Source organism: Spermophilus citellus (genome assembly GCF_964194105.1).
Source record: "Spermophilus citellus genome assembly, chromosome: 1".
Lineage (NCBI taxonomy): Eukaryota > Metazoa > Chordata > Mammalia > Rodentia > Sciuridae > Spermophilus > Spermophilus citellus.
This window is the reverse complement of record NC_138182.1, coordinates 173,683,642-173,755,730: the sequence shown is the minus strand read 5'-3', so window position 1 is coordinate 173,755,730 and position 72,089 is coordinate 173,683,642.

Sequence of the window (72,089 nt, the reverse complement as noted above, 5' to 3'; positions counted from 1 at the left end):
GCACAACTCTTTCTCTTTTCCTTCTTAGGATAATGTTTCTAATTTGCACCTTCCAGAACACAAAAACATATCTAAATAAGGAAAAATAAACAATAGCAATAATAAAAATATGTAGGTATTATTTAATAATATCTACCATATTATAGGCAAATGCTAAGTGTGTTGAAATATTATTTTATTTTAACTCCCAATAACCTCATCAGATAGATGTTAGTATCCCTGCTTTTGCCATAGGAAATAGGTTTAAAAAGCTTAGTGATGTGTCCAATTAAGCAATGTGATGTAGTATATTGTTGGCAAAAGGGGGGAGCGGGGAGCAAGTCCATGGTTATCTTGAAAGGAATCTTGATAAGCAAATTAGGAAATTTTCTAGCCTCAAAATATATTAGGGTTAGTAATTTTCAAACTGTATTTTATATGTATTTAAGGAATCCAAAAACACTTGTTATAAGTCTCTAATGTGCTAGACACAGTGGCACATACCTGTAATCCCAGTTACTAGAAGCCTGAAGCAGGAGGATGGCAAGTTCAAAACCAGCCTCAGGAACCTAGGGAGGCCTTAAGCAATTTAGTGAGATCCTCTCTCAAAATAAAAAATATCAAGGGTTAAAGATGCAGCTCAGTGGTTAAGCACCCCTGTTTTCAACCCATAATACAAACAAATAAACAAAAAAAACCTCTAATGACACATATTTATATACTAATTATTATTCTAAACTGTAAAGTTTATTATAGTTTATTTTATAATATATTAACATGAGTGTATTAGTCAGCATTTCATTGCTATGACAATATACCTAAGATGGTCAACCTATAAAGAGAAAAGATTTATTTTAGCTCCTGGTTTCAGAAATTTTAGTCCATGGTCACTGGTCCCACTGTTTGGGGTCTTGGCCTGGTGAGGTGATGAAACATGGCAGGGAGCATGTGGTGAAAGAGTCTTCTCACCTCATAGTGACCAGAAAGCAAGCAGAGGTAGGAAGGGGCCAGGGTCCCAATATTGCCTTCAAAGGCTTACCACCAGTGACCTAACTTCCTTCAAGTAGACCTCACTTCTTAAAAGTTCTACCATCTCCCAGCACCACCACAGGCTGCTGACCAAACCTTTAACACATGGGCCTTCAGATTCAAACGGCAGCATAGGAGTTAATTTTCACTTTGAATTTAACTCAATTTTGGAATAAAATCTTCATACACATACAGGGGACACGTTTGGACTTGAAAATGTGTTATTTATTGGGAGGTTTGTAGTGCACAGGATTGACACTTTTGAAATTTCAGTGCAGTGAATCTTTTTACTTTTAAATTGGATATCACATACCCTCCTCTAGTTCCTAACATCACTCAGTTAGGTTGGCTTAGGCAACAAGTACATCCTAACCAAATAGTCCACTGGTAATCACTAGTATGTGTCAACTCTGGGTCATTATATTCTGCATAGTTATAATATCACTTACAGCTTAGAGGGCAAAGCTGTATTCTACATTTCACTATATTTATACCTCATGATAAAATTGCTAGTATCCATAGAACCATAACAATGTGTTAGGGTTCTAATAATGTGTTTATTTTACTGATGAAGAAACCGAGTTTCAAAATTTGCTAAAAAATGTAAGAAATTTGCTCAAGGTCAAATTTGAAAACAAATTAATATTTGAAGACCAACATCTAACCACAGAAGTCTTCTGATATCTCACACCTCTCAAGGATGAGGAATGTGGGCACTTGTTATTCTTAATGACTCAACTTGGACACAAGATAGTCCTATTCCACTTTGTAGCTACTGAATCAGTGTAATTAAAGAGTATCTGCAGATTAAAAAGTGAACTTTTAGAAAGTATCATCTACAGAAACACATATAAATCAAAAAAATAAATTTGATATGCTGAAATGATATGACATTAAATGATATTTAAGACGACAAATTCAAGATTTTATGTTCAGCATCAAAGAAACTTCAGTGTTCTCATTAAATGACACCAAAGTAAGTAAACATTATAAACGTAATTCATAAATTAGACATAATTTACTGCTATGTGCTATTGGAATTATATTGGACTTGAGTGCCCCAAATGACTTCATTCGAGAAAATAATTAAGAGTTTTGAAAGCACAGCTAGTAGAAAGAGAAGAGGGTTTGGAATCAAGAAAGGTGATGGTGAGTCTTAGATTACAGGGCTCTGGGCAAATGACTTAACTGTTCTGAACTTTAGAACAAAGAAAGGGGAACTCTACTTATTAAGGGCTATCTGTGGGCCAGGTGTTTCTCTTTGCCTTTTGTCATTTTCTGATTTAACAGGAGCAGTAATATCTGCTTCACAGGAATATTTTAAGCAATAGAGAAGAAACTGCATTTAGAAAGGACTCTGAAATATGATAATGCTCAAGTGGGGGCACTGAAAAGGTCAGCTACTGGGAATTATCCACTCAACAAAGGTGATGCAAAACCCACTGTGGACAAAGGGAAGCAAACTAATATCTAAGCACAAGCTCAGTCTGGCAGTGATGTTCAAATTCAGGAGAAGGCAGCTGGTATAACTAAATCATTCAAGGGTCCCAAATCAATGTGAGGTGAAACCCATGAAAGCGATTCTCAGGATTATAAGAAAAACACAGGGCGCGGTAGCACTTGATGTAATCCCAGTGACTCCAGAGGCTGAGGCAGGAGGATTGCGAGTTCAAAGCCAGCCTCAGCAATTTAGCAAGGCCCTAAGCAACTCAGCAAGACCCTAAGCAACTCAGCAAGACCCTGTCTCAAAATAAAATATAAAAAAGGGACTGGGAGCTGGGTGTGGTGGTACATGCCTGTAATCCAAGAGGTTTAGGAGGCTGAGGCAGGAGAATCATGAGTTCATAGCCAGCCTCAGCAACTTAGTGAGGCCCTAACTAATTCAATGAGATCCTGTCTTTAAATAAAAAAAAAAAAAAAGCTGGGGATATGGCTCAGTGGTTAAAAACCCCTAGGTTCAATCCCTGGTGGGGTGGGGAATGGGGGACAGATGGACAGGTTGATTTCAGACAGGGAAGATTCAAAAGGCATTTTCAAAACTTTGCCTTTCTTGAAGGAAAAATGAGATTTAGCAGAAAATATAACTATCTTAAAATGTTAGGAGGTTTATCAAACAAAGGAAGAATTGGAGTTTTTCTATTAATTTCTTAAAGATAAATGTAAATTGTTGATTAGAAATTACAGACAGATAGTTTGGGACTTACTACAAAGAGTTGTCTTTCCCTTAAAGTTCTTCAAGTGTAGAGTGGATTATAAATAAAACCATTTCTAGTGAAGAAAGTCTCAAATTAGGTGACTTGCTGAAAATAATATGCTTACAAATATCAGGAAAACAGTCAAGACGACACAAAACTATATTCCTAATGATTGAAGAAGGGTAAATTTGGTTTGCTAAATGCATTCTTCAAAAGGGAAATTGATCACCTAGAAATAAAGGTCAGAGTCATTGGGAGGCCAAGTTTTGTCATGGTTACTAGTCTAAGATTTAGAGTCAAAGACTTGAAATCAACTTTTGGTTCTGCCTACACTGTTCTCACTTACTTACTTTGAAGTAAATATTTCAGTGTCCTTTTTCTTATCCATTAAATGGGCGTGACACCCACTTCTCAGTGTTGAAAAAGAGGAAAGTGAGGGGGGGAAAGCATACAAAACACTTACTGGAATGTCTGGCAGAGAGAAAGTACTAAAAATGGTTGAAATTAGCAGAGGAGGAAGAAGGGGGATTATTTATCCTGAGGGTAAAAATAGAAGTAGACAAACTTCCTGATGATTTCCAGAATTATCTATTCTTAATTAGGCAAGTGAACTCATCCAGGATAGAAATATCATTTCCTTCTAGAACAGGGCTATATTACAATTCTCTTCCTGTACTAGAAGGGAAGTTTATGTAAGGCACTGTTTTAGCCATTGTATAATCCAGGGCATACCCATGTGATTTTACAATGTATAATTGAAGACATATTCTAGGTAATCTCTCATCTCTCCACAAGAAAGAGAGACTTTTCTACAACTTCACACCTGACAGCTTATTTCTCTAGTACAATTTCACAAGAAAAGAAGAAATGGAACTGAATGTCACTGAGATAGAAATACAAAAGAATTACATCAGTGGTAACAAGAAAATATAAATTGTCATCTTTCATCTATTTCCGACTGTGCTAACACAATATTTTGACTACTTCTAAAAAGAATGCACATGAACCCTCAGCAGATGTTTCAAATATCAAACACTACTGACCCTCGACTGTCAAAACAGCAAAGCTCTATTTTGAAACCCTTTCCTGGAGTAGGACTGGTTTGCATTGATGTTTTGACCTTTCACTCCTTTCTAACGTCATCACATACAGTGAAATCTTTTGGGATTCCTCAGCCTCATCCCTGTTATAGGGACCAGCTCCTTCCCTGTCTATCTATGGGTTTCCACAGCTGCCTCCTTGCCAGTTATAGTACCCAGAGATCCAGTTTGTTTATCAATCCTTGTTTACACCTGTTGTGTCATCAGGTTTAGCACTGATCCAGGGTTTTCCCTGAAATAAACCAGGGTAGGTTTTGTGGATTCCACTTTTTACTCTGTATCCTGTGTGAGAGTGGCAGCAGTGAACAGATTTCTCACCACTGAGCACATGACAAAATCAGTAAAAAGATCAGCAACTGAATCACAATAAAAACGAAAGAGAAATGCAAAACTGATATGATGAGAGCTCAAGCAGTATACAAGATGCAGATTTAAATGCCATAATTACGTTCTTCTTCACCAGGGTAAAATATGTTTAAACTTTAAATCTGGAATAATTTCGAGTTTATAAAAAAGCTCATAAAATAAAATTGTTACAAGGAACAGTCATATACCCATTCCCTAGATTCATTTATTGCCAACATTTCACCTTGTCATTCTTTCTTCCTCTTTTCTGTTTTCTTTTCTCTCCCTCACAATCCCTTTTTTAGTTTTCAGTGGACACAATATCTTTATTTATTTTTTTTTAATTTTTACGTGGTGCTGAGGATCGAACCCAGCACCCCGTGCATGCCAGGCGAGTGTGCTACCACTTGAGCCACATCCCCAGCCCACAATCCCTTTTTTTTTCTTCCCCAATTCCTATCTTTTTTCCCCTTTTTTTTCCTGCCCTCCATTCGAGGGGAAATTACATAAATCATCACCCTTTACCCTAAAGTTTTCAGTGTATTCACCAATGATTTGGAATACTCTCGTAACTACAGTTTCCCTATCAGTAAACCTAAATTGCTATGATGCTTCACTGTCATAGTCTCACTTCATCAGTTGATGTAATACTACTCTTCACAGTATTTTCCCCATTCGGTAGAGGACTCACTCTAGCATCATATATTGTCTTTATCAGTTGTCATTTTTCTTTAGTATCCTTTAATCTGCAACATTTTCACAACTTTTCTCTTGCATGACACTGACATTTTTTGAATAATCTCTTGAGATTCTTCTATTTTAATGTAATGTTAGGAAGAATATTTTAATTGGAAATTTTTAAATGAATACATTCAAATTCCATATGAAAATGAAATTAAATTGAGACATTCTATGATCTGATGGCGACTAAATTGGGGTAAATATTTAACAAATCATAAATAGTGATATCTTCACTTATCAAATTTCATCTTTTAGGATCATTTCTCAGAGAATTATATAATTATTATAATTATTAATGCATTTAATTGTTTTAATTAGTTGGTTTCACTGTTACATTTTCACACTTGCATATATTAAATTTGATCACGTCCCTTCTCACCTCTTTTATTCTCCCCTTTTCTCCTCTTTCCCCAAACCCTTTCCAGACCCTAGTAGTTTCTCTTCTGTTTTCAGATCATCTTTTTTGTTGTTTTTTGGAGATTTTTGTTGTTGTTGTTTGTTTGTTTTGGGTTTTGTTTTCACATATGAGAAAGAACATGCAATGTTTGAAAAGACACTTTGGATGGAGGCAAAAAGACAGGACTTGTGAATGTAATTTATGTGTTCTAACACACACACAAACATAGAAGTAATATCTAAATTGAAGCCCTTCATTTAGCAGAATTCTCTTTCTCTAATTCAGGATCTATAGAGAGAGTACTTTCTCAACTAATAGTTTTGTGGTCTATAAATTGTGGCTATCTGAAGAGGACAACTATTTCACATGTATTAACCATAATGTAACTGAAAAATTACAGGCCACTTATGAAAATTAAAAACAAAATAAAATACATTTTGTAGGAAAAGTTTGTTACCCCCTCAAGACAGATATACCTATGAGTTTTTTAAAGTACATGAATATATACAAAGGATAATGTTCTGGCCATTTTGAGGGAAGAAAATACAAAACCTGTTTATTAAACACCTAGTGAGTGAGTAATATAGGGGTTTACAGGATTCTCATCAATACAAAACATCTACTGGGACAAATCTAAAACAAACAAACAAAAAGTCTTGAATTTCAATAAAGGAGAAACTAGACTCTATACAAAATCCATAAGTGGGGAACATTGTTGTGCCTGACTTATAGGCAAGGTTAGTTTTTTCAGTAGTTTACAGAATGGAAGCTCCAAGGGAGAATAGGCAGCAGAAACATTTATCTGTACTATCAAGAAGGGCTTCCTCACTTGGTTATAGGAAATATTTTTCAAAGACTCATCAACTCTTCTCCAAGAACTTTGGAAATATTAGCAAATTATCAATATTGACATACCATTTCAATGGGTGCTAGAATTCCTACTTATTTAAATAAAGGATCCTATACATTTTGTTGAATTTTTCTTGTTTCAGCTTAGAGAAAGAAAGAAAAAAAAAAGGAAAAGAAAAACTCAAGTCATCCAACAAATTTTTGCTAAGTTCCTGCTATTTCTAGGTCTTATGACCATACAGTCATCTTTAATATTAAAATAATTGACATGAAGAATTTATTTTTCTTCTTGCCTTACTTACATAAATATAAGTCATCTTATTCTTTTAGAAAGAATATCCTAGTAGATAGTTTCAGAATAATATTTTTAAAGGGGTGCCATCACAAACCAAATAACTATGGGTTAGCTATTAGTATTATAAACCTATATTGCTATGATGGATAGTTTCAAATAGGATTATTTTCAAAGGAATGCCATCACAAACCAATATGTAAGTCAGTAAATAATATTCCAGAAATATTGGGATGACAAATTATTTGATCTTCCTAATAAATGTGATTGTATCTTGATAATTCTTTTACAAATAGCTAGTTTGAGTCAAACAGAGTCTCTCCCTACGAATACTGGAAATACAACTTAAAGAAAAGGAATTAAATCTATTTTAAGTGGTGGGACTATGTTTGTGGCATGTTACCTGTCACATGGATTAGGGGAGCAAAGAATGGGATCTACAAAGATCTACAGATCTACAAAGAATGAGACAAAAATTTAAGTAGAGAAGAGCTTTTGCCTATATTAAGGCTCACGATGACCCAGAGAAGACAAGGAGTAAAGGGAGGGAGAAAACATCATCCTCATAAGAATTCTGTTGCACTGGCAGATCTCAGCACTCCTGGCTGTGGCCTGCTACCTCTGAGCTCACTTTGCAATTCTACTACGCTCTGTTGTCCCAGGGAGGTAGCACAACTGTTGTCATCTTGTCAGAACCATCAACTTCTCTCAGGCCCCTGTGGTTTTAGATAAAAACTGCTAAAAACTCTAATTGCCTATATGTTCACACCCCATTCATAACATATTGCAGGTGCAATAGAGGCTTGTGCATTTTTCAAAATATACCTCTTGAAGAAAAAATCAGCAGCATCTTTTTCCTCTCTCACTCAATAAATATTTGAGCTTCTGTATGCTCAGCTCCTTCAAGATTTGGGGATGAAAAGTGAATTAAACAGACCAGCACCTCTGACATTTATTTAGGAAACACAATAATTAAATAAAACAGGTAGTATGCCAGATGCTAGAAAGTTCTATGGAGAAATACAAAGTAAAGAAGGGAGAGACGGAGTACTAGGACTGGAGTATTACAAGTTAAAACAAAATTCTCAAGAAAACTATCACAGAAAAGGGGACATTTGAGCAGCAGATGAGAGATTATTCCATGACATCCTGACAAGGAGAGAATGAGGGCAAAAGCCAGAGTAGTGTGGCAGGCTTCCTTCAATCCTCTATTTCCCATTTTATCCATTTTCTAAAAACTGCTTTCTATCCTCAATCTGTAACTATTCAAGTTGCCCAACAGCTGCAATTTTTTTCTTTTGCTGCAAAAAATAAAGTCTTGCAATTTATGTTTTAGCTAAACAGACACATATGCCCATATAAACTCAGCAGAAAATTGCTTTTAGCAAAGAATTGCTATCATTTAGACTGATGCTGATTGGAAAGTAAGATTCACTGTACATTTTCCAAAGCAGCATCTGAAAAGCGTGAGCTTTCACAAGTACTGTAATCTCTGAGTATTCATGTATTTAACATGATTAATCCATTGTAGATTGTCTGGTTTGGGGGCAAAAGGGCTTTCCTTTTGTTAGCAGTAAATATCAAAAACATTACTGTAAAATCAATCTTCATAGAGCAAAGGAAGATAATCATGCTTAGGACTCAAAACCTGGAAATTATTTCCAATTCCTAAAAAATCCCTGGTTAAAAATGACAGACTTTAGTAAAAATGGTGTCTTTCAAGTTTGTAAGCATTTATTGGTCTTCCCAAACTGAACAACACTAATACAAAAGAATCCCTAATTACTGTGAATGGTTGAACTTTCCTATAGGAAGTGGCTGAAAAATAGTACATCCTAACCCCACCTGTCAAGTCAAACCAACTCACAACTGCCACTCTGTTTAGCTGACATTAACTTCACAGTGTATTGTATGAGTACATTTTAATCAAGGTAACCTGGGTTACCTTGGGAAGTAATCTGCATTGCTTCCTGGAATTCCAAACATTTTCTTCAATTTCCTTTTTCCATCTTTATTAAAATTAGACTACAAATAAGCAATCCCATGCAGAACACAAATAACAACAAAAACAACTACCTAATTTCTAATGACCCTATATATGGCAAATGAATTGGGGCCAAATAAAATCTTAAATCCAGAGAACATTTTGTCCTAATTTTGTTTTGAAGACACTAGCTCATTCAACACTTTCATTTAACCTAGTATGGGTCTAAGTACAGGAGAAATAATAATATTGAAGTTTGGAAAAGCCAAGCATAAGCTGAGCATAAGCCAAGCATTCTCAATTCACACTGCCATACCTCTGTGGCCTAGCCTTCCCACTAGAGTTTCACATCCTTCAGTTTCCATGATGTTGAGATCAACTCCTGATTGCTCTAATATCCCTTGATTTTTCCTTCTTTAAACCCATAGTTACAATCTACAACACTAATTTGACGTATTCGAATTTTTGTGTCATCAGTTACAAGCTTCCAAGTTTGTCATAAGCTCTTTGATGATGGTCTGCCTTGCCCAGTTTTCAGATTGATAAATTGATGCCATAATAAAATGGTATTTGATTAGAAATAGAAATGATTCATCAGTAATGAACCAACATGTTCTAGAAGAGGTGATTTGCTTCTCTGATAGAATCATTGCTTGCCCTGTGAGAAGACAGTGAAAAAAGTTTCAAAGACAAAGTTCTTTCTATTTAGTAATAGCAGCTAAAAGAACCCAAAGAACAGTTATAAAAACTACAATTATTTTTTTTTAAAAATTATTCTTATTATTTTAAATAATAAAAAGCAGAATAAAGAGGATAAAATACCAGACTAGGAAAAATTCTATTCTACTCAAAGCAGAAAATCTCATCATTAATACATAATATGAAATGATAATTTAGTGACAGGTTTCTAGTGACAATGTAAAACAGGAGAAAAAGGACAAATAAATGTTAAACTCTATTATATGCATTTCATTGCTAATAGCAAGATAATTGCCTCTGCATTGTGTATGTCTTTGATAAAGTAGAAATTAAGTCTGGTAGATTAGGCATTTTTTGTAAAACAATGCTACTAGAATCACTTGTAAAAATTTTATTACTGATGCTTAGATGTTGTACCATGACAAGTAACAGATTCTTTCACCCCCAACTTTGCTTTCCCACACATGGCCCTGCTGTGCAGATTAGAAGAGTTACTGCAGTCTTCCATGAAATCCTCACTGTCAAAACAAAGTTGCCTGTCTTGGGTAAAGGTATTTCAAGGGCAGCTTGTACATTTCCTTGAATCATTTCCTTTATCAGCAGTGATGTCAGTGTCAAGAAAGTAAATTTATATTTGAGAATCAAGAGGAGGCCTATTCACATTTTCAATTCATTCAACAAATATTTATTGAATACCCACTACATATTATATTCCCATATAAATAAGTGTAAGCTACTTATATCCATCAAGGTTGTTATTGGCAACCTATAGGACTAATTCAAATTCAATCAAGAGAAAGAAAATTGTTGCAACTTTAATTGGTAGGTGACACACTTACTGAGAATATAGAACCACCGGATAGAGAACAGAGGGAAGCCACATAGCTAGAGCCACAGCCCAAACATGTCATGGCCCCTTGTGCATCGAGAATGTCATGACCACTGCTACTGTACAGTTCTCCAGAATTTGTGCCACCAAGATCAATTCTACAAACACTGCCATCCCAGGAAATGGGTTCAGAGGGCTTTATTACTATCACCAAAAATAGTTTTCTTCTGTGCATTGTTGTTCTTGGCACTACAGCCAGAAGCAAAGTCAAGGGTGGGTACAGCTGATTGAGTTCTATCATCACGAGTATCTGGTCAGGTGCTGAGTTGCATATTGTGATCCCAGTGATTTAGTAGGCTGAGGCAGGGGCATCACACACACGTTTGAAGCCAGACTGGGCAACTTCGCAAGACCCTGTCTTAAAATAAAAAAATAAAAAGATGTAGGTTAGTGGTAAAGTGCCCCTATGTTCAATCTGCAGTGCTCCCTTCCCTCTTGTAAAAAAAAAAAAAAAATTAAAAACCACACACCCAGAATATCTGGCATTTTGAAACTTCTACATTTGGAAAAACATAGCATGCCAAGACTATCCATCATCAAGATAATCTATTGACCTATTGTTTCAATCTTGTGATAATCCAAATGCTATTAATGGGAAAACAGCAATTTGCAATGTATTTGCATTAGATCTGCAAAACAAATTTGGACTTACTCTTCCCAGTAAGGCAACAGTAAGCATTCAGATGGTCATGGTTTGAATAGTTCTCTGCTCACCTCTCTTCTCTGAAGTGGTATCACAGACTTTATATAGCTTGAGACTCGTAGAAGAAAATGTGAGAAATAAATATTTTAAAAACTATGTAGAGGATTTCTCCGAAGGGAGCGAAGCAGTACTTGGTCGGCGGACCGCCCCGTGGATGGAGTTTGGGACGCGCCCAAGTTAATTAGCCGCGAGTTACCAGAGAGGGATTACAGCGAAGCGGATTCTGCAGGCTCCTGCCAGTGGCACACTAGCCGCGCTGAGTGCTAAATTCCAGCTTTGAAATACAGGAGAGAATCGGTCCAGTTCGTTTCCCGACACCGGTCGGAACACGCAGGAGAACTGCAGCCGCCATCATGGAGAGCTGACGCAGTTATCCCTGTTTTCTACGATCTCAGCTCATTCAACTACAGAACAGGTGATTCCAGGCTGGTATTTGCCTGCGTCGCGCAGACAGATCGCTCAGGCTCGGGATTGGAAACTCTGAGGAGAATACTCTTCAGGCCTCACCCCTGGCAAGGCGGGCGCCGGGCTTTGAGCGGCCAGATTCTAGTTCCCCGGGTTGCTTTGGCCCAGGGCGGGAGATCCTTCTTGGCCCGGGGCTACGGAACCCGCGGCGACTGTGTCTTTGACCCTGCCCCTGTCTGAGCGTACACTGAGCTGGGAGTGGTTGGAGCTGCCAGGCCCGGGCGGGGGCCGCCTGGGCCTGAGGTTGGGGTACCTCTGTGGACCCTGCTCCGAGCAGAGTGTGGCAGGGATCGGAGAGGCTGGGTTCTGGCCCTCGTGGCTGCTTGAGCCCAGGGCCGCGGAGCCTGCGGGGACCGCGAGCTGAGGCCAGCCACAAGTGAAACTTGCGACGAGGGGCAGCGGGTCTCTGTCTCCTGGAACAGTTTTGACCCGGAGCTGGAGAGCCCGTGGGAAGTGCGTCTTAGACTCTGCTCCAAGGGGAGCGTACACCGAGCAGGGAGAGTTTGGTGCGGCCAGGCTTGGGCACCTAGCAGGGAGAGTCTGGTGCGGCCAGGCTTGGGCTCCCGGGGCGGCTCTGGCCTGGGTTTGGGGAACCCGCTGCGGTTGCCCTGAGGAGCCTGCTCCTAGCAGAAAGTGGCGGGGATCGGAGAGACCGGCTCCTGGCTCCCGAAGCGGCTCTGGCTCAGGGTTGGGGATCCTACAGGGACTGCTTCTTGGTCCGGGTCCTGCTGGGTACTGCGGGGGCCTGGAGGGCAGAGTGGAGCTGCCTCCTGTGCCCAGAGCAGGCTAAGGGTCCCGCCGGTGTGGTATCGCGACACCCCAACTGCAGTTGGGGCCGAGGAGAGTAGCCGCCCACGCCTGGAACAGGACCAGCGACCCGACGGCAGGGTAGCCAAGTCAACCCACTTGGAGTAGAGGCCGTGAAGAGCTGCCGTCTGACCCTGCAAGGTAGGCAGTCCTGCGTCCCACTGGCAGGACAGGCTTGGCAGCCGGCCAGTGTAGTGGACGAGTAGCATCGAGGCAGTCACGTCACACTGGTTGGAGTGGGGGTTGAACAGAGCCGCCGCCAGCATCCGGAAGGAGCCCAGAGACCCGTTGGAGAGGCAGTTAGGTACCCCCACTGGGAGTGGGGGTTGAGCAGAACTGCAGCCCAGGCCCGCAGGGTGGGCAGATCTGAGACCCACCGGCGGAACAGGCTTGGAGGCCGACCAGCGTGGTAGACACGTCACATCAATTGGAGTAGGGGTGGAGAAGAGCTGCTGCCCACGTCCGGATCAGGACCAACGATCCGAGGACGTGGTAGGAACGTCACCGCAATTGGAATGGGGGCAGAGTAGAGCAGCCACCCGTGCCCGCAGGGCGGGCAGACCTACGACCAACCAGCGTAGTATATAGATCACCCTGATTAGAGGAGGATCACAGCCACTACCCGCCCTACAAGAGAGATATCCCAAATATACAAGAGCAACAAAAATAAACAGGGGGAAAAATTTCAAAAACACAACAGTTTCACGAAGCAGAAAGAAACGCAAGCAACATGAAAAGACAAGGAAAGAAAGGACCACAAGCAATGCAGGTCAACTCAACCCTAGAAGAGGTAATAGCTGCAACAGATGGAATGTCAGATAAAGAGTTCAGGATATACATGCTTCAGATGATCTGGACTCTCAAGGAAGACATGAGACAGCAAAATCAGACAATGAAAGATCACATTGACAAGGAACTACAGAAACAAATCCAGGAAGTAAAAGATCAATTTCACAGGGAGCTAGAAGTAATAAAGAACAAACAAATAGAAATCCTAGAAATGCAGGAAGCAATAAACCAACTTAAAACCTCAATTGACAATACTACCAGCAGAATAGATCACTTAGAAGATAGAACATCAGACAATGAAGACAAAGTATTTCAACTTGAGAAGAACATAGACAGTTCAGCAAGATTGCTAAGAAACCATGAGCAGAACATCCAAGAGATATGGGATAACATTAAAAGGCCAAACTTAAGAGTCATTGGGATACAGGAGGGCACAGAGCTCCAAACCAGAGGAATGAACAATCTATTCAATGAAATAATACGAGAAAACTTCCCAGACTTGAAGAATGAAACAGAATCCCATATCCTAGAAGCCTACAGGACGCCAAAAGTGCAAAATCATAAGAGATCCACACCTAGACACATTATAATGAAGATGCCCAACATACAGAATAAGGAGAAAATTTTAAAAGCTACAAGAGAAAGAAAGCAGATTACATTTAGGGGCAAACCAATCAGGATAACAGCTGATCTCTCAACACAGACTCTGAAAGCTAGAAGATCCTGGAATAACATATTTCAAACACTGAAAGAAAATGGGCTCCAACCAAGAATCGTGTATCCGGCGAAATTAAGCTTCAGGATGGAAGATGAAATTAAAACCTTTCACGATAAACAAAAGTTAAAAGAATTCGCAGCTAGAAAACCATCTCTTCAAAAAATCCTTGGCAAAACATTACAGGAAGAGGAAACTGAAAATAACATTGAAAACCATCAGTGGGAGATAGGACAGTAAAGGGGGGAAAGTAACCAAAGAGGAAAACTAATCAGGTTTAGTAACATAAATAAACAAATATGACTGGAGGAACAAACCTAATCTCAATAATAACCCTAAATGTTAATGGCTTAAACTCACCAATTAAGAGACACAGGCTAGTCGAATGGATCACAAAACAAGATCCAACAATATGTTGCCTACAGGAGACGCATTTGATAGGAAAAGATATACATAGACTGAAGGTGAAAGGCTGGGAAAAATCATTCCACTCATATGGACTGCGGAAACAAGCAGGAGTGTCCATACTCATATCAAACAAAATAGATTTCAAGCCAAAATTAATCAAAAAGGATAAAGAGGGACACTGCATACTGCTCAAGGGAACCATACACCAACAAGACATAACAATCATAAATATATATGCCCCAAACAATGGTGCACCTACGTTCATCAAGCAAACTCTTCTCAAGTACAAGAGTCTAATAGACCACCATACAATAATCATGGGAGACTTCAACACACCTCTCTCACCACTGGACAGATCTTCCAAACAAAAGTTAAATAAGGAAACTATAGAACTCAACAACACAATTAACAACCTAGACTTAATTGACATATATAGAATATACCACCCAACATCAAGTAGTTACACATTTTTCTCAGCAGCACATGGATCCTTCACAAAAATAGATCATATATTATGTCACAGGGCAACTCTTAGACAATATAAAGGAGTAGAAATAATACCATGCATCCTATCTGATCATAATGGAATGAAACTGAAAATCAACGATAAAAGAAGGAAGGAAAAATCATGCACCACGTGGAGAATGAACAATAGGTTACTGAATGACCAATAGGTCATAGAAGACATCAAGGAGGAAATTAAAAAATTCTTAGAGATAAATGAAAACACTGACACAACATATCGGAATCTATGGGACACATTGAAAGCAGTTTTAAGAGGAAAATTCATTGCTTGGAGTTCATTCCTTAAAAAAAGAAAAAACCAACAAATAAATGATCTCATACTTCATCTCAAAATCCTAGAAAAAGAAGAGCAAAATAACAGCAAAAGAAGTAGAAGGCAAGAAATAATTAAAATCAGAGCTGAAATTAATGAAATTGAAACAAAAGAAACAATTGAAAAAATTGACAAAACCAAAAGTTGGTTCTTTGAAAAAATAAATAAAATTGACAGACCCTTAGCCATGCTAACGAAGAGAAGAAGAGAGAGAACCCAAATTACTAGCATACGGGATGAAAAAGGCAATATCACAACAGACACTTCAGAAATACAGAAGATAGTCAGAAATTACTTTGAATCCTTATACTCCAATAAAATAGAAGATAGTGAAGGCATCGATAAATTTCTTAAGTCATATGATCTGCCCAGATTGAGTCAGGAAGATATAGACAACCTAAACAGACCAATAACAATAGAGGAAATAGAAGAAACCATCAAAAGACTACCAACTAAGAAAAGCCCAGGACCGGATGGGTATACAGCAGAATTTTACAAAACCTTTAAAGAGGAACTAACACCAATACTTTTCAAGTTATTTCAGGAAATAGAAAAAGAGGGAGAACTTCCAAATACATTCTACGAGGCCAACATCACCCTGATTCCTAAACCAGACAAAGACACTTCAAAGAAAGAAAACTACAGACCAATATCTCTAATGAACCTAGATGCAAAAATCCTCAATAAAATTCTGGCGAATCGGATTCAAAAACATATCAAAAAAATTATACACCATGATCAAGTAGGATTCATCCCTGGGATGCAAGGCTGGTTCAATATACGGAAATCAATAAATGTTATTCACCACATCAATAGACTTAAAAATAAGAACCATATGATCATCTCGATAGATGCAGAAAAGGCATTCGACAAAGTACAGCATCCCTTTATGTTCAAAACTCTAGAAAAATTAGGGATAACAGGATCATACCTCAACATTATTAAAGCAATCTATGATAAGCCACAGGCCAGCATCATCCTGAATGGAGAAAAATTGAAGGCATTCCCTCTAAGATCTGGTACAAGACAGGGATGCCCTCTCTCACCACTTCTGTTCAACATAGTCCTCGAAACACTGGCCAGAGCAATTAGACAGACGAAAGAAATTAAAGGCATAAAAATAGGAAAAAAAGAACTTAAATTATCACTATTTGCAGACGATATGATTCTATACCTAACAGACCCAAAAGGGTCTACAAAGAAACTATTAGAGTTAATAAATGAATTCAGCAAGTGGCGGGATATAAAATCAACACGCATAAATCAAATGCATTCCTGTATATCAGCGACAAATCCTCTGAAACAGAAATGAGGACAACTACTCCATTCACAATATCCCCCCAAAAAATAAAATACCTGGGAATCAATCTAACAAAAGAGGTGAAAGACCTATACAATGAAAACTACAGAACCTTAAAAAGAGACATAGAAGAAGACCTCAGAAGATGGAAAAATATACCCTGCTCATGGATAGGCAGAACTAACATCATCAAAATGGCGATATTACCAAAAGTTCTCTATAAGTTCAATGCTATCCCAATCAAAATCCCAACAGCATTTCTTGTAGAAATAGATAAAACAATCAGGAAATTCATATGGAATAATAAAAGACCCAGAATAGCAAAAACAATGCTAAGCAGGAAGTGTGAATCAGGCGGTATAGCGATACCAGACTTCAAACTATACTACAGAGCAATAGTAACAAAAACAGCATGGTACTGGTACCAAAACAGGCGAGTGGACCAATGGTACAGAATAGAAGACACAGTAACCAATCCGCAAAACTACAACTATCTTATATTTGATAAAGGGGCTAAAAGCATGCAATGGAGGAAGGATAGCATCTTCAACAAATGGTGCTGGGAAAACTGGAAATCCATTTGCATCAAAATGAAACTGAATCCCTTTCTCTCGCCATGCACAAAAGTTAACTCAAAATGGATCAAGGAGCTCGATATTAAATCAGAGACACGGCGTCTGATAGAAGAAAAAGTCGGCTATGATCTACATACTGTGGGGTCAGGCCCCAAATTCCTCAATAGGACACCCATAGCGCAAGAGTTAACAACCAGAATCAACAAATGGGACTTACTCAAACTAAGAAGTTTTCTCTCAACAAAAGAAACAATAAGAGAGATAAACAGGGAGCCTACATCCTGGGAACAAATCTTTACCCCACACACTTCAGATAGAGCCCTAATATCCAGAGTATACAAAGAACTCAAAAAATTAGATAATAAGATAACACTTAACCCAATCAACAAATGGGCCAAGGACCTGAACAGACACTTCTCAGAGGAGGACATACAATCAATCAACAAGTACATGAAAAAATGCTCACCATCTCTAGCAGTCAGAGAAATGCAAATCAAAACCACCCTAAGATACCATCTCACTCCAGTAAGATTGGCAGCCATTATGAAGTCCAACAACAACAAGTGCTGGCGAGGATGTGGGGAAAAGGGTACACTTGTTCATTGTTGGTGGGACTGCAAAATGGTGCAGCCAATTTGGAAAGCAGTATGGAGATTTCTTGGAAAGTTGGGAATGGAACCACCATTTGACCCAGCTATTCCCCTCCTTGGTCTATTCCCTAAAGACCTAACAAGAGCATGCTACAGGGACACTGCTATATCGATGTTCATAGCAGCACAATTCACGATAGCAAGATTGTGGAACCAACCTAGAAGCCCTTCAATAGATGAATGGATTAAAAAAATGTGGCATTTATACACAATGGAGTATTACTCTGCAATAAGAAATGACAAAATCATAGAATTTGGAGGGAAATGGATGGCATTAGAGCAGATTATGCTAAGTGAAGCTAGCCAGTCCTTAAAAAACAAATGTCAAATGTCTTCTTTGATATAAGGGGAGTAACCAAGGACAGGGTAGAGAGGAAGAGCTGGAGAAGAAGAATAACATTAAACAGGGATGATAGGCGGGAGGGAAAGTGAGAGTTAAGGGAAATTGCATGGAACTGGAAGGTGAGCCTCAGGGTTATACACAATTACATATAAGAGGAAAGGAGGAGTAAGAGAAAAATTATATAAGTGGAAGAAACGATTTATAGTAGAGGGGATGGAGAGAGAGTAGGGGAGGGGAGGGGAGGGGTGAGGGGACAGTGGAGAATGGGATAGACAGCAGAATACATCAGTCACTAGAAAGGCAATTTGTAAATCAATGGAAATGTAACTGATGTGACACAGCAATCTGTATACGGGGTAAAAATGGGAGTTCATAACCCACTTGAATCAATCTGTGAAATATGGTATAATAAGAACTATGTAATGTTTTGAACAACCAACAATAAAATAATTAAAAATAAATAAATAAATTAACATGAATGATACAAAAAAAAAACTATGTAGATATTAAAATAGTTGTGTTAAAATCATTTCCTGTTGAAAATACTAACACATTTCTAATTCCCATTGAAGTAACTTTTCTATAAACTATTCTTTTTAAAAACATAATAATCAGGAGTTGAAAGGTGTAGTTTAATCAAAAGTTTACCCTGGACTATGGAACAGATCCTCAGTTTCTATTTCCTTGATAACAGGTCTTGCTATTGCTTTAGCCATCTCATGACCAAAATCAAGAGTCTTCTCCCACAAGCTGTCATTGCTTCTAGCAATTTTCTGCTCACTGATTCTCTCTCACTTCTAGGCAGCCAGACATCTTTTCCCCCTTGCCTACTATTATTAAATTCATTTAATATCAACTCTATTTATGGAAATTCCCACTAATGGGAAAGTTCTTTTCTTATTCTCCAAACTATTTTTTATTAATTTAATGTAAATGTTAATTTAATATCATTTCACAAACTTTTCCTGTTTAATGTCAATTAAGAAGTCACTGGTTTGCTACTCAAAACAGCACTTAATGTCAATTACTGCAATCAGCCTTTCATTTGAAAACTGAATTTTTAAGTGAAACTGATTTTAATATGTCTTTAAATTTGCTCAGTAATGAGTTGAGCAGATTATAAAAGACAATTCTTTAAACTTTTTATTATTGTTAAAGAACTGAAAATGGCTACTTGAGTTTTCTAAGTGATCAAAACTGTACATCAAAAAGTTAAATAATGCAAAATTGCTAGCATTAATACAGGTAGTTCTTTACTGGATTAACCAAAGTTTCGTTCATTCTCTCAGATAAATCTTTACCCCATATTTCTACCAAATGTCATTTTGATATTTTGTCAGCTCTTCTTTTGTCAGGGTTCTTTCCAACTTTTTATGCTTTACACAATATAGCCATCATATACAATTTGGTTTTATGGAAGAGCTCAAAGTTATGTTCTACCATTAGTTACATAAGCTATTATGAACATATTAATTTGTAGCAAGAGAAGAAAGAAAATACAATTCTACCTATCATGAAAGAAATACCACACCTATATCGTGACAAATTTATGAAATAAAAGTGAAAAGTATAACATGGTATATTAACATATTAAGAATGTTTCACCTCTCTCACCTAATTTGACCACTTTTTAACATTAATAGTGTAATGAATTTAAATCTTATTTTAAAGAAGCAAACATGTCCATAGGGTGTTAGGTTTTCCTTTTGTCATATACTTAATTCTTTTCTTTCAATCCAGTGAAACACACCAAATTACATATTTCCGAAGATTATTTTGCCTTTCTTTGGTTATCACATGTAGATTCAAAGTTATATCTAGTTAAAATCGCTCTTGATTGGGCATCATATTTAGTTATTGCTCATAGCTTTAGGTGGTCAAGTAGACTCAGAAATTGCATATGGTATTAATAGCCCTTAGTACTCAAATTATACTCTACAATATTCCTAATCCTCATCTTTTTGTTTGAAAATACTAGAGTTTCTTTCACTATAAACAAATTTCATAAAACAAAAACAATGAGAAAAAGTTGTAATTCTAGTGAGTCATGACAAATGTCATAATATTGATAAACTGTTGATGTTAAGGCTTCTATAAGGTTACTGTTAGCCATTTAATGTTCTCCAATTGATCATAATATATCCTTCCTGGTGAAAAAGGAATTGTTGTAGGTTATAACCAAAGTGAACATTTCCAATTTGATATTAATTAGTCCATGTTCACCTAAGAAATTTCAGGTATTGCTGAACCAACCAAGGTCTCTCCCATGACTAGTCCCATTCCTCAGCAATTGAGGGAAAATGAAGACAGAGAAGAAATGAAGAAGAGCTGAGAAATATCAAAGCATGACAACATGTAGGGGTTTTTGTCTTCCATCTTTGTACTCCTGTGATTACAAAAAAAGGTGATGATTTGACTTATGTGTGATTATCAATCTGGAAAGAAAAATGTGAAGATTTGAATTCTAGTTCCAATAGTTCAGTCTTTATGGGACTCAAATTTCATCCTGTACACAATGAAAATACACACACACACAGTTAATATAAAGCTTTAAACTGAGAATTTCAAATGAACTAATAGAAAAGAGTGTGATATTAATGCTGAGAACTAAACATACATAGAATAATAGATTATTCCAAAGTCCTATAAAAGATATGAAATTATAAACCTTCATGAATTCCAACATAAGTGTTCAAGGATGTAATGTTTCACATATGAAAAACTACATAATATTCAATATATTTTCAATTATTGCACCATTTTGCCCAACATACTCCACAATACCACATTTTCCAATGGAAAATACCTCACTCTGTGTCATCAAACTTCATTATTGATTCATTGTACAGTTTAGGAATGGAAATAAATTCAGAGGAAGATATTGAAATCAATTTGTCTTCAATTATTCAATTTGGCCTTATATAATTTCCTTCATCTTTCATGAACCTGCTTTCTCATCTATAAAATAAGAAGAATGGATTACATAATCTCTAAAATCCTTTTCAATGCCACCATTTGAAGATCCTATATGACTTTTTGATCCTATATGACTATTTAAGCACTGCCAACTATTTCAACGATGTTCACATATTTAGGTGAGGGGAACTTTGAAGTTCTGCCCCTTATAATCTTTGAGATTGCAATGAAAGGACACAACAGGTGACACACTGTGTACTTGTGATTTTCCTCAGTCTTGTTTTCTCAGGTTGAGAGCAAGGCAGCTACAGTCCTCTGGCAGTGAGAACATTTGAGCTGAAAGTAGACTCAGCGAGAGCTTTCTACTCAACATGGCCCAGCCAGAGACTGCTTTAAAGTATTAATTTTATCCCTCTAAGAGACATGAAGTAATTCAGCCAAGCATAGTTAGCTCCCCTTTCCTATGACTGGAACTCAAGAGGTTGGAAGCTATATATATTGATATAGTAACCTGGGAAGAAAATAATTGCAAGACATGGCTTTCCCCTAGTGAGCAGAAAATGGGGTAAATAAGAAGTTTCAGTGGTTGGCTGGGAAAAAGTATAATAAAAGTTTTTGAGTTCTAATCACAGAATAGACAGACGTGAGAGAATATCACTGCCTAGGTCCTAGGGGATATTTTAGTACCATATTTACCCTAATACTTTCATCCTGTAGGAAGAATTCTAGAATCTAGACAGATGTTACCTCTCACCCCACCCGAGGCAAGGATGGAAATTTATGGATTCTATCCCAAGTGAAGTGCTGTCACATTTATTTATGGTTCCATCTGTCCACACAACCAATAGTAAAGCCTTCCTCCCTATTTAAGTTTCTGAGATTGAAAAATGACTATATTGGCTACTATACTTGGTATCTAAAGAGAACCAGCAAACTCTATGTAAATTCCAGAAACCATTCCTCAATAGCTATAAAATAGATATAAAAACATAAAATGTGACATTTTCATTTATATTATCCAAAGTTTAGCATCATTCTATGGGGTTATAATTTTATGGGGTTCTTTAAAGCAGATAAGAAAATTATGGAATGCTTGTCATTTTTTTTCTGAAGAAATTCCACTTCAATGTAAACTAGCTGAGAACACAGTGGGAAGAATTGTTTTGATTAGATGATCAAAGTTAATAAAAAAGCTAAAGTTAGATAGAAAAACTTCACTAAATTTTCTTGGGATATTATACTAGTTAAATTTCCACAGGTAATTTTCCAATAATCTTAATTATAATCTAGAAAGAAATATACTTTTAAGGTGAAAAAAGTCTCTTGGTTCATGCCCTCTAGGTTTCATTCCCACACAGAAGTTTAGTTTCTGCTAGGTCTACATAATACAAGGAAAATAATTCTTTCTGGGAATTGAAAAACTCAAAAACCAAAACTGTTGAGGGTTAGGAATCTGGTAATTGAATATGGAAGAATGAGGAGAAGGATAACAGGCACAAAAACTTCTAGAAGTACAATGAAAAGGGGAAATGCTTGGGCAGTAGAAAGGAGAAAAAGACAAATCAGAGCCCCGCCAGCAAGACCCTGCCTCCTCTACTGAACAGTCAGTCCCAAACACAGGCCTACAGCAGCTGCTTCAAAACACATTAAACAAAGAAGCAACCATTGACCAAAGACAGCATTTGTCTTATGAGAAGAAACAGTATGGGAGTTAGACAGACCTTGGACCTTGATCTTGACTCTGTCGCTTGCCAATCCTGTGATCTTGGTTGAGCCACTAAACTTACTGAATTTGCTTCCCGCTCTATAACGTGTGGATCACACTACCTGTCTCAGACACCACTATGAATGTCGCTGGGTAGGATACCTGACACAGAGACAGGCGTAAAATCACTACTCAACAACTACTAGTTTCCCTTTGCCTTTTTCATTCTAATTCAAAGTTCACCCAAAAGGTCATCTATTTGACCATAATTTTTTGTTCTACTTACCTATTACATAATAAATGACAAGAAACGATGTTTTCATCATAAAAATATCTGACAACACAGAGTACATAGAGTAAAATATCTTCTCACTCCTTTCTCAGCCTCCAACACCACCATCACTCCGAAAGAAGCTGTGTCTAATAGTTTCCATTTATTTTTGTACTTCCTGGGCTTTATATACATATATAATACATAATTTTGGTGTTTTCACATATATAGGATTTCATTATATAATTTTTTCTGCAGCTTGCTATTTGAATTTGACAATATATCTTGAAGATCTATCAAAATTAATGAATATAGACTTACCCCATTGTGAAAAGTAGTCCTGATGTCTCCAACAATTCATTTAACCATTAGTTTTTTAATAAATATTTAGTTATTTTTCCTGTTCCACCATTACCAATGAACGCATTGTATATACCTTTGTGATCATGGTTGAGCACTGCCTTAGAATAGAGATTTAGAGTCAGAGACACTGCACAAAGTGAAATATCTGAAAATTCTGATGCATAATCCAAGATTGTCCTAAAAATTGTTAGATAAATTTATTCTCCAGTCCAAAAGATATGAAAAAATAATTTATCTATACCAGGGGATGGGAAACCTTCCTGTAAAGGCCAGTGGTATTGTTTGAATGTGTCTCCTCTTAAATTGAGGTGTTGACAAAGTGAAAGTATTGAAAGCTGGAGTTTTAATATTTATTTATTTATTTAATTGATTTTATTTTTTAAATACATGGCAGTGGAATGCATTACAATTCTTATCACACATATAGAACATAATTTTTCATATGTTTGTTTATATATAAAGTATGTTCATACCAATTCATGTCCCCATACATGTACTTTGGATAATGATGTCCATCACATTCCACCAACATTGCTAACCCCCTGCCCCTTCCCTTCCCCTTCCACCCCTCTACCCTATCTAGAGTTCCATGTTCCTCCTCCCTACCCCACTATGAGTCAGTCACCTTATATCAGAGGAAACATTCTGCATTTCTTTTTTGGGGATTGGCTAACTTCATTTAGCATTATCTTCTCCAACTCCATCCATTTACCTACAAATGCCATGATTTTATTCTCTTTTATTGCTGAGTAATATTCCATTTTGTATATATACCACATTTTTTAATCCATTCATCTACTGAGCAAGAATAAAAGGTTGGTTCTACAGTTTAGCTATTGTGAATTGTGCTGCTATAGACATTGATGTGGCTGTGTCCCTGTAGTATGCTGTTTTTAAGTCCTTTGGGTATAGACTGAGGAGAGGGATAGCTGGGTCATGTGGTAGTTCCATTCCCACTTTTTTCAAGGAATCTGCATACCACTTTCCATATTGACTGCACCAGTTTGCAGTCCCACCAGCAGTGTATGGGTGTCTCTTTTTCCCTACATCCTCGAAAAGCTGGTTTTTAAAGAAGTTATTAGGCAATGACAGTTTCCTCATTATAAGTCAGAGTAAGGCCCTTAGGTAAGAAGTTTCACACAATTTTCAGTTAGCTTGCTCTTCTACTTCTGTGCCATGAGAGGACACAGCAAGAAAACTTTTACTGGTTTCTAGTACCTGAATCTTGGACTTCTCCATCTCCAGAACTATGAAAAATAAATTTTCTTTATAAATAACCCAGTCTAAGGTACTCTGTAATAGCTAGGATTTATGTGTTCACATAGTCTCTTCTATTATAGGGCAAACACAGTCTAGACACCCCATAAATGAATGAGTGTGGCTGTGTTCAATAAGCTCTTATTTATAAAAATATGGCCTGTGGGTTGTAGTTTGCTAATCCCTACTGTGGGGTATACTCTATACCCTCACTGTGGCTATTGATGCAGCTTCTTCATTAGAGCAAGAATAAAAGCTATATATTTTTTTTCAATAAGTTATTTTACCATATTGAAATTATTTGATTATATGTGTAAGTTCTTTAAATAGATTGTGAACTATTTGAAGATAGGAATTACATCATGTTCATCATTACATCCCAATATCTAATAGAGTGACTACTATATTAAACATTTGTCACTAACTTGAAGAATGGTAAGTAGGCAAAAAGAGGACTAGAGATCATTACAAATTTACAACACCACAATTATTAAAAACATCTTGCTCTAAAGTGATAATATTTTCTAGCTTGCAGGCTCCTACCAGCAACAATATTTTAAATTCTCTTTTCCAAATGTTTGAAGAATATTATGGGGCTATGTCTATATTTTCAATTTGCTCCCAATTTGCTTTTCTTTGATTTTGGTTTCACTTCAAGCAAAAGTACAGCATTTGTATGTTATTAAAATTTTACCATCTTTAAAATTATTGACGTTATTTACTTTTTTAGTCATTTTTTTATTTCTTAAATAAAAATTAAAACTGCATTGTCAAAAAGTCATTTAGAAATTCCAAAAATAAAAAATCAATACACATCTTCTGGTTAATAAAGTAAATAAAGAAGTAAATAAATGTATTTTTATTGCACTGTTCTTTCAAGAAAAATTAGAACACTAGTAAAAAAGTTAAGCCATTATTAAAATTCCACATTTAGGGCTTGCCTAGCATGTGTGAGGCACTGGGTTTGATCCTCAGCACTACATAAAAATAAATAAAGTTATTATGCCCATCTCTGACTAAAAATATTTTTTTAAATTCCACATTTAATAACACAAAAATACAGTTACAGGTCCAACCATTAACTAGGTATTGAGCTTTCAATCTAATTTTTCAAAGCTCTGCAACTTTTTACGTTGAACCAGAATGCAATAAATGTCAACGGAAGGAAACTAATCATACATGTAAAACCACTCATGTTTTTAACTTATCACTCCACCCACAAACAATGAAAGCCTTGAAAAGTTACTTTTCTCCCAACAAAGATTCTTTCTCCAGGCTAGGATCACTCCTCAGTTTGTACTCAGAATCAAAAGTGACCCAGAGACTAAATCGTATATGCTAAATGTGTTAGATTTTCATCTCTGTGAGCAAAATGCCTGACACAAACAACTTAGAGGAGGAAAAGTTTATTTAGGTTCATGGTTTCAGAGGTTCAATCCATAGCTTGCCACCTTCATTGCTCTGATCCTAAGAAACAGAACATCATGGCAGAAGACAAGCATTACTCAGCTCGTGACAACTGAGAAACAGAAAGGGAGAGAGGGAAAGAGGCTACTGCGAACATTAACCCTTCAAGGGCACACCCCTAGTGATGTGCCTCCTCCAGCCATGGTCCCCTGCTACAATCACCACACAGCTTATTCCTTCAAACTAGGACAGATTGATTAGGTTATAGCTCTTATAATCTAATCAGTTCACTCTGAATATTCCTGCATTAACATGGGAGCTTTGGGGAGGACACTTCATATTAAAACCATAACACTAATATATGAATTCAGAACATTTTTCCCCTTTCTGAAATTTTAGCTCAGCTACCTTCTTTGATTGTACTGCTCTCTTATTTTCTAAAAATATAATATTGTTGAACTCATATAGTTTTTTTTCTAGTTATTCCAGAAGAATATTGCTAAATAAGTTGCATGGTTATACCAGGTCAGGTTGAATTAAAAACCCAAAACAAAATTATTTTTGATAATAATTGATGACTGACATTTGTCCTCAGTCTGAGTATATTTTCTTTCTTAAGTTGCATAAATTATAACAGACTTAGTGATTTAAAACAATTGATCTATATATTTATCATCTCTTAGTTGCTGAAGGTTACTAGACTCAGCATGGGTAAGATGGGTCCTCTGTCCAGGGTTTCAAAAGGCTACAATCCATGTTGGTCAGCCTAGATTCCTTTCATATCACATGATATTATTCCAAGTTCACATGGTTGTTGGCAAAACTCAGTTTCTTATAGTTGTAGAACTGAGAACCCATTTTCTTGCTGCTCATCAGCTGAGACCTTCTCTCACCTCCTGAGGACATTTATAATTCCCTTCCTGATGGCTTTCTCCCGGACACTCATGCAAGCCTTTTTACAATATGACAACTCACTTCTTCAGTGTCACTAGGGGAAACTCATCTGTAAGATGCAGTTCTCAATAATATAACAATAGCAGATGTTAACTATCCCAACCCCCATTGCCATATTCTATTGCCTAAAAACAAGTCTCAGGTTCTACCTACACTCAGGAGGAGGAGCTTATAAAAAGACATGACTTACAGAGGTCCCTTCATTATGCACACCACAATGACATAATAAAATGGTTGAAGTTGTGGTAGATTAGAAAACACACACCTTCCCAGCAAAGGGCACTGCTCTTCAGCTTAATACTGGGCTGTATACAATGATGAATGCGGACCTGATATTTTCAAATCTTCCAATTTGAGAGACACTAAAAGTTAGAACTCTAGATATTTGTGGGAAATCAAAAACACTATTTGTGTTAACAGTGAAAACACTGTACAAGCTAATAACTGTCAGGCCAAATAAAGATCATCTGCAGGGTAGATGGAGCCACAAAGACACCAGTTTTCAATCTCTGGTCTACTGACACAAGTTATTGCCAAAGAAGGCTCTTGAATATGAAAAACTGAGAAAAAATACATATCCATTAAAAAGTACATAATTTATGAGAGAGTATTTAGTAACATAAACTTAAATAGAAATCACAGATTGTCCTTCTTCACTATGCAACCACACATTCGAATACATTATTTTTTTAGCCAGTATTTGTCCTCATTCAAAGATATGTGATAATCATACATAAAAATAAAATGAAACCTATGTATAGACCCTATCTATATAATCTGTAACATGGTAAGAATAAGAAACCAGTGGAGAGGTTAGTCATGAAGATGCTTTTCAGGAAACAGTATTTAAGATATCATGCCACCATTGAAATCATTCTATATAATCATAAAATATATAACAGCAATGAGTAATTTAATATTACTAAGAATACATACAAGGTTTCAGAAAACGCATAATACAGTGGGAAATTTTTGTTTGTTTGTATACCCTATAAACATTTATTCCACATTTCTTATATGTTAGACTTTATATTGGGCACTGGGAATGCAGTGGAGAATGTGGTAGGCAAGATCACCATTATTATATTGGGTGAGAGTCTAGATAACAATAAACAAATAAAACAGGTTTTTTTTAAAAAATAAATCATTGTAATGTTTAAGTGGTATGAATGAAACAAATGAGAGGAAAAAAAAGGAAACCAAAAGAGAATTTTAAAATATTAAGACAATGTCACTGAAATTAGGACAGATTTGAAATAGCATATTAAAAATATAGATTGAATTCAAGAGGGTTCAAAAGAGTGGTATGGGAACTGATAAAAAAAAAATGAGCAACAGAGTAAAGGTCTGCCTTGCTGCAATAAAAAGTAGACTCAAACACCTAGTGGTTTACAAAACAAGCTACATTCCCCTGCCTATGCTATGTGACTCCAGGTTGTATTTAGTTCTATTCCATATGTAGTCTCATTCTGCAACCCAGGTTGGAAGCCTTAATCTGGGATATGATTCTCACAAAGAAAAAGAGCAAGGAGGTTAGCAAAAGCTAATGATATCTGTAAAAGATGCTAGTTGGAACTGCTACTTCCTACTGGCCTATCAACTCCATAATAAGGAGTTGGGAAAATATACTCTTCTCCAGGTACATTAGAAGATAATAGTGATACAACTCACTAGAAATGCCCAGCCTGTGTGATATTATTGAATTTCAAAAATAAAAGGGAAAAGTTTTTTAGTATACACATTTTAAACAAAAAGGAAATAGGGGATTAGAAGGAAATTAATCAGCTCTATAGCACATTCAATGCCAGTGATTCCTGGAGAATATTTCTATGAAAAGAAGACATGACTTGAGTTTTATAACTAGTCAAGGCATGTCCAGGTTGTTTGTTAGCAATCAAGTCTAATATTGTACCTTTTATGTTTTCCCCTCTATTGAAGATGAAAATCATAAAATTATTTTGTAACTTCACGGGGGAAAATGTGAATTAATTGCTAAATCATAAGTACATTTTTCACTTTAAAAAAGAAGAAAACTGAAGAGACTGGAATTCACTTTAAAAGTCAAATTTTGACTTTAACTTTAGGCAGCACTTATCTGTCACCTTCCCTGAAAGATGCTGACCTTGGACCTGACTTACCTTTTTCTTTTTTTCCCCCACACTGGGGATTGAACCCAGGGCTTTGGGCATGCAAGGCAAGCACTCTACCAACTGACCTATATACCCAACCCTGGACATGATTATACTAGAACTTCCCTTCTTTCCTGCCTCTTGGCTTTTGGTAGTTTTTTATACCTCCCCAAGGTATAAAGACTGGGAGCACCATTCTCTACAATCCCAGATTAGATTATGCCAGTGAGAGGAAATTGCACACAGATTAGAAAGCTGAAGATTTGCAGAAGCCATTTAGCTCAGTGCTGACAGCACACAAACAGAAGCTGTGGCAAAGGCAGCTTCTAGTTATCCTCTTGCAAATAGTCCATTTGGGTGTTAGAGGCCACTGAGATCATCAGCGGTGATTGTCCTTTCTAATTTCCTGAATGTCAGTTTCCCTGACTTTTACTGCTTCAGTTCTTTGAACAGTTGAGTAAACTTCCAACTGCCCTCCTCAGGCTCTTCCTTTCTTCAAGGGCCTAGACTAATTTTCTATTTCCCTAATGGACTTTGACTCAATATATACAAAATAGACAGCTTAATATTTGCAAAAACTCAGGCAATACCCATCTGCCTTCTTTTAAAAAAGTACTTAGATATAAAATACAGTTAAAAATAAACAAAAACAAGGAACTTACAAATAGAGAAATGGATTAAAAATGTGAAACAAAACTTTAAAAATTGGGGGAAATGATTATGCAATATAATGTAAAAACAAACCTTGACATTATAATATTTAGTACTACCTAAATCCTAGAGCCAGGGAAGAAAGAGTGAGGAGGGAAATTATAATGTGATCATGTCCAATGCCAACATCTTTAGGCAGGTGATGGATAAGTGCTGCTTAAAGTTAAAGTCACAATTTGACCTTTAAAGTAAATTCTAATTTCTTCAGATTTCTTCTTAAAGTGAAACACATGCTTGTGATTTAACAATTAATTCACATTTTTATTAGTCCTTTATCTGTCTATATCTGTGTTCATCAAATTGCTCCCTTAGTAATATCTGGATGGTTGCATTTTGGTTGATTTAAAATTTTTTTGTAATTTTCTAGGTTGTTTAGTTTGTTAATAATTTCAATAATATAATAAATCATTATGCTTTTTGTATAAGGACAAAAGTAATAACTAACTTTATTCCTTTTTCTGACCTTTGTGAAGTATATTTTTTTTTATTTTGGGAGAGTACTGGGAATTGAACTCAGGGACACTTGACCATTAGCCATATCCCCAGTCCTATTTTGTATTTTATTTAGAGACAGAGTCTCACTGAGTTGCTTAGCACCTCACTTTTGCTGAGGGTGGATTTGAACTCAGGATTCTCCTGCCTCAGCCTCCTGAGCCACTGAGACTATAGGCGTGCACCACCACACCTAGCAAGTATAGTATATATTACTTTGGATTAGTCAACAAACTGTTTTCTTAAAGTAACACAAATAACATTATTTGCTTCTGTGAAATTGATTAGTTGCATTTGGATTTTAACTATTTATCTTTTTGTTTAATATAATGCAGAATATTTAATTAACATACTCCACAGAACTTATGGGGAAAATACAATCTTGAAAATAAAACTTAAATCAATAATAGACCATACTATTATAAGAGAAAGGGTTATTTCTAAATGTCAACTATAAGTTAGTTATAGTTATTAACATTTTGTCAAGTATATTTTGCAATCAGTTGAAAAATGTTGATAGAGTTAAAAACAAAAGTAATAAAATCATTGAATTATTTTCTCTTTGATAAAAATGAAGTGAAAACCCAGGGGGAAATTTTGTTTGCTCATAGTGAAGAGCTCATTGAATCTTAGACTATTGATATACCTAACATTTAAACAGAATAAAAGACAATGTCTCTTATTTCTAAGTGTGTTACCGTTTAAGAAAAGGAGGGCAATAAAATACCATGTTTCTAAATGCCCCCCTTCTGTTCCTGGAAGAGAAAATCCAGATCCACATTATATGAAGAGAACTGGCTTTCTCTTATGTGCAATGGGGACCATGGAAAGTTAGTGTTATCACTAGAAAAGTACCTTCTTGACTGGACACCAGGACAGTTGCTCCTTGGGATGCTGGTCATATAAGCAAACCAAGCAAGCTAATGCTGATGACGTCACTGCTTCTGCAGCTTAACATAGAAAACCCATCTCTCAGTGGTGGTTGGCACAGAACTGAGGGCACTGTGGAAAGGATACATATCACTCACCCAGCTGGCTGCCACTAGACTGTGCCATGAAGAAAGGAGGCACTGCTTGGTACAAACACCTTAAGGGACAGAGGTGCTATCTGTTCAGCCTGTTGCCACTGTTCTTGGAGCCGTCACTGTTCTTTTGTAAGCTTTCCCCAGTGAAGCATTTTTGCTTTGGCTTTTTCCAACCCATTCCACTGCCCTGGCACAACTGGGCTGTGGCTATGACACGAAGCAAACTCAAGTTGGGAAAATCAGAGAGACAAACAACACACCAGCATTTCCAACTTATTGTTTTTACCATGACATCCATCCTGTTAAATTTGCCAGTAAACATAGTTATGAGGCACAGGGAGTCACTGACATACATCAGTATTATGGGTTTGGATATGAAGTGTTCCCCAAGACTCATGTGTTAAGGGCTTGGTCTCCAATGTAGTAGTGTTCAGAAGTGATTTGGGGGAAGTGATTTGGGGGGAGTGATTGGATCATGTATAAATTAATCATCAGAGGATTAATCCATTGATAGGTAAATAGATTACTGGGAGGTGATAGAGGCTGTGGGAGGTAGGACCTAGTTGAAGGAAGTAGGTCACTGGGGATGTGCCCTAGAAGGGTATTTTTTGTCCCTGGCCACCTCCTCACCCTTCACTACCCAACTGCCATGAACTGAGCAGCTTTTCTCTGCCACACCCTTCTACCATGAAGTTTTACCTTTGGAGCCATTCAGCCATGGACTGAAACCATGAGCCAAAATAAATCTTTCCTCCTTTAAATTGTTCATGTCAGGTATTTTACTCACAGTGACAAAGAGTTAATACAATCAATGTCACAAATGTACCTTACTAGGAGTCACAGTGAAGAGTATATAGTATACTCCTGGTTGCTGAGTCAACCCTATAAAGAATAACTAGAATTATTAAGCTCTGAATGCAGATGATATAATGCATTAAAATTGTCTGCATGTCTATCACTTCCCAAACCCCCTTCCAAGAAAGGATGGAGACAATTCTACATTCTACTCATTGGGATCATACTCCCCTGGTCACCAATGAAAGACTGGGGATAGGCCCCTGCCTAGGAGATTGTTCAGCACAAAAACTCTGTTAAATGGGAGTTACCTAAATTGGAGGTTGTTGCATTAAGTAGTTTATTAAATTTCTGAGCCTCTAACTAAGTGCCAAACACTCTGCAGGCAGCTGGGGCCACAATGCTCAACCCAAACAAACTTTGGCTCTACCTTCCCGAAGCTTAGCAGTTAGTGACAGGAAGAGTCACACAATCTCACCAATAAATCAAAACTTGTATTGCTCCTAAGAGGCTAGAGGGAGGAACCAGTCATATGGAAAAGAGGACTGTTCAATGTGGCTTCTTAGAGAAAGTGACATTTGAGCTGCTAGCTTAAGGAGGAGAAGCAATTAAGTGAAGTCATATGGGTACAGCTAGGTACTTGTCAAAGCCAAGAGCACTGCTGAATGAAATCACCTGGGGGAAAATAAAGCAGGAAATGAGGAGACCAGAACTGATACCCACAGAGCTACATTTAATAGCCAGGAAGAAGATTTTTAGATCTGAAAATGAGTCTACAAAAAAAGCAGCCAATGATATAGTCAGAAACCCAGAAAAAAATGATTAGATCAACCATAACGTTTTTGTGTGTGGTTCTTGCCTTGGGAAGAGTATACCGTTTTTAGAAGAGTTAAGATCCCAATATTATGCACAAGTAAAGAGAATTCACAAGCCTGGAAAAACACATGCAAAGAGGGAGGAGTTTGAGAAGCTTTGTTGCATGCCACTAAAACAAAGAGATAAAGTTACCTTAAAATCAGAGCAACAAATGTTTGCTTCTGAGAATCAATGGGATTATATAATTACTGGGGATATATGGTATTTTAAGTAATGTTCTGGTTTTTGAACTTGACTGCAGTCTTCTGACACTTGAATATGTAATAAATTATTTCTTGTGTTCTTAACTTTCTTGTATATCCTTACAATAAATATCTTTCAACTAAGGTGACTAAAGTTTGTCTATTTTCCAGATACATAAAAGGGTCCCATTAGCATGTCTAGAACATATAGGCTTAATAGCATCCTATACAGAATGATAGGAAATTGCCCTTGCTCCTAAGCCTAACTGAGTAAAATAGTGTCAAAAAGACAACTTTAAAAACTATGAAAAATATGAAGGGATTCTTTCTTTAAAGAAAACTTTAAGAATGTATATAACCTTAATGTGAAATAAACCATACAGATAATGGATTATATAGATAACTTCAATATATGGTCACAGAAATGGAGCATACTTTCAAGTATGAGGTAGGTGTTCTGAGGTAGAGGGAGACATTCCAGGTGGGGGATTAATGTTAGGAAAGGCATATGGGAGGAGGCTTATCTTGTGGCACTCATAATAGGATGGCACAGCACTGGCCCCAGCATTAGTCTTCCATCTGTACTGTAACAAATTTCCTGAGAAAATCAGTTTAAGGAGGAAAGGCTTATTTTGGCTCATAGCTTCAGAGGTTTCAGTCCACGGTTGCCTGGCTCCATTTCTACGAGCCTGTGGTAATGTATAACATCATGGTGGAAGGGCATGGCATAGTAAAGCTGCTCAGCTCATGGCAGTCAGAAGAGATTGACTAGCAATCACTTATACCTATAAAACCCTGCTCTTTATAAAGTCACACCAATATCTGTAAACAGCAATAGTTTATTTTTCCAAGTTTGCCAGTCAAATGCTTCTAGTCTTCCAGTTAGTTCCTTAGGTTCTTCCAAAAGTTATCCTAAATTTGGCTGTTTTTCACTTTTTCTTTTTTCAATACCCTGATACAAGCCACAATCCTTTCCACTCCTGCTCCCTGGTCTATTCTACACATGGCAGACATAGTCATGCTCAAAAACACATCTGTCAGATCATAATAGTTCTCTGATCATAATCTTCAAGGTCCTCACAATGACCTTCAAGGTACTACATGATCTTCTTCAGACATACCCAGCGACCCCTCATGGTTGGCCTTCTGCCCTCAATTCCTCTTGCTATTCCCTAACCCAGTCCTTGGGCTTCCTGCTCTTCTGTGTATTTGCCCTAGGACCTTTGAACTTGCTGTTTTATCTTCTTCCAAGTTTCTTTACCCATATAACTCTATGGTCTGCCTCTTCATTTCCTATAGATCTCAACTCAAAGCTCACTTTATTTTTGAGATCTGAGCCCTGTATAGCACCAGTCATCTTATGTGTGTATGTTTAGAAAAATTATATCAACATTTTTATCTTTGGAAGGATATATAAATTATTATAATATTTGTTTTCTCCCACTAGAATGAAAGTTCCATGGAAACATGGATCTATTTCATTAATTCATACATCCCCACTACTTGCAACTCTGCCTGTCACATGATAGGTACCCAACATATTATTGAGTCAGTCAGTGGACAAATCAATGCCTGAACACACGAGGCACAGTGTTCCTCTCCCCTCTACTATGCCTGATTTGCTGGTGACTTTAGAATAAGCCGCCATCATCACACACAGGTAATTCTCTGTGATTTCTTCCCCTACCATCAGCTCAGAGTTTATAGCATTATTGTGAAACTCCCCTCATTTTGCAAACTGGGCTTGGTTTAGTGCTTAATCATACTAAAAGTTATTACTATACTTAATAAAGCCAAATATAATTTATAGTATTTATCTCAAAGTTTAGTTCAATGGATTTGGCTTGAGGGAAGTAGGGTGTGTGTGTGTGTGTGTGTGTGTGTGTGTGTGTGTGTGTGTGGTTATATGTTTGTTTACTGTTTTTTATCAGAAATTTAGTCATCTTTGACCTTGACTAAAGCTGACATTTGAGACAATTCTTCTATTTAGAAAACTAGCTTGTACTGGGTGTGTTTTTCTATTTTTCAGTTGGTAAGCAGGAGGTTGTAAATTAATGTATATTTCAAATGCTATACTTATCCCAAATGAACAGAAAGAGTTTCGCTGAGCTGTCAAAGAAAGATAGCATGAAGTAGCACAACTTGAAAAATGACTTTGAGCAGTATAAAGACAATGCATCTCATTAGACTTATTTTAAGTAAGAATATAGGACACCCATGTCCCATGTCAATTGCAGCATCACAGAACTATGCTGATTGAAGTTCAACCTATTTACAATTTATAATGAAATGTAATTGTTGCTTTTCTTTTCATTTCCAACTGGAAAGTAGTAATCTCACTGCTGACGCGGATGGGAGACAACACAAAACAAAACCAGCCTCTTCACTTGGCAGGAAGCCTTTATGGCTGTATATGATGCAGATAACTTTGTTTGAGGATGTAGACAGCTTTCTAGACAATCGCTGGAGATAGGACCTTAATTTAACCCCAGGCCTGAAGCATTTCCTCTGGGATGTGAATGACTGATAACATGGAGGAGTGCCGAGAAAGTATAGATTTATTGAAAAATGGATGTTGCAAGCAAGGTTGTTAAATTTCTTCCTCTAAATCATTGTTTAAAAGGACAAGCTCAGATTCCTCCTTTAGGATGAAAATCCTAACTTCTGGAAGAGAAAATTCTTAAAAATAACAAGTCATTGGCATTTTTAACATTTCACTTCAAAAGCAGAAGCCATGAGGACTACACTTGCTTTTAATACCCTCTTCACAGGACATCTCAGTGATTTTTAATTTAAAGAGAATAAGTCTTTCACTGACAGCTTGATAACTTTTCCCATGGGAACAGAGAAAGGTCTCCTGTTTATGGCACTAATGAGCATTATATAATAGCCAGCTTCTTTAAATGGCAGAGTAAATAGATCTTTATTAACAAACGTTATGTATTATGTATTTCTGTATCACAATTTTCAAGAATAACCTTTTAACAAAGTGAATAAATAAACCATAATGGGTTTCTTGCCCTTTACTAAGCAAAATATCAAGAACTTCTGCAAGGGCAGAGGTTAAGTAACTCTTTTATTTACTAATGATAAAGTTAATTGTGTGAAACCAAATTCTACTGGGTTGGAAAAAGAATTTTTCTTTTTAACAAACACTTGGCCCTCACAGTGATTTTTAAGAAACATGCAATTCTTTAAAGCAAGCTTCCCTCATCTCTTCCTATGGTTTGAACGAATATGTGACTGCAAGCAAAACATTGGATATGTTCATTCCACTTAAAATAGCTGGCTGAGAATAGTAAATCACAGCTGTTCACTGGGATGCTCCAAGTAGTGCTTTCAATATCCATTAATAGTAAATATTACTTGTTATCCTTTTCATCAGGTTGAATTAACCAAGTGGCACAATCTGTGGCTAATTATAAAATAGACTACATTACACAAGAATTAAAACAGCAAATGAGTCATCTGGAGAGCTGCCATGATTTTTCTAAAAATCTATACTCACTGCATGTGAATTTTAATATATAATATTAATTATGCAATTCTTCCCAGCCAACTTCTCATTACTTAGGCTGTGTGTGTGTGTTTCTTTTACCTTGATTACAAAGTCAAACCATTTTAGTTGAAATTAAAAATATCTGTGTATTTATAGAGAAAACAGAGAGCTGGGTTTTGATAAGGCCTCCAGAGGAACAGGGCAAAACCTAACCCTGTCAGACAGGAAGGCTGCCTGGTCTTCATATCAGACAGTGGCTAACGAAATCCTAAGAGGGTTTGTTACATGAGCCAGTGGGCTGAGGCAACCTTTAACATGCAGGAAACTGGAGTTAATTAAACCGTTACCAGGATCCTATCTATCATCCTGCTCCTTCTCTATCCCAAGTCCATTTACATTTTAGAATTGAAAAAATGTTCTCAGGACTATTGATAAACCATGTTTACTGTCTCTATTGATTTGCTACTTTTGCATAACCTTTATGTTTTAATTATCTTATAGTATTTCTTGAAGGCTCTTCTGTAGCAGTTGTTATCTGATTAGACTTTACTGGCAATTACTAAACAGGAGGAGTACACCTTTTAATGGATTAATCTGCTTTGAAGTTATTAGATGACTCCAGGAGTGAAACTGCTAAGCAGAAATAATGTGGCCTTGCTGAATGGCTATGTTCAAGGCACAATTGTGTTTACTGTAAAGGAGATATACTCAGATTATTTGCCTGCTTTGTTCAATGGAATGTGTGTGTGTGGATATTGTTTTGCATACAGTTTGTGGGAGAGAGCACTAGCAGGCAGCTATCAATTGCGTAATTAAGATACAAATTTAACACCTGGTGAGCTTGCATTCTGAGGAAGAGCTGGAGCCAGACCTTTTGCTAATATAAATATTTTTACTGGATAATTTTTTTATTTATGATAATAAATTAAAATTGCACAATGTGCACTTATTTCCTCATTTTACTGAACAGTTTTTGAGCACTTACAGTGTATCAGGCACTGTACTAAGAATTAATTACATGGATCAACTCATGATCGTGCAGTCTGTTAGCTTCATTTTACACATGAAGTAACAAATGCACAGAGAAGTTAAGCCTCAGGTTACACAGACTGCAGGTAGATTTGCAACTACAGATGTGTGATTTCTGATTCCAGAACTCTGTAGCTTAACCACTAGACAATACCCTGTAAGGTACATTTCAGTAATGAATCCTGAAGGTCACTAAAAGAAAAAAAAATGATCCAGCCATGTTGTGCCTTTAATAATTTAATTTCTAAATATTTGCCCAGAGCTTTAATTTGAAGTTGTAAGTGTGACTACTATTTATAGAATTCAAATTAGCTCAAATTCTATGAAAATATAAAATAAAGTTTATGTGCATGTATTCTGTTTCAAGGGTCTTGATCATTCTGAATAGATTTCTGTAAGGAGATTAAAAACAAGGAAAATAAATGAAGAATCAAATTGTTTAGGTCCCATATCTGTACTCCTTAGGGAGGATGTGTATATCTCAAACTTGCTGATTTACCATTAATGTCTCAAATACAAATGTTACTGTTAGGAAATATACTATTGTCCACACAGTGTTTGTTGTGGTTAAAGGAAACCCAGTAACATTCTCCCCAGACATTCCAAAGGTAATTCTGAGGTGAACCTTCCATTCTTTTATTTTACTTATGAATGTAGGGACTGGGAAATGCTTGATCTTTCTAGCACAAGTAGAAGAGTCAAGAGTCACTAAAGTTCTGGTGGCATATAGGATCAAGCACATTATATGTCAGTAAGACATATAAGCCTGTATTTTTCTCTCCCTCCCATTCTTTCCACATTTACTAAGCAGAACAGAAAAGCAGAGTAGTTCCAACCATACTCTAAAGTCATACTGCCCAGCTTCTCAAAAGCTCCGTTTCACACTGGCTACATGACCTGGGTAAATGAGTCACACAGGGGCTTAGCTGCTCCATCTGTTAAATGGGAATAATATATATTGAAGATCATTTACAGTGAGGATTAAATGAATTACTACACATAACGAACTCCAAAGAGTAGCCTATACTAAGTAAATCATTGCAAGGGTTGCTATATTATTTGTAGTAGAACAGTGTTCTGGGGCACCACATTAGACCCTTAGATAATATTCTATCCAAATAGTCTTACAACTTTTATCTATTATTGATTTGCTTTAAAAAAACTAACAAAATAAAATATGTTAGTCAACTTTTGTCACTAGGACAAAATATCTGCAGAAATCAACTTAGAGGAGGAAAGATTTCTTTTGGCTCATAGTTTTCAAGCTTCAGTGTATAGTTGGCCAACTCCATTGCTTTGGGCCTAAGAAGAGGCAGAATGTGATAGCAGAAGGGTTTGGCAGAGGAAGGGTGGACACCTCACGGCAGCCAGGAAGTAGAGAAAGAGGACAGGAAGAAGGGTCTGGGGTCAAAAAATCCCCTTCTAGGGCATGCCTCTAAGCAAGTCCCATCTCCTACAGTTTCCACCACCTCTCAATAATATCAAATTTTTAACTCATCAATGGATGAATCCACTGATGAGGTTAGAGACCTCAAGATCAAATCACTTCCCAAGAACCCCTCGTCTGAACATTGTGGCATTAAAGACCAAGGCTTCAACACATGAGCCTGTGGGGGACATTCCAGTTCCAAACGGTCACATACAACCTAGTCCTTGACCTCATGTTGTCACATACTGTATCTTATTTTCCAAAGCAATGATTATATTCCAAGAGGAACATGATTGAAAATATAAGTAGTTCTGAGGTGAAATGCTGGCTTAGATCAGTTTTTTTCTACTGGCCCTCCAGGGTCACTATAGATGAGACACTGCTCTCTTCCCACGCCCAGTCAGGAAGCATGTGAACTCACTGGCCATACATGGTCCTTTCTAGGCAAAATTAGGCTACAGCTGGAACTTCTAGGGGATCTGCATGTTCTCACAGAAAAACCCTATCTTTTTCTCCAGGCTCTCATGAGACATAGAAAGACTGGTGCTCCATTTTCAAAATACAGTATTTAACCTTAAATGTAAGATTTTTTTTTAAGGATGTAAGAAAATCAGCCAAAGAGGAAATAGAACAAATGGTTACCAGCAGTTAACACCCTGAGTGGGACAGATTCTCAGTCCCTTGACAAACAGGAGGTGAGGGGGAAAGGGCCAACCTTCTCAACAAAGATCAGCTTCATACATGCAAAATGCACTCAATCCCAGAAAGGCCTCCTGCCAAATGTGAACAAGGGAGATGGAGACAACTAAAGTACTTTTTAAAAATAACCCAGTAGGAAACAGTAAAACCTATGTGAAGGTTGGAAAAACTATACACCCCATAGTACTCAGCCAATGAGGAACTGAGGGAGGGAATTTGCACCCTAGAGGATAAAAGGCTAATTGTAACTGCTCTGTGGGTGCCTGCTCCACCAGATACCTAATCCTGCAAGATTGTCTCTGAGTCCATTCTTGGGGTTTGGGCAGGTGTGCATGTTTCTCATACTCAGACTATAGTCCCCAAACAGGGAGCATTTACCTAGCCCTTAGAACTGATCCATTTACAAAGGGGAAAAAAAAGACATTAATTTTTTTCCTTATTAATAGATCTTTTTTGGTTGCAGTAATAATGGTGTGATACCTTTCTTTACCATTTTGAAGGAAATAGCCTAGATCCCTGTGACAAAAGATAGATTAACAAAAGAAAGCATAACAGATTTAGTTAAACAAAATTTCATGTAACACAGATGTCATTGGAAGTGAAGACTCAAAGACCCAGGAAAAACTGTCTCCTTATATGCTTAGATTCAATATGACTGAACAAAAAGGATATGTCCTAAAGGCAATAGGCCAAGAGGAGAAACCCAGCAAGGGCTGCCTGTTGGATTCCTCTTGGTGTCTCTGTGTAGTACTCCCTCCTCTCTGATATAGAGCAAAACTCCTCTGGGATGAGGGTCTTATGACCTACTATCAGACAAGGAAGGTCAGAATTTCATTATGGCCAGCTCTTACACTGAAAGATGAAGAAAGATTACAGTAATATTTCTAGGTTTTATGGCTAGCTTTAGGGGAGATGGGTTCTAATTTCTATGCCCTCCTTGAGGAAAAAGAAATCTTGTTTCTGCCTTGGGGAGAAAGAAGGGCAGGAGAAAGATGGGCAGGAGAAGATCAGAAAGAGATTTTGCTTCCAGCGTCCTTTAGTTCAAAGTAGTCAGCATGCTAAAGCGTTATAATTTGGGGTATGGATTTCTGTGCCCCAATAGTAAAAAATGGAAAATAATCCACAGTTAACTCATAAATGCAGAGAAAACTGCCAAAAGGGGAGACACTGTACTTATCCTCCAAAAACAGATGATCCCTGCATCAATCATAATGAAGGATGAGTGGGATAAATGCTGGACCACAGTGCTCCAGTGGCAGCTGAGCACCTAGGATTCAGCAATGCACTTTCTTTACTGCCCAGCCTCCCTTGTGAATTCCTAGATAGGTCAAGAAGAGAGGGAGCTGCAGCCTAACTGTGGCCCCCAGTTTTCCTCCTTAGAACCCAATCCAACTTTATCCACAGAAGTTGCAATCACCTTCAGGATATAAGCAAACCCATCTACCCTGCACTCCATGTATAACTCCTTACCAACCACCACCGGCTGCAGTGTAACCTGGTGCTGGGAGCCATCCGTGAACTCTGTGTGAACCAAAACAACATGGAAGCCATTAGGAAGGAAAAGTCTGATATTGGGAACTCCCAGCAGCAACCCTGCTGGTCTGAGAATGCCCAACTCATGTGACTTTCTTGTACCTCGCTCCATCTAAGTTCAGCACAGCATCAGAGATGGGGTGACCGGTTAGTGCCACATAGCCTCTAGGATATGGGTGTGGCTTGCCAAGATGCCAACCAACTTGTTAACTACAAGACTCCTGACAAACCGTGGAGCCAGCACCAACCCAAGACTCCTCCCACTGACACTTATTCCTGCGTTGATGTACGGGCCCTTAAATAAATAATTGGAGCCATTTATTGTTTGTTCAGTTCCAGCTCCTATCAGGATCTATTGGGTGCTCCCTTTTTATCTAATTTCTGGCTCTGTCTCTATTTCTTATTAATTATTTTAGACTTTCTATTTCTCAGGCAGCTCACACGCCTGAGCAGAAAACTACCCTCTCGGGGTGCTGGCCACCCCACAATAGTCTGGTGTTAACTGGAGTTTCACAAAATGATATTGATGGGTGGGTTTTTAGATTTTGTATTTTAAGAGTTGTGTGCTTTGCATTTTAATTCATTTAGAAATATAAGCATATCAAAGTTATAATTTCATAGACACTCCTGCTTAGAATAAACTCAAGAAAACAAAAATAACTTCTACAAGGAAAAACAAATATGTGCAAGTGATATATGAAGGTAGCACAAAAATGAGTGAAGTCGGGGGAAGCTGTTGTCCTACGTTTACTTAGAGCTAAGAATCAGTATTATTCCACCTGTTCAATCATGGAGGAAAGGAAGAAGTGACTCCTAACAGCCTTCAAATGTGAACATTAAATATAAGCTATTTGATTAAAAACTTTAAAGAGCATTAATGAAATGATACAAAAGGATTGCTAATGTTTTTCCTAACTTCTTATTGTTGTTTTATTTTTTACTCTTAAAGGATTATGATTTGTTGCAAAGCTAGAAGAGCTCCCTCAACAGGAGCAGAGGGGCTGTCACTGAGGCCAGTATATCTCCACAGTCTCCAGGGTAAGGGACCACATGACAGAACTCAGGAGAAAAATGTACTGTTGTACAGACATGAAAACAAGAGAGGATTTTCCACAATTAACTTATAGGACTGATATGTAATTAAAATCTCTTATTCCCAAAAGAGTGAGAAGAGAAATTTTGCATAGGTAGATAAGTAAGATTGCACTTACAATCAATTTGAGTTTATTGTTTACAATTTGTTTCTAACTATATTTTACAAACTAGAAGGAGAAAAGTCATATCCAAAGAGATGATAAATATCTATAATTGGTGTAAGTTTTCTGTTCAGAGAATTCTGTGTGTGTGTATGTGTGTTTGTTCACATGACTAGTGTGATTCTACATCATGTACAACCAGAATGATCAATTTACTCCATTATATATGATGTATCAAAGTACATTCTACTGTCATGTATAACTAATTAAAACAAATTTTAAAAAATTAAAGAAATAAAACTAGAGTTTAAACCCAGGACCTTATACAGGTCAAACAAGTGCTCTACCACTGAGTTACATCTCCAGCCCTTTTTGAAATTTTTATTTTGGGATAGGATCTTGCTATGTTGCCCAGGCTGGCCTCAAACTTATGATCCTCCTGCCTCAACCTCCAGAGCAGCTGGGATTACAAACATGAGTCACAGTGCCTATTAGTTCAATTTTTAAGTACAACAGAATATTTTAAAAAGGGAGACATGCTCTTTATATCATATTGCCTGTTTTGAGTTATTTTGAGTTAGAACTGAATAAGAAAACCATAGGCAGAGCTGGGCTTTTAGCAACTTGTTTTGCAACAATGATGTCAAGAGCTGGCCCCAGGTCCCTGTTCCTCAACTTGGATGTAACCCACTGGCAGGGAGCCAGGCATATCCACACAATAAATACAGAGTTCCTTCCTCAAATGATAAGTCACTGAAGATAATTTTCGTATCAAACATTAACATTTTGAACTGAAAACAAATTATTTGATTATTTTTAAGGTGCAACACCAAATCTGGAAAAAAAAAAAAAAAGATGATCTTTTCATAGGGCCTCTTTTAACTAAATCCTTCCCCATTCCTCATGCGGGACATATACCCGCTTCCCTCCCTCCTACTCTTGCAAGGACTTGGGGAGACAGATGTTTACTGCCTCTGGTGCTCCCAGCCACCCTCCTCTAGATCACTGCCATCTCTCAGTGCTTCGGGCTCCTTGAACTGAGTAGACTTTGGTGGCCTTGCAAAGATATTCTCAACATCTACCCAGACCTAGATTGAAGAATCTTTCCTTGGAGCTTTCTCTCTATCCCATAAACTTCAGATATGAGCTGAATTTAATTCAGCTTTCGCTCTCCTAGTCTTACTCACATTTTATACTTTATCATAGAATTCAAGACTTTGCCCCAAAGTCTTGAATTCTATGATAAAGTCTTCCACAGGCAAGAGAGCATGTCCCTCCCCCTAAATAGCCTCTTTGCTGGCACCTCCTGTCTCTAGACTCTGAAACATTACTCTGAAGAAAGCCCATTGTCTGGCAAAAAAAAAAAAAAAAAGCTTAAATTTGGAATTCTGTCCTGTTTTACCTGGATAGTTGTTCTTCTTGATGATCAGATCTCCTCTCTGCCCCCTCGCAGTCCTTGGATGTACTATTTGGAATGAATTTTGACGAGTCCTGGTTGGTGCCTCTTGCACAACTCACAGCACAGTGTCTTTTAAATATTCATATTTTGCTCCTGGGGTGATCATTACTATTCCATTTCAGAACTGCTCTAATGCATTTAAGCATCAATATTTCTCCAGCTTAATTCATTACGTGTCCATTCAGGTAGGTGATCATGTAACCAGCCCATGTACATGTCAATATCTCCCACCCCTGCCAGGAGGGGCTATCCCTTACCATTGAGGAGATTGGGATGCAGTCCTTTTTATTTCAAACTGTAAACGTGCATTCGATGCTTGGCACCCATTAATGGGTTTTAAAACATCTCTGTAATGTAATCTGTCATAGCGTCTTCCTCTCCATGCCAACTGGAAGGACTTTACTGTTCCCTCTGATAGGAAAGTTGAAAACAATAATTTAAAAGAAACCAAATTTATTTGCATTTTATTTCCATAGAAGGGGAGAGCAGAGTATATTACCTAGCAAGTTGTGAACACAAGGATGTCAGACCTTATTATGTTTTTGTCCACTCCAGTGGAAGAGGGATCACGCAGAACACTGTTCCCTTAACTGTCTTTGGGCCGAAGCTCAGAGGCAATGCCCCACACTGCTGTATCTATACCCAGCAAACTGCTAGGAAATCCTGCTATGACTGGTTACAGATCAGCCCCCACCCTTTTCCAGGGTCAGGATTTAACCCTCTCCTCCCCCAGGGGCTTGTCTTACTATTTATGCTATTAGTGATTAGTGCTATGGCTTTTCTTTTTTCTTTCATTTGATTTTTTTCTTTTTTCTTTAATTTTCTCTAGCTCTCTCCTTCTCCAGGGATGTCTGTTAACGGCTCTCTCAAGGTCAGACTTGTTACATAGGCCTGACACACATGAATTTCATGCCTCCTCCCCCAACAGTCCTCCACTGCATGTGCTGAAAGGCTCACTGCTGCCTCTGTTGTCACAAACCCAGCCTGCTTCTGTGTTTGGGTTTGAGAGCAAATGGTGTGTTATGCCCCAAAATGCAGGAGTCTCCCTCTTTCCTGGGTATCTTTCCCTGGCTCTTGGGGGGGTGGGGGGGGGAGCAAGGGAGGCAATACTGTCTCTGTTGGATTTAATACTGACAGTGACTAAAACAAGGTTGCAGAATTAAAGGCATTCACCACAGGACAGGGAGAAGGATGAGACGCCCCCCTCACCTTTATTCATCACATTCAGTGCCCACCACCACCACAGTACAAGGCACAGCATTCTCTAACAAAGACGATTTCTGAATACTGGGATCTGATGGCTTTTTGTATACCTGTCATAAAGCACAGTAGATAAAATTTATATGGAGCATTTGTGTCTGTAAGTCCTGAGAAATTTGGGAAATTAAGAAGGTTTTTTTCCCCCTCCTTTCTTTCACAAAGCATGTGAAAGCATTCTTCTCCTACTAAATGGATTTAGTCTAACTGCCTAATTCATTATGCTAAAACCATGAAGCAATTTCCTGTTCAAAGCCCAGCTCACAGGCTCTCTGTTGTCAAGTATTTGAATTTCAGATTAGAAATGTGTTCATTTGGATAGCTTAAAAGGAAAGCTTTGTTGTCAGCTTGGCTTTATGTTCTGCCAGAAGCCAAATCCCTCCTCTTCAGCAGTCACCAGCAAAATACCAGACCTCAACTCTGGGCTCAATATCTTGAAACAAACACAAACACCTCTGGCCTCTGTGGTCAAAGCAATGGCTTGAGGTTGGCATTCTCTAATAATAAAACCCTCTCAGATGATGATTTCTGACAGATAGGAGCAAATGTTTAGGGTCTCCACTCCACCTCCTCCCTGCTCCTGCCTCTATCACACATCACAATTTTTTTTTTTAAAGGAGAAGGAATGTTTCTGCCAGCATCTTCTCTAGCATAGCTTAGCTCCATCAGTAACTGAGCCATTACAAAACAGGGAGCTGAGGCGGGGTGGCGGGGCGGGGGGGGGGGGGGGGGGCTGCATTTTTGTCAACCTTTGGTTTGTCCATGCCGTCATTTATACTGTGCAGCTCTGTCCCATCCACCTGCCATTACCAGTGACTTTTTCCCTTTATTGATCTGACAAAAATATACACAGCTGCTCAGAAAGTCAAAGGTCATATTTTAAGCTGAAGAAACAAAAGTCTAGAGGGGGAAAATATGCCCTGATACACCTAGAATGAAAACAGAAATACACACTTGACTAGCTAACAATTGTGGACATTCTGATACGGGATGAAAATTTAGGCAATCACTTACACAGATTTTTGTGTTTTATTTTTTAAGCTGCAAGATTCTAGTACATTATTACAATTTGATACTATGATTCCAGTGTGACTAATTGTTTTTAATAAATACCTATTAAGGCCTCTTGTATCTAGTTATCAGTATATTCCTCTCTCTGATTTCATCAACCATTTATGGTTGTTGCTGATATTAAGAACTAATGAGCCACGGCCTGTAATCCCAGTAGCTTGAGAGATTGAGGTAGAAGAATTGCAAGTTCAAAGCCAGCCTCAGCAACTTAGCTAGACCCTAAGCAATTTAGTGAGACCCTGTCTCAGGATTATAAAAATAAAATTAAAAGGGCTGGGGATGTAGCTCAGTGGTTAAGTGCTCCTGGGTTCAATCCCTAGTACCAGAAAATAATAATAATAATAATAATAATAATAATAATAATAATAATAAGTGTTTGGTGCTTTATGGTTTTCCAAGTGATTTCACTAGCAGTAGCTTATTTGGTTCTCTCAGAGGAGCTTATCACAGCCCATGAGTGAGGAAGCCAGGGTTAAAGGCAATATCACAAGGAGAAATAAGCTGCAGAGGGATAAGTTTCTAACATAAAACTTTGACTTTAACTTTCTTGGATATTTTTATCATTTCAACCTGAATCTGATACTGATCTCAGGCCCTACAAAGAGGTAAGTTATCATCATATCTTCTCAGTGGTCTTATTTTGAGGCCAAATAAAATGGAATATCTAACCCTGTCTATTTGGCTTTTCCCAAAGGATAGAAGTTGTGTGTGCAATGACAGTGCTTCTAAGTAATTTTGTATATCCATTGCCTTTGAAAACAATGGTCTCTATGTGGATGTAAATTATAACCAAATTCAATTATGCCACAGGAAATTGGATGTATTTTTTTGATATATGAAAAAAAATAGTAGCCAATTTGTCAACCTACCATATACAGAAATAATCCAGGCCTTATGGTAAAGAACGAAAAAGTAAAATTAGGGAGAAATCAAAGATAACTAAAGAGTTGGGGTGGTTCTTAAGCCATTCTATGGTGTGACTAGGGCTTGATTTGTAAAGTTGTAACTATATCCAGCCATAATTTTCTTTTCCCTTGTCCTCCTATTCCCCACTACAGGTTTTGAGTTCAACATAGTGATAGAAAGATGAATGAGACACAAGGAGTCCCTACCCTCTGGGAGTTCCCTGTGATACCTACTTGATGTGTCTGCTGAGGAGGGGGGGTGATGAAATCTCTCAGGTAAAGCCCATCATCCCTTCCATGTTGGGCCCCATGCTGGAACTGTGGTGGTCTCAGTGTGATAGACCAGGTTAATCTGGAACTACATTTCCCAGAATCCCTTTATTTATATAGATCCAGGCTAAGAACTGGTATGAGTTCTGGAAGCTAGAAGCAGCCATTACTCTCCACAGGTGTCTGTGGTTAATATAAAGACCACCTCAGAAGTGCCCACAGATGCTAGTTAGTCCTCACTTTCCCCCACTTTGCATTCAGGTCTTTCTTCTGACTGATCATCCACAGTGCCCTACTCTCACCACCACATCCTTGGCCAAAGCAGTGTCCTCCACAGGGAATAGCTTTCCACAGGCTATATGAGCTCCCCTGGACAGTCCTATCCTGGCACTGAATCTGCAAGCTCTGAGTTACCCACCAGCCTTTGTGATGTAGAGGAGCCAGTTGGGGACTTTTCATTGACCCTCTCTTTCTCCTCCTTGGATCCTTTCTTCCCCAGATCTCATTCCTGCAGTGAATCATACATCATTTCAGCTTTCCCAATTCAATGGTTGATGGATTAGTAACACTCCTAATAAATGTAACCTCTCTTGGTGAACAGAGGCAGAAATTGTTGTACTGTCTTAGTGACAGAGTAGAGGAAATAGATCATCTTGATTCACCTCTGTTCTCTCATTCCTTTGTTCCTTGTGACCAGATATACTGATCTGGGATAAAATCAGCTGAAGAAAGTCATGATTATTTTGGTGGCTATTAGAAAGGCTTGCAATCCACACAAAACTAACTTATAATAAGGATTAGAGCAGTAACTACTTTTCAACTTCCCGAGCCAACTAAGATAATGGCTTTATCAAAGATTTATGACAAAATGTCCCTGTTAGGAACAGTTTAGGATAATAAAAAGTGATCCTTCATATAAATAATAATACAGGGGCTATCCTATGCATCAACAACACAATTTAAGATTTCATTGTCCAAGAGGGTCCATTTCTAGAATTTTGAGGTACTCCCCAATCTCTAAGTACAGCTTTCTCATTAGTAAAATAAGTTATTTTTAACCAATCCCCCCCATACACACAGGTAGAGTGAAGGCAAGTCATAATGAGGCAACAATTTCTGAAAGTAAGAGCTAAGGCATGAAAAAGGAGGGATGAAGATTACAGTGGGCTGGACATTGGTCGTAAGCCACAGCTTGCTTTCGTCTCTGCAAGGGTGTAAAATGAAGAGCTGATGCTGATGGGTGTGTATACTAACTGTGACAACAGAGAATGTTGCTCTCCAGGTGTGCTCTGCACTAGATGACTGTCTCCACTCTAGACTAAAAGATCAGGAACTCCCCTTTTCTCACATTAATACCCCAGTCTATATCTCGCACAGAAACTCACACATTAAAGATAGTCAATATTCTTTCAATGAAGGCATATGTCCTTGCAAGAGATAAAACAAAGGATTGGGAGGGCACCAAGGTTAGGCCCAATCTAATTTAAGAGATGTTCAAATACATGCAAGAACTCTTCGCAACATTGTGTACCACTTACTCCCAAACCTTAATTTGTCAACTTCCAATGATCTCATACAATTTCAATGGATCATCAAATGAGCAACCCTTTTTACAAGTATTTTCCAAGCTCAATATTTTAAATACCTATAAACCCTAACAACAAGAGGGGATTAATACAGAGACAAGTCCAATATTTAGTTTCTACAGGTACAGTTGCCAGGCAACCACCACACCACAACACACAGGACTGTCATTAAAGATCAATCTCCCTCTCCTTTAACTCCTTTACTGCCAAAATGAACATCCACACAGGCAACAATGCCACTTAAAAAGGTCCACCTTCCAAGCACTGTGACTGGCTAAAATCTCTTGCAGAAATTGCAAGATACTCTGGAGCTGGCAAAAATGATTCTATTAGAACATTCCATTTCAGGATAGAAAATGCCCTTATGTTAAGAAAAATATGCAACTAAAAAGATAGTGCTGATTATTAAACTTTGCAATTAGCAATGTAAATTATTTGTCATAAATTAATATAAGACACCAGGGGTCCCACTTATAACAGACTAGGTGCTATCTTATTCATACTCTGGTTACTGCTCAGCTTTTCTCCATGGTAATTTCATCTATACCACTCACAAGATGACAATTTTATATCATAAGAGGTCCCTTGGTAGTGGATATTAATTTATAATAGAGGGAAACAGCAGGGAGAAATTTTTTTGTGCTCCTTGCCAGTAAAACACACAAACTGCTCCCTTGAGGCACATACAGTTATATATTAAAACATTAGTGATGTCACTAGACTTAATAAGAGATATAATATACAATATAATCATATAGAGTATATATTAAAAATCCACAAAAAGATGGTGTAGGTCCTAAGGAAAAGCTCTCAGGGTAAATTGTGTTCTATGCTTTCTTGTCATTTAAAAAGCGGTCTCAGGAAATTTGCAATGCATCCACAATGGGATTCACAATTATCTGAGGTCAAATATCTGAGAACTATTTTTTTTCCAGTGAAGCATAAAACATAAAGCCTTCTATTGTTGTCTGTAAACCATAATAGAACTGCCAGTAACCAAGGGATAAAATAAATGTTTTCAAAGTAATAGAAATCATTAAGCTAGATTAGTGGTTTCCATAGTTCCTTAAATGATTCCTATTTCACATGCAAAATGTTTTCAATTTGGTTCCCCAAAAATGAAAAGTACATTTACTTTAAGTTATTAAAAAACACTAATTTAAGACCTACTTAATGTAAGAGGCCTGTGCATTTTGATAAAGATCTAGACATAATCTCCTATAAAACTAACATTTTTCATATCTATATCTTATAATTTGAGAACTTTGAAATATCTTTCAAAAATAATTTTTCAATGGGAAAAATATTATTCTCTGTTTAGGGACTCAAAAGGCACTTGATTCCCACGTAGGAGTTAAGTGGTATATGAAGGGCCACATGACAAAATATGGGCAGAGCCTAGAACAAACCAGGTACACATCATTCAAGGCAGGTTGCACCTTCAATGTTGCTCTAGACTTATTGTAAATTTACAAAGACTAAATGTCTTGCCTGCCACAATACCAGCTTATATTCAAAGTAACAAATTAAGTGTTCTTTACAATACGGAACCAGCTGGAATGATAATCAGAACAAAGTTCACAAATGCTATCCTTGTATAGGCTACTTATATCAACAACAACAACAACAAAGAATTGCTGCACATGATGTTCTTCTTTCCTTCCAGATATATCTGAAATGTCCTACTTGTTTTTGTAAACACTTCTTAAAATGTAGTAGTGTCTCTTCTTGTTCACTGTCTCACCCTGGTCAATCACCACTTGACATGACTGAACCTCTCACATCAACACTGCGATACTTTCCCAAATCCCCAACCCAGTCCAGATCTGTGTCCTCAGCTCCGTCCTCAGCTGGACGGTCCTAACAGAGGACTGGTTAGAGCTCCCTGTATGCTTCACTGGCCACTTAAAACATTTGACTTGGATTCATGGATTCATCCAACCAAACATTTTTATTTCTTATAATTAAAACTGGGATAATAACACCTGCCTCACTGAGTTGCCCTCAAGATTAATGAGAACTCTAATTTAGTGTCAAATCGTAGGTATTCACTATCTGTTAGCTGCCATTATCAATAATACTAATTATTATTAATTAAGCCTCAAGCATGTTTGACCCCTTCCTCTTTCTAATTTTTAAATGTCCCTAATGCCTCTTTTGTCTCTTGTTCTCCACCCTCAGTGCCATTGATTTAGTGAGTCTTTCCTTATCTCTGCCCTGAGCTGTAGCAACAACTTCCTAACTTCCTTTTCTCTTGCATACAGTTCAGCTCCATTGCCATCACTGGTATTTTTTTCTGAAACAGATCTGATCATGTAAATCCCATACTTAAAAATCTTTATGTCAGCATAACCAGGTTCTAAGTCCTTAGCTTGATATTAACACTTTCCTAAACGGGGCTCAGCCTACCTTCTTAACTTCATTAACTACAGTCCAAAATGTTCCTCAACACCTTTTGGCCTTTGCTTTTCATTCCTCATTGCCTTTGTACATACCGTTCCCTTTTCTCTCCCAATTTCTTTACTTGGTGACCTGGCGGTTTTCTATTTGCCCTAAATCTATCAGGCTTCACTCTCTTCTGTTGTTCGGAGGCTGACTGTTGAGGCCTAAAACACCTGGGTTGCTTGCTTGTTGGCTTCTTGTTGGGGGTCAGCCATTGGAAACACCTGCAAGAGATCCAAGGGCAAGAAGACAGCCGTCAAGTTTGCCCCTCCTCTTCCTCCTCCTTTGCAAACTCTGGCAGGGGCAGCATTCCTCTGTAATGACAGCTTCTTCCAAGTAGACCCTCTTCTTCAGCTACAGTTCCCAACGAGCACCTGGTGACATCTTTCCTGCCCCCTCCAAATCAAGTCTAAGAGTGGCATTCCCTCCCTGCTATTACTAATGCATTCATTAAAATGTCTCATCAAAAATCCTAGCTCACCCGCCAAAATAAATGACCCAAATCTACCTAATCATGAGGAAACATCAGACAAATCACACTGGACGTCTGATATTTCACAAAATAGCCTGAACTGTCTAAAAATTTCAAACCCTTTCTCTCCCTACCTTCAGCCCTTCCCAACAGGCCAGAGAATGCATATGTTCACATGTGCACACAGGCACACCCACATCTAAGGAATTGTTCTAGCATCCTAGAGACTTCATTAATAAGACAATTTAAACTAATATATGATCCCACTTGAATTCTAGACCAAGAAAAAAAGAGGAGAAAATATCCTATGAAAGAATATTGCACAATTGACAACATTTTAATATGGATTGTGAATTAGTAAATAACATTGAGTTTTAGAGTTTCTGAGATTATTACACCCTGGTTATTTATGAAAACACCATTGTTTGGAGGAAATGCATACTAGCATATTTAGGAATATTGGGTTTGATGCCTGAAAATTACATTCAGGAAAAATTATAGATAGATACATAGACAAAGAAGAATGGGCAAAAAGTTCTTCATAAGTGGATGCTGAATGATAACCTGTGAAACTCCATTTATCAATAAACATTCAAATTTACCATTAACTTCCTTAATAACAGACTAACCATTGATCAATAGAGTATACTGTGCTTCAAAACTTTTATAATCAACTATCAATTCTATATATTGGGTTATATTGTTTAGATGTATTGCTTTATACACACACATGCACATTTATATCTCAGTTATATGGACTCTCATCTGTTGTCATTAGATGCTTTTGAGGTCTCAGAGGGCTTGAGTGAGTCCTGGAGCATGGGTTTAGTTGAATCCAGATGCAACCTTTTTGCCCTGGTGTTTCATTCCTGTCTGGAGAGCACCAGTGCTCTCCTCTCTGTACTTCTACAGCATCATTTGACATGATCTTTTTCTTTTGTTACATTTATTTTGTGATGTTTTTAATTATTTCCTAAACTAGGTGGATCTCATTTTTGCTTATTTCAACCTAGCACAAAGTCTGATACATGGTAGGCATTTAGTAAAAAAACAAAATAATCAAGGAGTGAGGGTATGCATAGTTTCCCCATATTTTGCCACTACAGGAGAGAAAATCTAATGCTTCTGAAGTTGAGGTGGTAGCAATAACATTCCCTGTAATCACTCTGTCAATATGGTAGACACTCCCCACCCATGGCTCTTAAGCAACTTGAAATGTGGCTGGACCAAATCGAGACATACTATCAGTGTAATATACACAAAAGAATTGATCATGAAAAACTAACATTACTATGAAAACAAGAATGCAGGGTATCTTTAATATTATTCTACATTGATTACCTGATGAAATGACAATATTTTGGATTTACTGAGTTAAATAAAACATATTAAAATTAATTTATCTGATAATTCCTATGGCAACTAGAAATTTAAAATTATGCATGTAACTCACATGTTATTTCTTTTGGTTAGTGCTGGTCTACACAGATGAAGAAGTTACTAATTAAGCCGCTTTGCTAATTCTTATTATTCTAGGGTGACAAGTGCAGCAAAAATAGTTCCTGGCTTCTTCATCTCTTTTAAAAACTCACTCTGCTTAGGCAGGGCTCTTGAGCTTTCAGAAACCCACCAGCAGACACGTTGTTACAATGTGGATGCTGACTTAGCGGCCTGAGGACCTTGCATTTCTACCCCGCTCCCCAGTGACACTGGTGCCAGGGCCACACTGTGAGCAGCAAAGGACTAAGGTACTCCTACGCTTTAATTTGATTCAGGTGTCGACATATAAATGTTTCATTTTAACCTAAGGAAAGTCAGTATTTTAGGAAGTGTAATTGCTGCTAACAACTCTGGTTATGTCAGATAGTCATAAGAATGTGACTTTGCCAAACCCACAATATGAGTTACCACATTATTAATAAAAACGCTTTCAAAAGTAAACAAACCTTTATATTAAGATGATCTTTTTAAAAAATACAGATTTATGCCAGTGCTTTTCCAAAAACACACATAGAATTTTAACCACCATAGCTGTGCCTCAGGGGATATCACAGGCAGTCAGCTGGACCTAAGGTGGCCCCTTAATTCTGGTACTGTATAGATGCACTTTAGAAATTATAACTGAGTAGAAGAAAAGATTGTCCTCTTACGTGTCTAGCATTTCACCCAAACATTTCCATAGCTCAATGTGATTTTTAATGAAAAGAATGCCTTGTCTTCTTATCCATTTCTGGATAATAACACACACAAGTTAATGCAGGCCAGGAACGATGTCGTAAAACATGACAAGTAGCAACCACAGCTAGAGCAATAACAAGAAAGTTCTCTATGCTGTCAAACACCAAACCAGGCATGTCAAAACACTAATAAGGCAGTGTGGGGGGAGCTTGTGATGCACCCAGGGAATGAGGAATTCTCCAGAATATTGTGCTGAAAACATTAACGTTTCCAAGAGAAAACTTTAATAGTAGGGAAATATTTTTGTGGGCTTATTATTAATAATATTTGCATCACCTCTTCTCCGTTTTACAGATGGACTCTCCTTGTGAGATAAGGAGAATTTGTCATTTTGTAGAACCAGAAACAACAGATCCATTGAGAGCCAAAACTTGAATCTAGGACTTTAAAAGTCTAAGCCAGTTCCATTTCCAGCACTACTAAATGAAACTTTGGCAAGAAGTAAAAGAAAAGAGTTAAAATGGGAGGCCATGTTAATTCAGGTCTCTTGTCAGGTCTAGGCGAAGTTTGGCATCCTTTCTTGTATGGAGCTACAACCAATGTGTTTGTACTACCCCTTCTTCCTTTTTGCCCTCAAAAATACTCCTCTTAAAGAAATATCTGATAAACACATTCATACTAAAGTAGGAATGACTGGTAAATCCAAGAAAATTTACTACCAAATCCCAAGTAGCAGCTGACGGTTTGGGGACTAGGCAGGGAAATGAGCAGGAAAGGAAACCTGACCACTGTCCTGACATCCTGCCCCTGGGGCAACAGGAAGCCAGACCTGCTCAGTTCATTCAGATGTCCTAGAAATTATACCGTGATCCACCAACATAAAGGTAAGTCATTCTATACAGAAGTCACAAAAATAAAAAGATGACCCAAAAATGGACGTGAGCTGAGCCTACCTTTACTATCTTTTTTGCTTCTTTTGGCTACAGTAGGTTTGTTTTCTAGAAGCCTTTATTATTGAGAAAAGCATGGAGAAAACAAGTTATTTGCTGAAGGTGTCCATATCCTCCAGCCATTGATTGGCAAGATAATATAAGCAAGTAGATATTGCTGTAAAAAATTAGCAGACCATGCAGATCTTAACTTTTAAGTTCTATGTTCCCCAAACTAGTTACAAATAATGAAATGTTAATTCAAATGATTTTTCCAAAAACTATTAAAACCAAAATGCCAAACCCAGAAAGAGATGATCCATAATTGTATAAATTTCTTATCTGCTAAGAGAACTGTTTTTGTATTTCTGGATTTTTGCTAGCACCTTGGGTGTTATCACATGGCTCACAAAGGAAGATCTGTTTATAAATTGAGTACTATCTTTTAAAAACAAAAATATAGCACATGACCTATCACAAAGGTCAATATTTGAAACTCACTCAGCATTAATAGATTCCAAATCATGGCATTGGACTCCCTCTGATGTGATAGTGTGGCTCTTTGATTTTGCATTTATGCGAAACACTATTTCAATTCTCTTGTAAAATGAAGCTTTACTAGCTGGGAGCCCCTAGAATTCATAGAAGAAAGACCACAAGTGAAATAGTTGTTTGCATCAGTTGCAAAAAGACTAGAGTTTTAAGTAGTAAGACATGGAGATAATACCTTCAAGTTACTGAACCTTGTTCTCAAGATGAGTTGCTTTGTCTGCATATAGAAACCAGATTTCCTTCTGGCAGTGTAATTTCACATTAAAAAAAATCCTCTACATAGCTCATGATCATCCTCAGATGAGATTGTTGTCTTGCAGAATAGTCCCAGGCTTCAATAGTGCCAATGCACAAACTGATAACTTCCTTGCAGAATTTTGAAATGCCTTTTCTCTATCCTACCTCAGAACCTCTTCTGGATACTTGTTTGAAACTTAGCTGGCTAAGCAATGTCATGGGCAGATAGCACAAAATAAAGCCATGCATATTTCTTACCCAAATTAAAGGTTCATATCATGGACACAGACACACAAAGAAAGAAACAAAAAAAAGACCAGACTTAATAAAAAATGAACATAAATGGGCAATTTGACTGCATCATCAGGTTCTTTGACTCAACATCACACCTTCTCCTGAGGACTACTCAGGGCACCCTAATCTCAACTGAGATGGGGAGTTATCACTGCACACATGAATATTCTTGCTTGGGACAACTATCATGTTGTTCTCACTTTTATTAGAGACCTCATCCTTTTATATGGAATGAATGACCACATCTTAAACACTTTCTTTTAACCATAAAGCCATACAAACATTCTCTTTAAAGAAAAAACATCCCAGAATTGTTTCACCATTAATCTTTCCTCTGCTATTTCTCATTCAATAACTCCACTTTTTCCTAAGGGATTAAGCTATGGAAACTTCTATTGGAAAAGTTCAAGAAATACCTAAAAATTACATTAGGTGGTTTGTATATGTAGAAAGATGGATATTTCTTTAAATAGTGCTAATTAAAACATAAAAAGAGAAGGAAAGAAGAAGGAGGAGAAGGTAATGGAGGAAGAGGGAAGGAAAAAAGGAAGGGAGAGAAAAGGGTAGGATAAAGGAAGAAGAAATGGTGAAGAAGAACAGCAGTAAGAATATGTGAAGATTGACATTCCTTTTATAAAACACACACAGACACACACACACACACACACACACACACACACACCACTAGCATTTTCTAATGAGTGACAAGTTATTTTTAATATACCTGACACATAGTGGACACCAAACAAAAATACTTATTGAATGAATAAATAAGTTTACATTAACCACAAAGGACAAGAACATAGAAAAACAGGCACAAATAAGTGCAAACAACATGAAAATAGAAAAGTATAAGTTTGTTAACCCTTAGTAATAATTCTTAAAATGTCAATAATGATAATACAAAGAAGTACCAGAGAGAATAATAGAGATACTACTAAATTAGAACAATAGTGGAAGACCATTTGTGCGCCTCTGAATGGCAAAATTTTGAAAAGTAGATAATATCAATTGTTGGTGAAGATGTAAAGATATGGGAACACATGAAATCTGCTTGTAGAAATGAAAGTAGGTGCAGCAATTCTGAGGAAAAAAAATCCAGAAATATATTTTTTTTTAAAGAGAGAGTGAGAGAGAGGGGGACAGAGAGAGAGAGAGAGAATTTTAATATTTATTTATTTTTTCTTAGTTCTCGGCGGACACAACATCCTTGTTTGTATGTGGTGCTGAGGATCGAACCCGGGGCGCACGCACGCCAGGCGAGCGCGCTACCGCTTGAGCCACATCCCCAGCCCTCCAGAAATATTTGATGAAATTAGTATACTTATGCCCTACCACCAATACCACTTTTTTTCTGGGTAGATACCAAAAGATATTTTTATTCTAGTTAGTAAGGATCATATATAATATACTCACATTTTATTTGTAGCTCAAAATTACCCAGATGTACATCATTAAGGGAGTTGATATGTTAAAGATGATATTTGTGTTCTACAGAACCCGTGCAGCAATTCAAGCAATAAACTTAACAGAGATATCAATTTGAATAGGTCTTAAAACTAACATTAAGTGGATAAAGCAAGAAAAAGAATGAGATGTACAACTCAGTGGTCTTTGTGTATATTTTTATAAATACAAAAACAGTACCACATACTTCTAAAGTGTAAATTTCAGAACATGTGATAACTACATCAGAGTGATGAGGTATATGGGAAGGAGGGAATAGGAATGGGAATGAAAACTGTAAGAAAATTTTTTATAGTTGATGAATCTAATTACTATGACATATATATTTTCCTTTCAAAAAGGAGCAATTTGAGAGGCTTGATTAACAAATGAGTACTCGTGCCATTAGCAAAGCTTAGAATATTTCCATTTTTATGTAGTTTTCTTTTCTCCTGGGAACAGATGCAAACCAGAATGATGTTTGAGGGATGTATTTTTTTTTTTTTTATTGCTACTGGGCCACCTGACAGAAGAGCAAGCTTATGACTAATTCAGTTGGTTCATACCTAGCTCAGAACTACTAACCTCCAAGATGGTTTAACCATTACTCATTTTATAATTGTTTTTGTACACAGCCAGTAATTGCTTAATTTATATCAATAATGTCAAATAGAAGATGTCTAAAAATAACCAATGTTTAAAAATGCATTAATGAGAAGCAACAGTGATTGTCACTCCTGAACCCAATATTTGTGAAAAACAGTTAAAAGCAGAACTGGAGGCCTATACATCAAGTGAAAAAATATTTAAGTTACAAGTCAATCTGACCATCTGCTAACTAAAATATGTTCTATCTGCTTACCTTCAAGGACACACATTAATAACCCAGAAGACAGGATTTGCAAGTAGAACCCTTGTGCTTTTCCAAGTTCAGTGCTGGATCTCCGTGGCAGGAAGAAGGCCAGCTATCCTTTCTCCCATCTCTGTCCTTGGCTCCATCTGGTATCATGACTGAGGAATCCCAGCCAGCACTTACAAGTTTCAACTGTTCTCTCCTAGAATGCAAAAGGCCATCTCTTGATGATCTCTGGGTCTTGGAGTAATGGAGCAGTTCACAGTCAAGAGAGACACAGGGAAAGGGCCCTTGCAGGTCCAGAAGCAGACACAGGATATTTACATGAAAACCCTGGGTTCCAGGGTCTCAGTGTCTCCTCAGTGTGCGGGCCCTAAGGATGCATACCTTCTATGGATCCCTCACCCTATTAGAAGGAGGACAAGCACAGGTTCCAGTGAGATGGGGATCTTTTCTTGACCAAACCATTTCTGCAAATGTGCTATTACAGACTGTTTGTCCCCCTGCCAAATTCATATGTTGAAGTCCTAAGGTGAGGCTTTTGAGGAGTATTTAAGTTGACATGACATCATGAGAATGGGCCCTCATAATAGGATTAGTGCCCTTATAAGAAGAGGAAGAGATGCCAGAGTTCTCTCTTTCTCTCTCCACTATATGGGGACACAGCAAAAGGGTGGCTATCTACAAGCCAAGAAGAGAACTGTTACTGGAGAATGGAATTGGCCAACACCTTGATATTAGACTTCCAACTTCCAGAACTGAGAGAAATAAATTCCTATTATTTGAATCACACAATCTATGGTGGTGGTGGTGGTGGTGGTGATGGTTATTATTTATTATTATTATTTTTTGGCAGCCCAAGAAAAATAAAATATGTACCTTAAGATGCTCCCCATAAGATCTGTAGGTCATATTATGTGCTCATAATATTTACCAGCAATAAGTCTCTGCTAATAAAGAAGATGGTAAAAAGAAAAATCAGTGACAATTATAACTTATTTAGCTTTCTATTTATTGAGAATAAAGGCTACCAACATCTGGAATGATTTATTATTATTATTATTATTATTATCATCATTATTATTATTTACTTGTGGGTAAATATTTCAAATAGCACCATATGCCTTCTAGCTCATCCTTACTTAGAAATACAAAAAAAAGAAAATTGTCAAAATGAACAAATTTGATTTTCAAGTGAGACATTCAAAACTTTCAAATGTTATATGAAGGCAGTTTCTGTCCATTTTAAGTGTTATAATCCATAGTTAAAATAAATCTACATTTTATTATGGCTTCAATCTCTAAATCAAAGGTGATATAATATTTATCAATTTATTTATGGTCAACTCATGATTTCTCATATTTTTGCAGTAAATTACGCAGTGTGCAATTTAAGTTAAATGGACACAGATTAATCATACATTATATATCTAATCAAAGATTCTAAAAATTATATTTAAAACATACTATAATATGGTCATTAGTATTATATTCATCTAACAAAATATTTTAGAGTTTTAAGAACAATTTATTTTGCAAAAAATAAAAGAATTATTAAAATAGCCTTTAATAGATTCACAAGTATTTAATCTTGTGAAAGGGATAGATGGGCCAAAACAAAACACAAAGCACAAAAAAATTATAAAGTGCTAATATATTAGAAAGAGTATAAATTTTGGAGAGTAGCTTAATCTTACCAAACTGAAGTATCATATATGAAATAAGAATAATAGTTTCATTACAGGACTTTTAAAGAATTAGGTGAATTTGTTACCTCATCTATCCTGAAGACTCTGCTTGGACATCATACTGTTCTAGCACTTGTTCTCAGGCACACCACCCATCCCCTGCTCCACCTCCCACTTCCCCCTGCATCTACCACAGACCTCAATTATTCTTACCTATATCTCTTATCTGTATTTCTCTTATATATCTTCATAACACTTATGTTGAGGAAGGTTTATTGGAAAAGGTGGAACTAGACTGGCAATTAGCAAAATTACAATGGCTTTACATAAAGTCAAGCAAATTTCAATTGCTATGCCATTTTTATTTTTTTATTTTTATTTTTATTTTTTATAGTTTTAGATGGACAGAATACCTTTATTTTATCTGTATGTGGTGGTAAGGATCAAACCCAGAGCCTCGCATATGCTAGGTAAGTGCTTTGCCATTGAGCTACAACCCCATCCCCCAAATGCTATGCCATTTTGTTTTTTCTAGGAACTAATGCAAAACAGAATGATGTTCAAGGGATTTTTTTTTTCTTGCTACTTGGCAACCTTAGAGGACCACATGTAAATTGTCACTTAGGTGCTTTTTGTTTGAGACATGGTATCTAGACAGAGTGTATTAATCAGAAAGGCCCGTGTCATTTCTGAGAAGAAGATGGACTCATTGTCCCCTTGCTTCTGACATTAAATATGAATGACCATTTTAAATCTATCATCAGGATCTTCTAGGTTATTTAAGGGAAAATTTAGTTTTCCTGGAAAAGTATTTTTTTGGTACACATTGCTTTAGAATAAATATAATGGAGATAAAACATTTTACCTCTTCCTAACTGCACAGCCAAAAGGCATTAATTCAGTTTGATCCATATTTTGTTCAGCCCTTCCTATGTGCCAGGCACTGAGAATCCAGCAGTGGGACATGGTCTGCCTTCATGGGTCTCTCAAACCAGTGGGAAAGTACATGAATGATGAGACCCAACCAGATAGCAAGGACTTTACACACATTATCCATTTAACCCTGCAAAAGACCTTAAAAGAGAAGGTTGGGGATTTTGTTTTGTTTTGTTTTTTTCTGTAGTTTTAGATGGATGGCATGTCTTTATTTTATTTATTTTTTTATGCACTGTTAAGGATCGAACCCCATGTCTCACATATATTAGACAAGAACTCTGCCACTGAGCTACAGCTCCAGCCCTAAGAGAAGGTATTTTTATTCCTTATTTTTCAAATGTGAAAACTGAGGATCCAAAAGGTAAATGACATGTTATAGAAGTTTCTCTTCTTTTTCTTCCCTATCCTTCAGTCTCTGCAGCTCAAGGTGCACCAACAGTATGCCCCTGTCATCCCATTCCATCTCCCACCCTCAGTCACAGGACAGGCAAGAAAGCAGTTCACTTAAAGGTTCCTCATAGAACCCATCAGGAAATTAAGATTTTTAAAAATGCCTTTTTTTCATGAGTATTTTAAAATCTATAATAAATAATTAATTTTTCATTGCACTATAAGAAAAAACTAGATTATACGGTCATCCTTTTCAATTTGCCTAGGAATGCATTTCTTTCTCCAAAAGAACCATCAGAATTTTAATAGTGAGCCTGTTCTATTCCTTTAGGGGATGGGGGTGGAAACTTACCTTGCAACTGTGCATATAGCATATTTCCCTACATCTATTCATTCAAACTCTGTACAGATCTTCCTGAAACTTTCGAGGCCCTTTCATCCCCATTTACCCTTGGTTAGATTTTTATTTTCTGCTCCTTCGTAAGCTTTTTATTTCCAGTCCTATCATCTTTCCCTGCAGCCTGAGATTCTTTGTTCTGTTATGCACTTGTGACAACCAGGGACGGTACATTTTCCTGGCTGACAGCCACCAAATTTGCAACACTTTTTAGCAAAGGCTCTTGCAATTTCTACTCTTGTCATTTTCTTCACATCTGTGGCTGATGTGGGAAGAACAAAGCTCAAGCAATTTGCTCCTGCTATTTGGCTTATGGCAATGCTTCCAAATTTCCATTTAGCCTATCCACCTCCAAAAATGCCCCTAACTTGTTTCCGTGGCCCAGGTAGCACTGCTGCACTAATTGAACTGCCAATTTCTCATGCTTTTAAGCCTTTGTAACCTGGCCAATTTACCTTGACTCAGAGCAGGTATTTAGCATGTTTCTCAAGCATTTTGTAGAGTGGAGTGACTATAAGCTAAATATCTATTGCTGAACCCTTATTCTACAGCTCTAGTTGTGATATTATTGACAAGATTTTTAAGCTCTCCCGGGTATGTACTAAAGAAAAAATATAATTCATATTCCACAGTGTGGAAATTAATTGAAATAGTACTTATACTGATATATAATGTCCCATGAATTTTATCTAGCATTACTTATAGATACTGATGAGCATACATTTCATTCAACAACTATGAACAAGACCCATGTAAGAAGCAAAGTGAAAGAAAGAGAAAAGAGCTACTGAGTGAGTAAACATTACATGCCTGGCATTTTCATATACAGATTGTTATATAATCAGATAAAGTGAATTGTTCCTGTCTTTGCAAAGCTTATAATGACACCTTCCACAGCTAATTATACTATAAAATGGCTCTGGGAAGTGCCATTATCAAATGACATCACAAGGAACAGGGGATGGAGGAGTAATGGATAAGGTTGAGTCTGATGGACATTGTCTTACTCAATGTGTTCATGCCCCAGGTCTAAGAACAGAATTCCATTTGATGCAGACACCCAGAGATTGCCTTTGACTATGAAGGTGTGGTCTACACTACACAGCTCTCTTTCATTACCAAGTGATAGAAATCTAACTCAAACTGGCTTTCCACCAAAAAAGGAATTCTGGGGTTGGTAAAACTAAGAAGTTGTAGACAAAGGGAGGATCAATCTTTAGACCTGGCTGCATTCAGATGCTCCAGTGATGCTGTCAGAAATCTGATGCTTGGCTCTGCTTTCTCTGGATTGGCTTCTTTCTCTGGCAGGCTTTCACTCTGGGTTGGATACTAGCAGCAACCCTGAGATAATGGCCTCATGGTTCAGCAGGTGCTACTGGAAGATTTTTCTGGGAAAAGTCCAAAATTCAGTCTCACTGGACCAACTTAGGGCATGTGCTCACCCTTGAACTAATCACACTCTCTAGGAAGATGGAATAGGCCTACTGGCTAAGTCTTGGCCCCTTAACACCTTGGACTGCAGGCTAAAGTTTACCCTACCTGAAGTCTCTGGAAAGAGTATTAAGATGATTTCTCAAAAGCAAAATCATGCTGCTGGAATTAGAACAGGAGGCTTAGATAAGGCAAAAGCAAGACCATAGATGTGCATTACTTAATTATAGATAGTTGTGGATCTTGAAAAATGGAACAAAACATTGCTAAATTCTATATGGAGAGGGGGCAGGAGATAACAGTTGTTGAATTTGGATGGAGTAGTACATGAGTGATAGGGCATCAGAGATCAAACAAGAAATGTAGGTTAAATTAAGGGGATAATACCAAGGGATAAAGGAATGTATATCTGGTTTAATAGAAATGTGAAGTTATTCAAGCTTTTTATTGCTATGTGATAAACCTCAACAAAACATAATTAGTAGTTTAAAGCAATGATATTTGTTTTGCACACCCATCTGTAATTTGGTCAGGGCTTGCCAAAGACAGCTCATTTGAGCTCCAGTTGCTATCAGCAGGTATCAGAGCCTGGAGACTGGAATCAGTGGAAGGCTTCCTCACTCTCATGTCTGGTAGTTTATTCCAGTTATTTGCTGGAACTAGGTTCAGAACACATTCAAGTGGCCTCTCCCTATGATTGCTTGGTTTCTCCACATCATGGTATATGGGCTACAAGAGTGAGTCTCTCAAGGTAGCAGGAAAAACCTATATCAACTTTCATTACTTCAAGCCAAGGAATTTGTTCTTGTGTCTGTGTTATGATACTGATTTGTACTAACCACTGATTTGTGGTTCTTCTAACTTTGCAGTTTCCCTAAACACTCTACAGGTCCAAGAATTGATGTGATTTTGTCTGAGAGACAGGATAAGTACTGAACTCAAAAACCAATGAAGAGAAGACTTACAATGCTTATAGTAAAAAATAGCAAGGATATTCATGGATAAAATGCTACAGTTTGAAAATTGGAAAAAAAAACCCACAAGTAAATATTAAATTACACCAGATCCCTTCTTTTAAATACAATACATAAGAAGTTTTTAACTTCCTATAATTGCAACTGTTGAAGTCATTACTATTTGCATACACTTGTTAATTTAATGAAGGAAGGATATTTTTGTCCAAGTAAAAGAGATCAGATGATCAAGCTACAGATAACAAAAATAAAAACAAATTCACAGCAGTGAATTTTTCAATTAGTTTTCATGAAAATATAAATTTTCTCTGTATCATCACAAATATGTACATCAGTATGCACTCTGCTTTAACCTGTTTTCTTAAATAGAATTGAGACCATTCTTGAAGTACAGTTGAAATCTCTCTAACTTGGGTTGCAATGTCCTTCAGGTGACTTATAAACCTTTGAAACGCATTTAAAAATTCTTATGAGGGGCTCTCTCTGAAAACAAGCAAAGCTCCAATGAAATTCTCACTGTAAATGCAAGGCTCTGTGTTTCACTTTTTAATTTTTGTCATATGATAAGCATTTTCCACAGAATTCATTATTTAAAACAACAACAATACTATTTTAAGCGAGGCACAGTGACACATGCCTGTAACTCCCGATGCTTGGGAGGCTGAGGCAGAGGATTAAGAATCTCACTTCAGCCAGAGTAATTTAGGGAGACCCTGTCTTAAAATAAAATTTTGAAAGGACTAGGGTGTAGCTCAGTAGTATCTCTGAGTTCAGCCCATCAGAACTGAAAAAAAAAAGTGATTTTAAATGAACACATATGTTTCCTTAAACTAGATTAACCAGAATTTAGTGATTCTTCCATTATTGAATATTTAAATTATTTGTAGTTGTTTTCTCTGATGAATTATAGTACAGCAAAACACTTTTCCTCAAAAAATTCTTATTGTTATCACCTTATCTAGGATAAACTCCTAGATATACTTTAAAGATTTAAAAAGGCAGTGAAAGAAAAATATTTACTTGCCTGGTATTAATTTATCACTGCTCTAACAAATTGCCACCAGTTTAGTGGCTTCAAACAACGCAAACTTTTCATCTTACAGTTCTGAGGGTCAGAAATCTGAATGGGTCTAACAGAGCTGAAATTAAGCCATTGGCAGGGTTGCATTTTTCTGGGGGATCCAGGTAGGAATCTGTTCCTTGCCTTGTCCACACTTCTTGACTCATGGCCCCTTTCTGCCCTTTAAAGCAGCAATATCATGCCATGATTTCCTCATGGTGCCCTCTCTTCTGTTATCTGCTCCTCTGGATCTCTCTTCAGCCTCTCCCTTCCATTTTTAAGGACCCTTTTAATTACATTGGAACCACCCAGGTAATCTTTCCATATCAAGATCTATAACTTAATCGTATCTTCAAAATCCCTTTTAACATAAAAGGATGTGTTCATAATTTTGGAGGATTAGGATGTGGATATCTTTAGGGGACATCACTACAACTGGTTCCACTTTTATAGAGAAATGCAAAATTCTTGGTAATGAAAACTAACTTTAAATAAAGGGTTATTGTTACATATCTAATACATTACTTTATCTAACTAAACATAAATAGGGAAATGAAAATACTTCTATTTCTGAGAAAACATTAAAACCAGTGGAGTGTCCAAACCGTTATTGAGTTTAAATTATCTTTTAACACTCTTCACTCTAGGAGACAGAATCAACCACCACTTAATATATTGAGAGGATTTATAAGTTGCTTTCTTCCCAAGTCACTCAGCTGATTTTCTTCATCAGTGTTTATTTTTTCAGTGTATTCTGTAGTTCTTTCTTAATTCATACAAACTTTCCCAAATAATTTGTGTCCAAATGGGAGTGGCAATGAAAACAGTCCCAGGCCACCTTCACTGTGACGAATTTTCCTGAACTCTAGAAGCATCATATTTTTATTAAAGAATTGAAACTAACTCAGAATTGCAAAAGAGTCAGTAGCCAAATTAATTAAAGTATAGATTTCCTGTCAAATTGCTACAAAGTTGATTCTAAATTTGATTCTGATTCCATATTGAAGTCACCTAGGAAATTTCTAAAAATACTGGTATCTGCACCTGCCTCAAAGCATTTTAACCACAGCTCTCTCCTAAGGGACGTGTTTTTTAACTAGAGGTAATTCTGTCCCCAAAAGGGAACTTTTGGCAATATCTGAAGATATTTTTGATTGTCACTATAGGGGAATGGGAAGGAATATGCTACTACTACCTACTTGGTAGAAGCAAAGGATGCTGCTAATCATCTTACAATGCATAGAACTACCACCAATACTAAGGTTATCCAACACAATAATTCATTACAGATCTTACAAATAATTAAAAGAGAGAAGTTTGAGGTTCCCATAACAAAGAAATGGTAAATGTTTAAGGAGATGGAAATGCTAATTAACCTGATTTGATCTTTCACATTTTATATTTTGAATCATCACACTAATCTCATAAATATGCATTTATTACATGTCAATCAAAATTTAAAAAGATTATCCAACCAAAAATTTCCCAAGGATGGAACCCAGGGGCACTTTACCACTGAGCCATATTCCCACATTCCTAGCCTTATTTATTTGTTTATTTATTTATTATTTTATTTAGAGATGGGCTCTTTTGCTAAGTTGCTCAGGGCCTCACTAAATTGCTGAGGCTAGCTTTGAACTCACAATCCTCCTGCCTCAGCCTCCTGAGCCACTGGGATTACAGGCATGTGCCACGATGCCTGGCTGAGAAATTCTGCTTTTGGTAATTCTAATGTGCAACCAGAATTGAAAAGCCAGAATTTCTCTGGCTTTCCTTTCATCAATAATTCTTCCTTGCTTTAATGAAATATAACTTAAGTGATTCTCTGTGACCAAAACCAAGACTAAAGACCAAAAAAGGGAAGGTGGGATGATTGGATAGATGATGCTAACAGTTAGAATCTTCAAATTTTATAAATGGGCTTAGTCTTTTATCACTGAGCTTAAAAGGTTAACAACCACATCAATCATTTGTGGATGTATGTGCCAAGTGATATGTATACATGATCTTATTTAATCCTTACAATTACCCTGTGAACACACACTACCCCATTTTATAACTGAGGGAAATAGAGGCTAACTTTTTCAAGGTAACAACACTCATGAATAGAAGAGCTAGCCCTAACGTCTATTTCATTATGATATAATATACTGCAACATATCCTTTCTGCCACTGTGTGGTTTGCAGGGTTCAATAAGCCTATTTTCTGAATATATGGAGAGTTGGCATGCCATGTGGCTGTAAGTAGGAAGCAGAAGAGAAATTCTGCATAATTTCTACCATTGGGCCACTTATGATTGACAAGTGATCAGGAAGCCTTTTAATCTCACCCTTTTACCTAGCAGAAACAAAGTCACATTGCTTGAGGCTTTTCCTAGTCAAGTGGGTATTAAAAAAAAAAAAAAACTACTAAAACTACTATTGAATTTTATGCTGGAAATGCATCTTTTCTTGATAATAGTTTAAAATTTAGAGGAAATATAGAATAACATGACTGACAAGCCTGTTAAAATTCAATATTCACTTTGGTTTATGCTATGCAGTCTTTTTCTTGTTTAATTTCAATGGGTCTTTAGTCTTCTTTAATCTACAACCTATTGACTGATTTTTCCATCTCTGGGGAAAGAGCTCCATTTAATCTTTGTTTTCTTTCTCTTTTATCCCGATCTTCAATAGGTGTAACATTCTAATCTATCAAGACTCCTAAACTGGATTTGCATATTTTAATACAAGAGTTAATCATCCAATCACCCATTTCTTTCCTTCTTATATTTTGCAATTAAACTTAACTTTTGCAAACATGTTTAAATATAGTGTTCTATTATATATCCTGACTTTCTTTTATAATAAATTTAATATTTTTTTCTTTACATTGTCTCTTTGGCATCTTAGCACATATGCCACTGACGTATTCATGGAATGACAATAAAAGAGCATGTGAAGATTTAATTCCAAAAAGAATCTAAATATTCTCTCCTACATAGCAAGAAGTATAAAATCTTGGCAATTAACTAGATTATCCTTCAAGAGGTAACAGAGCCTTTCAAGGGAGAAAATATCTGAAAAGGGAAAAAAATGCATCTGAAAGTAAATTGAGGTTGTAAACCCAAAGAATATCAAAGTTGCAGAATATAGCCTATGGTAGAGAAAAGTGTACATTTGAACTTTCTCCTCTCTGTCTCTAGTCTAATCATCACAAATTGTGGTTTGGTGAGTAGTCATTAAATCTTTTTATCACACTCTGACTTTAATTAAATAAATATTAAATTAATTAAATATTCTTAAATAAATATTAAAATGAAATAAAGTTACCTCAGAAACTCCAGAATTCTATGCACAGGATTCCAGCTTCCACACTTTTGGACAAGAGTCCTCCCAGTTTCTGCTCACTTAACACCACTGAGGCCATCCCATGGTAAGAAAAGCCTTCCCAAGATTCTACCCTTTGCTGTAAAATCTGTTTCCACTCCTCTCAGAAAGCCTCCCACATACTGAGACTGACATCTGTCATCTACAACATTTTCAGTCTTTGCCCAAACTATTACCCTGCTACTCTGCCACCTTCTCCCCACACTTCCCACACAGGAACTTTCCCTGATGAGGGTGCCCTGCTCTCAGAGTTTTGCTTTCATCTGGACACTCTCGGAGATAGGAAATCCAGAATGAGACTCCATGGGAGCCCTGTGTTCATTTCCCAGGGCTGCAGCAGCAAATACCACAAACTAAGTGGCTCAGGCAACAGAAATTCATTGTCTTACTGTCCCAGTGGCCAAAAGAGAATGAGGTATTAGCAGGGCATGCTATCTCTGAAGGTAACAGGGAAGGATAAGTTGCAGGTCCCTCTCCTGGCTTCTGGTAGTTCCTTGGCTTGTGGCAGCATGACTCTTGTCTTCACGCGACATTCTCCGTGTGTGTGTGTGTTTTCAAAGTTTCCCTTTACATAAGGACATTGGTTATACTGTGTTAGGAGACTATCCTGCTCCCATCTGACCTCATTTAAACTTATTACATTTGAAACAATACTATTTCCAAATAAGATCACATTTGGAGATACTGGTGATTAGTACTGAAACACATAAATTTTTAGGGAACACAATTTACCTCTTAGTAGAGTCCCAGAACATACAGCCTCTATGCTATTCAATTCATTCAATACAGGTGATGCTACAGATTATTATTTAGGTCCCTCCAAAATATATATGCCGAAATCTTATCCTTGGTGTGAGAGTACTTGGGCAGGTAGGGCCTTTGGGAAGTAATTAAGCTGCATTTTCAGGAATGAGACTAGTCCTCCTATAGAGAGGACCCCAGACAGTTCCCTTGCCCCTCTCTGCCATTTGAGATGCAAGGAAGAAGATTGCCATCTATGAACAAAGACACAGAATCTGCCAGATCCCTGATCTTGGATTTCTCAGGTTCCAAAATTATGAAATAAACAAATTTCTTTTGGTTAACCACCCAGCCTTTGGCATTCTGTAACAACAGCCCAGTTAGACTGAGGCAGTGGGAAAGCCATTCCCTTCACTTTCACAAATACCATTCCAGAAACTTCTCCCTTCAGTCCTCTGGCCTGCTTGCTTTATTATTCATTCTCTAGACCACTTGTCCTGCTGTGCACTCATTTCCCTACTTACCAACCAAGGGGAGTGGCCAGGAGAAAGGTTCAGATTCACTTCACTTAGCTCTGATGCATTCTTTTCTACAGTCTATTTCTCTACTTAAGCCTGTTTGTTGATTCTTTTCAAGAATGACTTTGTACAATCAGGTTTATTTCAGTTAAGTTCAACTTGCTTGCAACTATTTGATAACTCACTGTCTCTCAATCTGCCTTAATAGATTAAGTTCATTTTTAAAGCTTGTGGTGATAAGAGATTTCTCAGGCAGATCATGATTCACGCTTCCCTTCCCAGCCCAGACTGGGATTCTGGTCTCAGCACAGGTTACTCATTGCCCCTTGCCTGTTAGATTCCTTCTGCCTTCTTATTTCTTCTCTCCATTGTTCTGAGGTTAAGATTCTTAAAGACATTAGAAGCCAAAATCATAACAATCTCTATGGTTAACATGATTATACTCCTCCAGGACTCAATTTATTTCTTCTAAGGATCTTGTAATAAATTAAATCAGTAAATGCCAGGATGCACTCTATTCTCCCTCTCTTTAGTCTCTTATTTAGGAACGTCTTGAGATATTTGAGACTTATGTTTTTGAACTCATGTATGAAGTCCAAGATCTCAGATGGCATGCTTGAGCATTTTTTCACATAATGTTCTCCATTAGCCTGAACTACTCCCCCAAAGCAATTAACATGTATTTTTGTTTTTCAGGTGGTATCTTGCTGCTTCATAAACCATTATTATCATGAATGCCTCAGAAACTGAAATTTAAAACATACCTCATAATTCATGGAGAAGGAATCTACCAATGTTATCATAACCTTTGTTTCTCTCTTCCATGATGTTTGGATTCAAATTAGTTTCTATGCAGAAATGGTTTGAAACAATTCATGTATGGCTGGCAGAACATGATGTATTCTACTGCATCTTACCTTTATGCTCCAAACTTTGATTAAAGATGACCATCTCAGCACTTGAAAACAAAAATTTCTCCAAGGAATACATATATTTTCTTATTAACTTGATGAATAATGGCTGAGAAGACGATAACTGTAGAGTAGTAAAAAGGAAATCTCAAAGATAGCTAATCAGAGGCTGCGTAATAGCATTTATACAATACCAATGAAAGTTGAGAGAGGTCGTAATATAAATCTAAGGCTTCATAACATCTCCAAAGTATAACTAGTTGGACATGTCCTGGATAAGGTGGTCATTAGTCGCTAATGGAATCAGGAGTGAGTTTAGGAAAGTAACAGACAAAAGTCAGAAAATGGGGCCTGGGGCTGTAGCTCAGTGGCAGAGCACTTGCCTAGCATAGCATGCGTGAGGCACTGGGTTCGATCCTCAGCACCACACAAAAATAAACAAATAAAATAAAGGCATTCTGTCCATCAACAACTACAAAAAAAAATAACTTTTTAAAAAGTCAGAAAATGGAATGGAATAGAAACTATATAAGACAAAGTGTATAGATTAAGCTCTGAAGACTTGGGCCAGAAGGGAAGACAAGAAGCATTGATAGTACTATAGTTTGGATATGAGGTGGCCCTCAAAAGCTACTGTTAGGGCAGAGGTAAAGTGACTGGACTATGAGAGCTGTAGCCTAATCAGTCCGTCTTAGTTTGAATGGACTTACTGGAAGATAACTGTGGCTAGAGGATGTGGGTCTCTGAGGGCTTGTTCTGAAAGGGTGTGTCTTCTCTATGGCTCCATCTCCCACACTCTCTCTGCTTCCTGACCCTGCTATGAGCTAAGCAGCTTTCACCCACAGATGATGGGTCCCCATAATGTGCTGCCTCACCTTGTGCCCAGAGCAATGGAGTTCGATGTCTGTGAACTGAGACCGCTGAAACTTTGAGCCCCAAATAAATACTATTCCTCCTCTAAGTTGTTCTTATTGGGTGTTTTGGTCACAGTGATGAAAAGTCTAACTAAAACAGGTAGCTAAAAAGAAAAGAACAGAAAAATGGTTTAAGAGGATTTATTGATAAAGGAAAACAAAAACACTGATATATACTTTCTACCTAGTCAATCCTATGAGAGAGGCTAAAATTCTCTAAGATATGGCTTATAGGTCACCAAATCACTG